General features: G+C 44.0%; 1 protein-coding gene and 1 pseudogene across 1 annotated transcript; one reads left to right on the forward strand and one right to left on the reverse strand.

The window, feature by feature from the left end:
• Nucleotides 1-13,698: 13,698 nt before the first annotated feature.
• LOC113405357 (DDB1- and CUL4-associated factor 10) lies at nucleotides 13,699-37,568 on the forward strand. The gene is made up of 7 exons (XM_026646506.2): nucleotides 13,699-14,028; nucleotides 19,815-19,928; nucleotides 26,189-26,386; nucleotides 26,877-27,079; nucleotides 28,635-28,745; nucleotides 31,995-32,140; nucleotides 36,581-37,568. The coding sequence occupies exons 1-7, from the start codon at nucleotides 13,715-13,717 to the stop codon at nucleotides 36,947-36,949; spliced, it is 1,455 nt and encodes a 484-aa protein (XP_026502291.1). The 5' UTR covers nucleotides 13,699-13,714; the 3' UTR covers nucleotides 36,950-37,568.
• An 8,526-nt stretch (nucleotides 37,569-46,094) lies between these two features.
• On the reverse strand, nucleotides 46,095-55,841 carry LOC113405349 (annotated as a pseudogene).
• Between the last annotated feature and the right edge of the window lie 16,248 nt (nucleotides 55,842-72,089).

Genomic DNA, 72,089 nt, shown 5'->3' on the forward strand with positions numbered 1-72,089 from the left:
TTTTATTGCAGTAATTAAAAAATTGAAAATATCAGTTTTGCTCCAATGGAAATAAAAATCACACTCATCTGTTTAAGTGCATGGAATGAAATCAATTTGGCTATTTCTAAAGAACAAATCACTTGAGGCAAAGTCAGCTTAGGGAATTTGTTTGAGGCTCTTCATTCAAACAAAGTTGACAACATATATTCCAGTAAACAACAATATCCAGAAACATTTTTCCTTCAGCAGCACAGCAACACAGTACTAAATGTACATTTTCTCCATGAAAAGAAAAACAAAGGTATTTGTATACAAAAAAATCCGTGTAATCTTTGGTACCAAATGTAAAGACACCTTCTTATTAAGTACGTCCTCCCCAGTTGGCATGTAACAGAAACTTTTCCTTAAGAATGGCTCAAAATTACCCATCTCATAGTGGTTCTGTTTAGCTGGTACTGACAACTGCAGTTAAAAAAGCAATCTGGAGGTTGAGAGGTCTGCAGGAGACATTGGGGCATTTTATATCAGTGTGGGATGAATCTGGCCATTCAGGGTATTTATGGAGGGCGAACACTGATGTCCTTTGAATGAATATTGTTTAGGGAAGTGATCTACCTACAGGGCTGGGGACCTAAAGTACTTGGCAAAGTCTGTGGCAAGATCTGAAATTCTTAGATTTGGATTCCCGGTTCCCCTTGTGGCTATGCTCTTGAGTCTCATCTCTACAGAAAAATTCTTTACCTGCACCCTGCAGTCAAGTGCAGGAGAATTATACAGCTCTTCGGCTAATTTGGTTTCGTTCCTCATTCCATACTCTTTTTATTTCAATACTGCCAAATGGAATTAAAACTCTAGATCAAGAGAGGAAAAAAGGCTCTGGATTTCAACTGGCAGCTTGAGGTTTTTATTTTGAAGTAGAAACTAGACATTGAACTTGAGTGCTTTGGAAAAGGCTCTCCTAGAGTTTCTGAATATAGCGATTGGTTGATTTCAGCAACAGGTGACTGCTGTACAACTATCAGTGAGTTGGTCCATTTTTCTCCTCTTGGACTTCTAAATGTTTTCAATAGTAAAAGTCTCTCTTAATGTAACATGTCTTTTCTAACTGGCTGCAATGGCTCCACTCCTGCACACACTTATGCATGTAACTGACTCATGAAGTTAGTCCCCCTGAAGTCAGAGAGTAAAATCACTGGTCATAGGTGCTGGAACGAGGGGTATGGGGTACTACTGCACTCCTGGCTTGAAGTAGTAATAGCAACGAAGTACACGTTTTCTGCCTTCAGCACCTCCACTGTTAACATTGATGTAGTACCCCTGTCACTGGTGTCAGAGTTTACAAGACTGGGCCCAATAACTGCACATTGTTTAGTTTGGCCTTATTCCATAAGATGAACTGTTTGAAGGCAAGTTCAGTTACAGATTTATTTAAGTGATTTAAAAAAACCAAACCTTTAGGGAATTACACAACTTGTTCGGATAGCAATTCTCTCTCTTCCTTGTTTGCTTTTCCCCACACCAGAAGAATAGAAAAAGCTGGTGAATAAAGGGCACATTTATTTTACTAACTGTTACTTCCTTTCACTTAGGACAAATCAATGATGTTTCTTAGATTTTCATCTCTTCGGATTTTTGAATTTCCCCTTTAGAATGAGCAGTTAGACCCATACATCTTATTATTTTTTATTGCCTACAATGTGCTTATTCCGTTTTTTTAATATATGTGCAATTGGCCTTTGTGATAATACTCATGTTTGGTTGACTACAGTATTTGTCTAACAATGATACTACTGCAGCTATTGTTAGAATAGTTCCTCTTAGATATTTTGCCATTTACATATACTGCAGGATCTTTTTAAATCACTTTAGAGCATGGTTTCAAATCCACATCAGGATCTGACTGCTGGAGATAGCTGTTTTACCATTTCAAGCAATGCGGTCAGACTTCTTTCCCTGATTAATAACAATAATTTGTACTGCAGTGTCTGGGTCTCACTCAGAGACCAGGACTGCATTGTGCTAGGTGCTGTACAAACAGCGAACAACGAGATCCCTGGTGCTTACGATCTAAGCAGTATAATTGCCATTTAAAAGTGGCGGTAAGGTGACAGCCAGTGCATTTCCACAAGATTGCACAGGTGATCTGGGTTCTGGGATGGTAATATGTGAAGTTCTAGGCTGCAGGGTATGTGTGGATTATTATACCTTTCTGGGAGAAAGCAGGAACAGGGTACGTGATGTTCGGTGGTAAGAGTCGGGGGACCTAAATTCTATTCCTAGCTCTGCTACTGACTTACTATCTGACCGTAGCCAAGTTTCCTTCAACCCCGTGCTTCAGTTTCCCCATCTGTAGAATGGGGATAATGATACTGACCCTCCTGTGTAAAACACTTTGAGATGTACAGATGAAGCGTGCTACATAACAGCAAAGCATATTAGGCGCTGCTCCCAAAAGCATAGCTGCAGCGTTGTGCTAACCCAATGACAGGAGAGTTCTGAAGTAAGGGATGTGATCCAGTTAACTAAACCCATGCCAATGGGGTAGGAATTGCTCAGGTTTCAACAATTGATTGTACTTTGGATGGTGGTGCCGCTTTACAGTACTTAGAATTGGGATGGGTTTTGTTAAAAAAACTAGGAGTCCCTAGTGTCATTCTTTACTGAGGGAGGTGTTTCTGGACAATTCATTGCACACACATTTATAAAGCAAGCCTCTAGAAATAATGCTGTTTTCCCCATAGTGTCAGTTAAATGCCCATACACTAACTATATCACAAGTGGGCACGGTTCTATTGATTTTTGCTGATGTTGATACACATCTCAGGGACAGGGCATAACCAGTATTTGAACTCAGGACCACCGGCATCTAAAGCTGAGGTGCAAACCCTAGGCCACAGAGCCATTCACCGGAGGTTGGTGCATTTATGCCAGTGGCAAATTTAGTTCTTTGTTGATACCATTCATTTTGGTTAATTAATTTGATGTATTTTTTCTTGTAGGGTACTGCAGTGATGGGCTTGTGTTGTGTTAGTTCTGAGAAACAGCTTTGTGACTTTAAGAGGATACCATGTAGAAGTGGAGAGGGTGAAGATAATACACCAGTGTGGTCATTGCCGCATTATTGCAATAGTGCCTGGAGGTCCCAGCTGAGATCAGGGCTCCATTGTGCTAGGAGCTCTACAAACACATCCTGAGAGACAGTCCTTGCCCTGAGCTGCTTACGGTCGAGTTAGGGTGGAAGGGGAAACTGAGGCACAAAGTGAGGCCCCCGAAGAGCATGCTGCAGGTCAGTGGCAGAGCCAGGAATAGAAGCCAGGTCATTTGTCCCAGTGCCCTGCACACTAGACCATGCTGTCTCGCAATGGTCAGTTGTGTAGGTTGTCATGGTGAAGTGAGATCTAGCAGTGGGTGTGGTTTACATGAATTCTGAGGCAGTATCAGAGCAGCTAAGCAGAGAAGGGAGCCAATAACCATCCGTCTGGCTAAACAAGCCTTTCCCACTCTCTCTCTCTCTAGCCTCGGCCTCTCCTTGTGTCAGGGAGCCTGTGGGGAAGGGCGCAAACGGCAGCCGTAAGCCATGCATACAGTACACAGGCAGGGAGCACCATGAGGCCGACTGGGCGCTATCCAATACCCAACAAGAAGGACCTGCCGTATGATATAGTGGAGCTCATGGAAGAAGTAGAGATGAAGGTAAGAAGAGTCTGCTGAGAAAAGCTCTACCCAGAGGACACAACCCAACCTCTGAGTTTGGCCAATACCAAGAGTCAGTTTCTGGATCAGCATTAGGGATGGCCCCAGCACCCTTGGAGTTCTGTGCAGTCCATCCACATGGAACAGCCTGCAGGGTCAGGCCCTTTGTTAGAAATACTTGGGTGGCTCAGCATGATTATTATTCGCCTTGTTTGTTCCAGGAGGTGACTGTTGGTTCCACATGGCTTCTCGCTCAGAAGGGCAGCAAGCACCATTTCCCCACCTTCCCTGTTTGTTTTACTAGGGAAAAAGGGGATGAAGTTAAACCTGACCCAAAACTTTCTTTTCAATACTGATGATGCACTGAAAAGGCCGGCAAAATTTTTCTCCTGCTTGTTTTTCTCCTTTCCCCAAAGCATCCAAATGGGTGTATTTATTCTAAGCAACGCCACAAGGTGCAAGGCCATGGAGAATCAGGCCCCTTGTCTCCTTTTTCTCTTCCCCCTAACGCCTGTCTGCTCCTTTCTGTCCCACTCCCCCTCCGGGCACTATTTCCTGCTTCCCTGCCTCCTAGCCCTGAGCCCCCTTCTCTGCTCTCTCCATCCTGAACACCCTCACCAAGGAAGATCTTGGCTTGGCTTTCCTGGGAGCTTTGGTCCATCAGTTCTTACCTTTTTCCTGTTGGGCTAAAGTCTCTGCTCTCTGATCCTGTTATATTGCAGTGGCCCCTTGTGGAGTCTGCCAGGCTTGTTCCTCTTTTACAGGCATCACAACTTTCTATTGAGGCTGGTGGTTTGTAGAGTCTTCCCCTGCAATATCCCTCCCCCTAGTTCCTTCTGGCGTGTGCTGTACCTTTTTATTCCCCTGTTTTGGAGCTAACAAGACCCCCGGTCTGACTGCCAGGAGGAATCAGAAGCAATAACTGTGCCTCTCTGCACCTTGACCAGCTGTTAGTTATTTGTATTACAGTAGTGCCTGAAGCCCCAGCTGAAGTCATTATATCAGTAAAACATGGCATAGGCCAAAGTGTATTGTAACTGGGCTGTCTAAGCAGTCCCCCCTTGTGGCCCATCAAAGCACAGCCCACCCACCTGTGGGTCTCTGACAGTCAGCTGACACCCTTGCTCCAATCCAGTGTAGCATGCCTGGGCACACTGGAGTCCAACCCTTTCCAAGGTATTAGAGTCCAAGAAAACAAAGGCCAACTGTGAACTCAAAACTCAGGGTCATGCGAGGGATCTCAGCAGGACTCTGCCCTTCTGCTCAGGGTTTGCTTTGCCCGTTTCTTTTCACAGTCTCCCTGGGCCCCATTGTCACCTCCACCAGGTAGGAGGTTGCCTCAAGCTTGGGCTGGAACCCAGCATCCCTCTCTGAAAGAGATGTAGAACTCTGCTTTCGTCCCTGGCCAGCCCTGAGCTGGCCAAGGCCGCCTCCTTTTATCACCCCACTCCCTGATTGACATTGGCTGTAGGCGTAATGGGCAGGATCAGCTGGGTCCACAGGCTGTCCCCCGATCCAGCCAGTCCCCGGTGTGGAGCATACCTGCCTCATTAACCCCATCACTACCAGCATAGGGCCGATCAGCCCCATCGTATGTATTTTCCACTTTGAGCTTTTGTAGCGTGTGCTCTCTGTAGTAAGGTTACAGCCATTGACTTCTCTTCTCTTTAACCTTTGAACAGAGTGGATTTTTGCCCAATGTGTTCAGTGTGATGTCTCATCGGCCTGCGGAATTCAGAGCATTCTTCGCATATTACAATGCCATCATGAACAAAGAGAAAGGTAAACTATGCAGCAGCCTTGAAACTGCCTTTAGCTTTGTAGGTCAAAAGTTGCTAAAATGTGGTGCTTGGCTCTGAGTTCTGTATGTCCTGCAGCCAGCCTCATCTTCACCTAGAGGGTTACAGCCAGCAGAGACTACCAGATCCAGCATGCAGTGGTAATCCACACTCAGTGAGGTCTGGCTGGTCCACATAAGAGGTTTGAGTCTGCTGCTGCTTCCAGCTGAAATAATATTTGAGGCTCATGCTCTTAGTACTGACAGTCCTGGGTTCAGGACCAGCTGTCAGGCCAAGACGGACTGCACAGTTGCTCGGTGTTCTGCTTTGTGGATTTCTAAGCCAGCAAAGTTATCCATATCCAGTGGGAGCAGTAATAATGTGATACCTTTTTGCAACAGGCTCTGGAAGCAGTAAGGGTGCAGGATATGCTTTGAGTGTTTCTCTAATGAAAATAGAGGTGCCCGTCGGCTCTTTCAGTACTAAAGGGGTGTTTTGACCAAGTGCAGTGTGCATAAAGAACTGCTCAAATCACACAGAAATCTTTAGAAAACATTGTATTAGGAACATTTCTGTATGTGTCACATTTTCAATAGGGGAGAAGTCCTCTCATTTATGTTACCTTGGAGGACATTTCCATAAAGTCAGAATCTCTTAAGACCCCTTGAAAATTTGACCCAACCTCTATTGGCTTGAAAAAACGATCCAACCCCTGTTAGCGAGAGGCAGACGCAGAAGAGTTGTGTCTTCAGAGGTGGGGATGTCACTAAGGTACAAGAGCAATGCCCTGGTGTGTGACCACACCTTTCAGAGGGCGCTGCATCTCCTACCATGGTGTTCTCCCTGGTCTTTGCTTGTGGCTTCATATTTTGCAAAAGTGGCTGGCTAGTAGCTGCCTAGTAAGCTTGAGCCCTGCCCCCCTCCTCTCAATTCTAGAAGGATCTTTATTTTTCTTTCTTCTCTACCCTCCAAGTCTCCTGTCAGCAGCTCCAGTGTCTACTGTAAAAAAAAAAAAATCACAAAAAGTGTTTCCTTCTTCGAACACTGATCTTAAGGTTCTCTCTTTCTCTGTTTCACTGTAGAGCTTCTACCTAGAGCCTTACCTAGGCCTGCCTGCCTGCTTTAAAAGAAACTAAACCTGTAGCCTCACACCTACCTCTGCTGCTTGGGACAGTAGCCAGCAGCCTGCAATGTGACATTGACATGATTTTCATCAGTGTCACAGCTGCCTACAGAATTCTGAAAGCAGCAGTGAAAATGAAACTGACCAGAGTTTTATTTCATCCGGCTCGGGCTTGGAAAGCTAGTAGCAGCAGCAGAAGTGGACTCAGGTACACAGCATTGTATAGGTTTTCATGGGGAAGGCTGTCTTCCCAACCATAAGGGCTAGAAAATTAATTTAAAAAAATGAAATGCTGCAAAAATCGATGACTTGTCTTGAGAACCTGACTCTGTTTGGCATTGCATATGTAAATCCCTAGATTTATATTTAACTCTATCACAGCTTAAGTCACATTCCTAGGACTTCTTTGGAGAATGATCATAGAATATCATAGACTATCAGGATTGGAAGGGACCTCAGGAGGTCATCTAGTCCAACCCCCTGCTCGAAGCAGGAACCACTGCTTTGATGGGCTTCAGTCTGCCCAGGGTATTCAAACACCAACAATTTTTGGGAAATTCAAACTCTCTGGAAGCTTGATCTAGGTGACTTGCCCAGCCTGATGGTTATAAAACATGATCTCAAGCCCATCAACTTCAGGAGAACTTCATTATTTCTATTTTGTCTCCTGCACAAAAGCGAACCTCCCCCTAGCCCCTTGGCTAATAGGGCCTGTAACATTGCATTTGCCTATAAGAACAACATTCAAATTGAAAATTAAGGGTTCAAGAATCAAGTAACTAGATGCAAACTTATTAATCATTTGACTCTGAAATAGGCACAGAAAAATACTGATTAAGGATCTGTATACTGCAAACATTTAGGCACATGAGTATTTTTACTTAGGTGAGAAGTCGATAGGACTAATTAGCAGTTCCACTAACTACTTACATGAGTACAATGACTTTTGTTTGAAAGTTAGGGCCCTAATTATCTATGGATCAAATGTGCAGTTCTTACCCCATCAAAACTTGCATAAGAATTTTGCCTGAGTGAGGACTGCAGGATTCAACCCTCTAGCTATTAAATTACTGGCATAACTGTACTGGTCAAACATAGGTGCTGAAACTAGGGATGTTGGGGATGTGGCAGCACCCCCTGGCTTGAAGGGGTTTCCATCATAAACAGGGTTTACAGTTTGGGTCAATGGCTCTCAGCCCTCTCCGCTATACAAATTGTTCCAGTGCCCCTGTCATCAAGATGTCTCTCTGTATACTTTCTTGCATGCTTCAGTACATGCCAACCACTGACTCTACAGCATCTGTTATTTCCCAGTACCATTGATCCGTGTGTATTCTTTTGTAATAAAATGAAAAGCTTCAATAAGAAATCTCCCTTAGATTATTTATTTTTCCCCCATAGGAAGACTCAGCAAGGCGGACAAAGAACTTATTGTTGTGGCTACAAGCATTGTTAACAGATGTCCCTACTGTGTAATTGCACACGGTGCGTTACATCGGATATATTCTAAAAAGCCAGCTTTGGCGGATCAGGTTAGTGGGATTGTTTGGTTGTTTTTAAACTAAGTAATGAAAATATCAGAACAAAAGGGCATACTCTGTGCCTGCTTTGTAGGCTGTCTTGAGATGGAGAAAAAATATAATCAAAATAAAGTCTCTTCTTTTCCTGACTGCTGAAGGTTCCAATCCGACAATCTGTTCCATGCAGATGGACCCCACTGGGCCTGCGTGAAGCAGTTTGCAGGATTGGGGCCTAATACAATAGCTCTCTTTCTCCAAGCTAGTCCATTTGTTTCTCTGCCCACGACTGGGTTATCCTCTGTTAACAGCGAGCACAATAAGCTAATGCAGAATTTAGTAGAAAGCTTTAGTGGGGGCTGTTTGATCCATCCTTGACATCTGAGGAGCATTGAAGCACTCCTCAAATTGACAGTGCACCACTTTATTTGCACTCATATTTTTAGTGGCAGGAAGGTCTGAAAATTGCTTTGTGAGGACCAAATCCTGATGAGCTCTGCATAGCCCCGGTAAACAGGCTATGTGCATGGCATCTCTGGTAGGGTTCAGAGGAAACTAAATTTTCTTCCTCTTCCCACCCTGTGTGGGGGTTTCCATCAGACGATTTGTGTAGGAAATGGCCAATAACATCACTAACTTGCTCCCACCTCTGCTCTGGAGAGACCTGCTTCAAAGCAGTGATCTGCAGGGTGCTGGCTGTGTCTGGCCCCCACTGCATAGCCTCTGTGTGGCTTTTCCCTTCTTCCCATGTGCTCAGCAGTACTGCTACAGTCCCAGTGCTTCTAGGGCCTGCCATATGCAGGGGGAGGCACTGAATTTGAAAGAAAAAGAGATACTTCTCCACCACAACAGCCAGGAGCAGGTCACACAGAAATGGACCAGCCCAGCTACCAGGGGAGAATTCTCCATTCTGTCAGAACTCCAGTTGGTGCTAGAATGGAGGGGCAGGGGGCAAAGCCACATTGCACTACCCCAAAACCTGATACTGGCTGGGGGCCGGCCTGATCCAGGCCAGGCCAGATTTTTCTGATGTGCTGAGCAACCTACAGCTTCCATTGACTTCAGCTGGAGTGGACACTGCACTGTTGACAGTCAGCTGCCCCTGCTCTCTCAAGTTGGGGGACCCAGAATTGGGGTTCCCAATCTGGGAAAATACTGGCCTACATTTCTCCTTTGCTGCCATTGCATGGCTTTTCAGTACTTGTCTCTCTCCTAGGAGGAAACATTTTCTAGTGAACCTCTCTCAGTTCTTCCATGAAACAAAACATAGCTGTGACGCTGTCTACCCAGGTGCCAGTTCGGGACAGGACTGCAGGCTAATTCACTCAGATGCTAATAGAAATTAAAGGCGTGTCAAAAGATATTGTAGTGTGACGGGGTGTACCTACCCTGCACTGGGCTGGAGGGGATTAACCCCATGCTATAGGCTGAGGAAGCCACGCCCCCTCGCCCCAGCTGAGCACACGCCGACTGGAACCACAGTACAAGAGGGAGCAGCTCAGTCTGGGTGGACTGCACTGCTGACGAGAGCAGATACGTGCTGCAGGCTTCTGCTGGGAGACTGTTGGATCCACCAGATGCTGATGCCAGCCAGGTTGGTGCCTCTGCCAAACTCCAGCCAACCACTGAGGCTGACAGAGGCAAGGCAGCGACTGCCACGGGATCGCCTGCATTGGAAGAAGGGGTAGAATGCAACCCAGGGAATGGGATGGTAGAGACAGGTAATTGAGACTGAGCAGCAAGGTATTGGTTCCCTAGGATCAGGACATGGTGGAGAAGGTTGGGCTCGGGTCCCCCTATCCCATCTGACCTGCCATGGACACTGCCAACGAACAGGGAGGTGAATTAGGCTGCCGAAGACCATTACTTAGACTCTGGCCATTGGGCCATACTGCCCTGGGAAGAAGGGTGGCTACTTAGACTCTGGTCTGCCTTAGTGACTTGGGCTGTGAAGCCATACTGCCCTAAGGGCTGACAGGGTGTACCTCTCCCGCAACACAGGCCAATTCACTTGTATTAGTTTGGTTTAGAGGAAATGTTAATGGTATTGTCTTCACTTATCTATAACCTGTTGATTTTTGTCACATTATATTATGCATATCCCTGTAACTTCTTAACCCTAGATCAAAAGTATGTGTTAATGTTAAGAGGAGAATGTACCTGATGTGTAAACTTCATGAAAACTAATGAAGGATTGTTTGCTCTTCCATTACCTTTTACATTGTGTATATCCCTGTAATTAAATTACCCACCAAATGTGATTGGAGCCTTGGAAATGTAAATGAAGAAGAGTGCTAACTTCAAAGCAAGGGCCATTGTGTTCAACAATGGAAATTCACTGGCCTTGTGGGTGAAGACATTAATTAGATTGTCTTTTGTGAGCATGAACTATAAATACTGATTCAAAAGAATAATCCTGTCTCTGGACAGTTTGAATTCTAATAGCGTGGAATTTCTGGACAAGGAGACGGAGATCCCCAGAGTTATTCTGGGTAACCCTGAAAGACTTTGGGGAAACTAGCAGACTACTACATCTCTGCTATCATTTTGAATTACAAACTTTGACTCACCTGTTAACATACTTTACCTGCTTTAACCTCTCACTAACTGATTTCTTTTCTTAGCTAATAAATCTTTAGTTAGTTTACTAGAGAATTGGCTGTTAGTGTTGTCTTTGGTGTGAGATCCAGAGTACCAAATTGATCTGGGGTAAGTGACTGACCCTTTGGGATTGGGAGTAACCTAATGTGACGTGGTTTTTGATTTACATAACCTGTTATCACAAAGTCCAGTTTGTCTGGATGGCAAAATAGACTGGAGAGCTGACTGTGACTCCATAGTGAGACTGGTACAGTGATCCAGGAGTGCACATTTGTTACTGGCTTGGTGAAATCTAATTATAGAATATACCATCAATTTGGGGTATCTGCCCTGCTTTCTGACAGTCTGACCTGAGATTGGCACTCACAGTTGTGAGCCACTCCAGACAGCCTGACAATAGCCTTGATGAATGAAAGGTTCTTAAGTTTTTGACCCGGCTGCATTGTTTTATAGGCTCTGAATACGTTTCTCTGTAGCTTTTTTTTCTTTCTTTCTTTCTTTCTTGCAGGTTGTTGTGAATTGGAAACTGGCTGATCTAAGTGAACGGGAGCAGGCAATGCTGGAGTTTGCTCTTGCAGTCAGTCACGCTGATAACATAACTGAAGAGCACTTCCAAAAGCTGGAGGCTCAGGGTTTTGACCGGGAAGATGCTTGGGACATAGGCACAATTGCCTCCTTTTTTGCCATGTCTAATCGTATAGCTCACTTTACCGATCTGCGTCCAAATGAAGAATTCTACACCATGGGCAGAATACCTCGGGACAAGGAAAAGGCAGAAACTCCCTAATGCTGCCCACAATTTTGTGAAGACATTTCAAGCGCTTAATGCCGTGGCTAACGTTGCTAGTTACTGAATATATATAAAAGGCACAAGCTAATAGCAGATTGTTACCAGAAGAGATCAGATGGGGAAATGGGTTACACTTTTCTCCAGCATGCAAAAAGCTGGAAAGGGTTTGCAACCGTGGGTCAGTCATAATGCTTTTAATTCCTAAAGTAGCTGCAAGATCAAAACTTTTGTCATAAACCTTGTTTAGATTGTGATAAACTGGCTGGGTAACATATCATGATTTATAAACAAGCTGCATAGCAACTTTTTCATCACATCTGTAATATTAGAGTAAATACCAGATGGGCTTTTGTGTGTGTGTATATATAGTATCGTACCCTTGTCAGACAGTGAAGGGCTGTAATAATTTCTCATGGCACTTTTGCTAACGATCAGAGGTTAATGTATAAATAAGGGTTGGGGAGAAGGGAATGTCCTTCTCAGCCCTATTAATTACTCTTATGTGATCCTGCAGTGAAAGCATAATGCTGCTGCTGTAATAGCACAATCATTCCAAAACATCCCACTGATGTCAGTGGAAAGTCTCTGCTAGGCTTCATTGGAAGTTGGATCAGGCCCTTAGTGCCAGACTGAGCAGAGCTGTGCAGTGCAGGTGTGACAGTGGGAAGTTTTTACTCAATCACAGGTCCCATATCAGCAATAGCAGGCCTGTACAAAGTCACTGATAGTGAAATATTATTTTTGTTTTTCTTCTTCAAATGCTCAGATGAAGAAATTCTCTCGACTGAATGCTGTTGGGCTGAGTGGTGAAGGAATCAAGTGTTTGTATGTATGAAACAGTGTTGCCAACTCTTGCAATTTTATCAAAGGTCATGTTGTATATGGTGTTTTTCTTAAAGCCCGACCTGCTGGAGTGAGGTGATTTTGGGTGAGAATCTCAGATTCCATTGTTTAAAAAAGAAAGTTTCTAGCCCTCACTGTTGCAGAGAAAAGCTTGAAAACATGACTCATGTGCACCCTAAAGGCTTAAAAACCTCATGACAAAGAACCCCCCAGTTTACTTTGTCAAATCTCTTGATTTCTATGCCAGTCTCATAATGTTTTACGGCCTGACCTACGATTTTTGAACACTTTGGGTTGGCAACATTGCAAGTAACTTTCCTCTATCCGATCTATTTCTCACAACTTTTCTAATTCGGATCATGGACAAACTCCATCCACTCTCCAGTAGTTAAGAAACGTGATTTTCTTGCTTGAGTTGTTTTCAACACAAAACCATGTCTGGGAAATGCAATTGTCTTACCTTGTGTGTATTTTAAACTAAATGTAACCTTAAGGTTCTCGACTCAACTTTTAATCACATAGGTCAAAAAATATAACCCTTTTTTGAAAATGGTTGGACTGTGTGAAATGTGATCTTTTCTCCTTTGTGGGTGACTAGCTGAAAAAGCCCCCCATTTTAGCGATAAAAGGTTTGTAAGTGAGAAGCCGCAGGCTAGAGACAACATTCATGGAAGTCAGTGAGTGCCTTTCAACTGATTTCAGTGGGCTTTGACGTGTGAAGTTGTTGCCTAGGAACCCAGTCCAAGTAACTGAGGTGAGGGACTCTGTAAATAGCGAAGGAGGGAGAAATCTTTCCCCTGAGCTGTGGATGAGGGCTGAAGCTAACCTGCAGCCCTAGAGCTTCTCCACACCCCCTCCTACAGCTAGGGAAAAGGAGCAGAAGATCTCAGCCGATCTTCCAGCTGGCACGACCCTGCCCCCAACCCCCCTTTCCCCGGGTGACAACCTGCAGGGAGCTTCCAGTGAGCTGGGCGCCGCCGTGCAGGGAGTGTGCACACGTGTGTGCACTTCCAGTCGTGCCTCCCCTCCTCGCCCCCACCTCCCGCAGGACTTGCTCAGGTGTTGATGAAGAAGGGGCGGTAACCCTACACGATCCCTGGCCCCACCCCAGTCACACCCTCTTTCCCCAGCTTCACTCCGGTTTGTGTGTAGACGGGACTCTCCCGAGCTCTGCGGGGCTGAGCCAGCGCGCGGGCTGGGGCCTGCCCTGGGGGCGGGGCGATGGCGGAGGGGGGGACCGGAAGGGGCGGGGCTTGTGGGCGGCCCCGCCTCGTGGGGGGCGGAGCCTGGCCGCGCGCTGGCGGTTTCCGGCCGGCGGGTCGGGCAGCACCGGAAGCGGCGCGCGGGGGCCGGGCGCTGTGATGCGCGCGGCCGGGCGCGGCGCGGGATGAGCTCTGCGCGCGGGGAGGCGGCCGGCCCCTCGGGCCCGTCCCCCGGCATGGAGCCGCCCAGCGCCAAGGAGCCGCCGGGGGAGCCGCCGCCGCCGCCCGCCTCCCCACAGGCCCCGGGGGCGGCGGCGGGCGGGGGCCTGTTCGGGTGGCTGCGGGGCCGCTGCCTGGGCCGGGGGCTCTACGTGGACCCGGCCCGCGACAATTTCCGGGCCATGACCGGGCTGTACAGCTCCATCCAGCCCGCCGACTCCGTGTACCTCAGCACCCGCACGCACGGCGCCGTCTTCAACCTGGAGTACTCGCCGGACGGGTAAGGCCCGGCCCGGCCGCCTGGCCCGCCCCGAGCCTCCCGGCCCCCCCGACCACGTCCCCTTCTCCTCACCCCCGGCCCCAGATACCCCCTCCCCAGACCTGTCCTCCTGGTCCGACACACACACACACACACACACACACACACACACCTCTCCAGCCCCCCCCCCCCCCCCCCCCCCCCGCCCACCCCCCCCCCCCCACGCCCCAATCCTTCCCTGCATCTCCCTATGCTCAGCCCCCCTCCTTCCACCTCGACAGGGACCCCATCACCTCCCCTCTCCAGGGAGCCCCCACCCCCAGATCAGTAAGAGACTGTGACCCATCTGGATACGCACCCTTCTGCAGAAAGACTCCTTCCCATTCAAGTGGGGGACTGTGGCGGGGGACCCTGCTGGGGCATAGTCAGGTATCTCCCACCCCCTCACCTGGACAGGTAGGAGACTGCTGAGACCCACCTGAGATACTCCCACCCTGACATTTGCTGGGGGAGGGACCCCCTGAAATCCCTTGGGGTACAACAGAGCTCTCTACCCACCGTGGGCAACCAGTGGAGATGATCTGCTTCCTGGGGGAGCCCACAGAGACACTCCTATTCCTGGGACAGAGGGATCTTGGCTCTGATGGGGATGGAGGGTGTCTGCCATGTGGGGAATCGGGTGGTGATGGGCCTGTCTGTGCACCCCCATGTGGGCCTGCTTGGGTTTGGGATGATGCTTAAGTCACACTATATGCCAGAGGACTGAAGGGTGGGTAACACTATTGTACTCTGCTGCAACAATAGCTATCATGATCACAGGATGGACATTAATTGCCTCGGGGGGGGGGGGGGGGGCAGAAATAGAGGGCCAAAATCCACTCAAACAGCACTTAGAGGAGTAGAATGTTTTTCAGAGGCTGAACTGTCTCTCCAACCAGTTGGAGGCTTAATACAATTACAATTAATAGTCTGAGGATCTCAAGGAAATTGATTGAGGTCAGTAAGTATCACTAGCCCTTTTCCCCAGTGGGGAAATTGAAGGAGAGTGAATTGCACAAGGTCACATAATAAAGCTGTGAACAGAACTTGAGTTTTCCACCTCCTAATCCTCTGTCCCATCTGCTGGACTTACACGATAGCAGAGGATAAAGGTACTGGTAGATACAACTTAAGATCTTTGGGGAAAGTCACTAACAAGAAGCTGTTAAAATTGGCAACTGCAAGATGACAGGAGATATCCTGTGAATGGTTAAACTGGGTAACAGGCTGCAAAAAGTAGGAATAAACAGCCAGTTCTCTGTAAACAAAATGTTTAGTAATGGGGTCCCTCAGGGACTAGCACCAGTGGTCAATACTGGACCTTAAAGAGGAATAGATGGTGAGGTGGCAAAAGTTGCTGACAAATGATTTGTTAGTCAAGATTTAGGAAGGGGTTGTGAAAAATTCCTCCCAACGTAGCTGCACAGAGTAACTGGGCAGTATGATGGCAGATGCAAGTCATAGAAAACAATTCAGTATTCAGTGGGCTTAGATGTTCGACTGTATTTAGGAGGAAATAAAGAATAATACGGAAAACATTATGTAAACTTGATGGTATGTCCTCGCCTTGAATAGTGCATTCAGTCTCTCTCCTAAACCTCTCGAAAGCAATGAATGGGAAAGGCCAATTGGATAATAAGGGAACAAAGAAGGTGCCCATTAAAACTATGAAATCAACTACTGAAACCAATATATTTAAAATATATCTAATTCTGTGTAACTTGCTATGTTAGGTTATTAGATTAAACAGTGATTAGACATGTATATAAACAATAGCATTCGTGGATATGCTATTTTAAAAGAAAGCAACAAAGTATCCTTTCAGGGCATATATAATCTATTAACGATTTGGGGTAGGAAAAAAAGTCTTCCTCATCTACCGTGGTGTAGTAAAGTAGATACTGGGACTAGACTGACTCTTGGTCTGTCTTTGAATGACAATAGCTGTATTCCTACTCCTAGGCAGAGTGTTAAAAGTTAAATCGTGTATTGTTTCCTGATTTGACAAACCTGTTCCAGTTTCATTTGCTGTTCTGAAAGTTTAACCAGTACAAATCCAATGTCAGTGTGTGAGTGCATTATTATAGTGTATGCTTTGTTGTTTGGCTGAAGAGAGAATGAATCTACAGGTCTCCTGCTCATTGATGTGTGAGAGAATAAGGAACTGAGCAGATGCCATTAGAGATGCTGTCGAGATTTGGAGGCCAAAAAGTTTTGTCCACTTCTTGCTTGCAAAGTCCTTGTTGTTCAGTGTGGTAATTTCACCAGATCTTTTAAAAAGATTTCTACGCTAACAAAGTGAGGTGTATTCATGTTGCCGGTTGGGAAATTCAGTAAGGAAATAAATCTGTGTAATGCTTTCAAGAGTTGATTTTTAAAAAAAGCTACACTGCCAAGGCCTAACTATACAATGACACCGTGTATTGGGGCCAAAGATTTTGTGTTAAGGTTGAATCCTGTTTGCCTGACATATGCAAATAGTACCACTGACTTTAGTGGAACTTGTGAATAAGTAAGATGAGCATAATTTGGCCCAGGGAGTGGCATGGTATCTAAACTGTTACAACAGAATTCTAAAACTAACAGCTGGTCACAAGCTACTGGAGAAAACTTTGAACCTCTTTGATTGAACCATCGCTTTAATGACAACCTGTGCCATGTTTGAATCAATGGGCATCTGGGTTACAAGTTCTAGTTCAAGGTCTGTGACTTGCTGTGTTCACTTTTGTGCCAAAAAGAGAGTGCTAGGCTGGGGGAGACCAGCGTCAGTTCTAAGGTGTTACCTTGGGAGACCCACCAGGACTACAAACAAATGACTTGAGCCACAGGAAAGCTGTGGATCTCCACTGTCCAGCAATGTAAAGTATTTGCTTAGAACTGCAGCAGTCCTATGACAGTGGATTACGCAGTCATGATCTGATTACTATCTTGTTGCTTTTTCCACTTCCATTGACTCTAGTAGAAGAGATATTACCAACAGCGAGCACTCAGTAACAATAGTAGGAAGCATTTATGGATGATTAAACTAGTGCTGTTTTGTGTGATGAGATAAGTTTTTTTACACTGGGACTCCTGCACTGGCATAGCTACAGTGAAACACCACTGCAAACCCCTAGTGTAGATGTGCTACACGACTGTAAAAAGTCACTTGCCAGTGTAACTACCTCAGTGCAAAAGTACCCATTGTAGACAAGGCCAAAGCTACCTTTCCACATCCGATGATCCTGGGCTGATTTTGGAACCAAATTGACACTTGGCGCAAGTCAGCAGGCACAGGCCTACTGTGACTTAGGCTAGCTAGAACATTCCCCATGGGATCATCCTGCTGGTTGAGGATTTGGTGGAGCACATTTTCTTCTTGGCTGAAATACCCCATTGCATCAAGAATCCTCTTATGCTGGGGAAATCCTTAGCTTCCCATTTAGGGCAGCTCTAACATCAGTTTGTGTAGCTCTCTTGATGCAAAGTAAGCTTAGTAATGCTCATCATCTGGCTCAGTGACACTCAACTGATTTTAAAACCATAAATGTCTTTTGGTAGAGAAATGGGATACCCTTGACTAATGCAGAACCAGACTTCCCCAAAAGATTATGTCCGTCTTATGCTTGTGTGCCTCTCTGGGATTTTTATAAATTGTCTTGCTGCCATTTGCTCCTGGTGGTATCTGTGAACATGCCCTGAAAAGGGTCTTAGATTCTCAGATTCTGAGAACAACTTTTGACAATTGTTAATGTCAGCGAACAGGTACACCTAGGCCAGTCTTCACTGCATTTACAGCAGGATAATTAACATGTGCTAGCTCTCTCTCTGTAAAACCCTAGTGGAGACAAGGCTTTGTAGTTTTTATCGCAAGGTGGGTCTCAATGAAGTGAACGGGATGTTGATCTTGCCTACGTACATTGTAGTAAAAGCTACCTGCGCCGTACCTCCACTAGGATTGTACCGTGAGATAGCTAACCCACATTAGTTTTAACCTGCTGTAAATAACTACCTTTTGGCTGTGAAGACACCCTTAGCCACAGCTAGTGACAAGTGACACATTTGCAAATAATCGTTCCTCTGACTTCTACCTGTGTTTTAAATCTTTAAGATTTAGTAACCCACATCAGCTTTATTTTCTTCTAAAGTTTTAGCAATGAATGGTTGAGTCCTAAAATAGCTAAGTAGTTTAAAGTTCTTAATGATTGCCAAATTCTGCTCCAAAAGTGTGGGCTTTTTTTTTCCTTATGCAGAATAATTGAGAAGTTTTAACAGAGCTCCTGGAATGGTCAGATTATCCTTAAATGGCACTCTACTTGAATATTTAAAAATTAGTCAGGTTAAAGGAATTCTGCTTTCAGACAGAGCACTCTTTAAATAGTATATCCTGAATGTTTTCTTTCCACTGACTTCAGTAGGCTTTGGATCAGGCCCCAAGTGAGCAGCTACCCAACTCAAAATTATTATAGAGAAAGGGATGAGCTGTTATGACTGAGAGCAAATTAATTTGACTTTCAGAAACAGCTGCCTGAAATGAAGTAATTATCTGGTTTGGTTAGTATTGGTAAATGTCAAATATTTACTGGTTGATTGCTGATTACAGAACACCTTCATGTGTATTAGTTTGAAATGATCCAAACACATACATTACAACTGGCAGGGTGGTGACACATGACCCAGATTCTAGAGTTCTCACCTGTGTTCCAAATGTACTTATTAAGTACTACTACTGTCCATTGCATGTGTATTAGAGGTTTCTGTCTGAGGATCCCAACACATGAATTAATAAAGCTTCCCAGTACCCTTCCGAGAGGCATGTATTCCCATTGTATAGCTAGAGGAAGATTGTTAAATGCCCATGGTCACACAGGAAATCTGTGATAGAGGTGAGGAATATAACCCATATCTTCACTACTACTCTTCATCCTTCTTTTCCTGTCCTTATTACAGACAATAATCCTTAACCAATCCGTGCACACTTTCCCACCTAGGAACTCCTAGGTTAGAATATAAAGTACTGTACTGATGGGGCAAAGTACCCTTAAAGAACACTGTAAAACTGTACTAAAATATACCTAATTGTCATCAAATGTTATGAGGTAACATATCAGTTCAATAGCTATAAAAGAACCACACTGCATATAAAACACGCTGAATTAAAAAGATCATGTGATCTGTCCAGTGAATACACCAGCTGTGCATCAATGTATGCCAACAGCCAGGCTGTAGAGGAGATGGAATCTTTCTGAATAGGTAGTCGAGGAATTGATTTGGTAAGTGAGTAAGGGGTCGGCAACCTTTCAGAAGTGGTGTGCCGAGTCTTCATTTATTCACTCTGATTTAAGGTTTTGCATGCCGGTCATACATTTGAATGTTTTTAGAAGGTCTCTTTCTAGAAGTCTATAATATATAACTAAACTATTGTTGTATGTAAAGTAAATAAGGTTTAAGAAGCTTCATTTAAAATTAAATTAAAATGCAGAGCCCCCCGGACCGGTGGCCAGGACCCGGGCAGTGAGAGTGCCACTGAAAATCAGCTCGCGTGCCGCCTTTGGCACGCGTGCCATAGGTTGCCTACCCCTGCAGTAGACCAATTTCCACTCTACAATCATGAAGTAGGAAGGGTTTGAGAAAAGGTAACTGTACAAAGCCAATCGGAACAGTAGCCATCTGTGGAATGTGCACATTTAGCAATAGAACAGAGATGAATCAGTGACAACAGCTGTAATGGTTACTTTGCAGCCTTCATTTCTCTTTACTAACTGCAAGATACCTCTTTTGCTTTTCAGGTCAGTGCTAACTGTTGCTTGTGAACAGACTGAGGTCCTGCTTTTTGACCCCATATCTTCAAAGCACATCAAAACTCTCTCTGAAGCTCATGAGGACTGTGTGAATAATATCAGGTTAGTATCATGGGAAACAAAACCAAACTTTGAGTAAATAGAACTCTAACATTTTTCCTAACTGTACGTGTTAATGTGTTCATGATGCTGTAGTGATATACAGATCAGTCCTCTGCTATTCTGTGCTTTTTGTCTTGTCAACAGACAATGTAGTATAACTGTACCAGTTACCATACTGCAGTTTGTGAGTGGGGAGAAAGTTGATGGACAAGGTTACAATTAAGTAAGCACGCCACGCAACGCAATACTGAACATGTACATACAATGCACCTTTGTCCTTTTATACTTGCTTCAACCTGAGATTTAGCTAGAAGGAGAAAAGTTACTGGAGGCAATGTAGTATAGTGGATGAGGGCCTGCACTGTGCATCAGGAGACCTGGGTTCTAGTCCCAGCTCTGCCACTGCTTTACTGTGTGATCTTGAGCAAGTCACTTCATCTCTTTGTACCTATTTCCCCTTCAACACTTCGTCTGTTTTTACTGTGAGTAAGCACCTTCTTCCATCCTTCCTAGAGGTGGGGATCGGACAACTCCCACCCTGAGGTGGCTTTGAAAGATGGGCCAGCATGACACATGGTGGGAAAAGGGCAAGGATTGAGCTTCTCAGCATGGCATTGACCTTCCTGCCAGAGCCCTTCACTCTTGTCTTTTATTTGCCTCTAGTTTATAGGTATTTGGTGTATCGTCAACTCCGCTTTTGCTTTGAGATCCCACCCGCTGTAAATGCTCATTCTGATACCCTGCCCTCCTTTATATTGTAAATTTCCAAACCTGGGATTCCTAAAATATTCTATTCCTGAAAAGTGACTGAGTAAAGATGGCTAATGAGGTTGTGGGTTCTGTATCACAATGATTTTCTTATCAGATGTGCTCAGTTTACAACTAAACCTGGGGTGATTTAACCTGCCAGCCCTACAAATGCAACATGAGCTAGAGTCGAGCTGAATTCTTTCCTCTTCACACAGCAATAAACCAGACCAAGTACGCCCTCAGTATACAACCCAGTTACCTAAGAGATCTATGGATGATGATGCGACAGAAGTAATTTTTTTAATGTGTAAAGATAACTGACTGGAACCGAGTTGATCTGCAAGGAAGGTTAGCATTAAGCTCCCTCGCCCATAGCTTTGTTGGCCGGATAGAGCTAACCAGGGTTCTTTCCAGTGTATTTAGTCATGTCCTCCTTGAGTGAAAAGGTGCCATTTTTACATAGTTACTGAGCAATGTAGAACTGGTTTCTATTTTGAAAAATACAACATGTTGCCGGTGTTTTATCACCATTCGTTTTCAGTGGCTTGGGGTTCTTGCCTTGCTGCAACCTCAGGAACTTTCTCTCCCCTTAAAGCCAATCCCTGCTGCCCTGTCTTTATTTACTCTGGATCTGTTTAATCATTTCAAGCACCTCCCTTACAACAGCACAAACAGTCTGGTCATTTTCCTCTGTGCTGAAGCAAAGCAAGCCCATAGATTTTAATGCCAGAAGAGATCACTGTGATCATCTAGGTGGACTTGCATTGTGTAGGTCATAGAACGTCACCCAGTGAGCCCAACAAACTTGTGGTTGAAGCAGAGTGCATATTTTTAGGAAGAATCTTGATTTAAAGACTTCCAGTGATGGAGAATCTGCCACTTCCCTTTTTAAGCTGTCCCATTGATTAATTACTCTTACTGTTTAAAAAAACAATCACACCTTATTTCCAGTTTGAATTTTTCTAGCTTCAGCTTCCAACCCCGGGCTCTTGTTCTGCTAGATTAAAGAACCTTCTGGTATTGGCTGTCTCCCCCCTGTGTATACTTGTAGACTGTGATTTAGTCAAGTCATGGGTCTGATCCAGGAGTTTTGTCTGAAGACCAGAGATTATCAGGATAAAGAAGTATCACCTGATAGCATTACGTTCTTAATTTGATGACTGTAATAATCTGACTAGACCATCCATAGTCTTGCACTGTTCCCGTTTCAAAGTCGTCTTACTTGACAGAAGGTAAAGTGCCTGACTCTTTTTTTTTCCAATGTGTCTCCTCACTAAATAATGGAGAGCCATCATACTCATTTGCAGCAGACATTGGGTGGTGTGTATAGACTGATGCAAGTGTGTAGTACATATGCCTCGTTTCATGCATAGGTTAGTCGGTGTGCAGAGAATGAAGTACGGGGACAGCATATTGAATGGTCAGGATACTCAGGGTGGGTAAAGATCATGGTTTTCTTAAAGATTTTTTTAATCATTTCTTTTTAAAATATATTTTTACGTTCAATTTTTTTTATTTACATGTTAGTTCTTTACTTCCTGTTTTGTAGTCTTAAATTACTAAAGCTGGTATACTCATTTTAGTTAGCATCCTTTCAGACTTCACAGACCTTTTTTTCTTCTAAGAACTTTTGCACTTAATCTTTGTCCGTGCTGAAAAAGAAAAATCCGGGGCCTCACTGGCATATTTACTCTGTGACCAACCCAAAATCAGACATAAAACTGATATGCAAATGCCTGTAAATATAGCACAGGTTAACACCACCTTCCTATATATTGAACTTCCATAAGCCGAGAAAGCTGAAATGCTTTGACCAGGTTATGCTACTTCATCAGAGTTTGCAACCTGAAGTCAATGGGATTTAGGATTTTTGGAAAAATCCCACTTTTACGTGCCTAAATATAGGTTTAGGAGCCTAGGCCCTGCTTTTGGAAACTGGCCAGTGTATTAATAACTGTTAAATGGGTCGGAAGTCTAAATAACTTTTTCACTGTTAACGTGGAGCAATTTTGTTTTCAAGTGACAGATTTTGACACTAATGCTTTCAATAATGATATCCCTGATGCTGTGGGCATTTGCGCACATGCGTAGCTTTAAGTACATTGATAGTCCCACTGAAGCCGTTGGGACAAGTCATGTGGGTAAAGTTGTTATCTTCTGGATCCTGCAAATGCTGACCTTCACTTTCAATATTCTGTGTTTTTTGCCTCCAGCAGTTTTGTGACATTGCAGTGATACTGTACCAATAGTGGCATTTAGAAAAACAGCACTTATAAATTAGTTCACTTTACATTTTAATCTAAAGTTGCAGTAGCACAAATTTTTAAATTATTTTACAAAGCCTCAAACCTGATTTAAATCGATGACTTTTTAGAAAAAATGCAGTGGCTTAAATCACTTTGACTTTTATATTATTCCACCCTGAGAATAACTAAATATTGAATTGCCATGTTCACTGTTCAGTCCAACCTGTGCACTGAGTGAGGCAGGGGTCCTGCGCAGGAAAAGTGTGTGGATGTCATTAAAGACCGTATCATAATTCAGATGAACAAAGGGGTGAAGTTCCAGCTGTGCAGGCATTCCATGGCTCTTGGGTGCTTCACTACACAACTCGATCTTTTAGTGCAGACGTTTTGGTATGGAATTATTTAAGATTTTAAATTTCTTTTTGTGGAGGGAAGTGATAAGGAGGGGATGAAATTGTAGGACCAAGTAGGGAGAGGTTGGAGGAAGATGGGGAGAAAGGCCAAGAAACTAGAAGAATGAGGTTAGCAGAAGTTAGTGATTGGAGAAAGGTGGGAGGAAGTTAGACCTGACCTCCTATGATGGCAAAGCCTAGGAGCAAATTGCACAGGTCTGTCTCACTCCTGTTACTGTTTTTTTTTTTAAATCTGTGTTCAATCCTGTACAGAGCTCCCTCTGCTGGCTCTTGTAGCCACGGTGAGCAATATTCCCAGAGTTTTACTGTCTTCATGCTGGTCCCTGCAATAGGCAGTGAAGGAAACTACAGACAAAACCAGTAGGGACTGAAGTGTTCGCATTCAAGATTCTGGGGATATTACGAACACTCTGGATAAATAAAAAGAAACAAAGCCAAAACCTCTGTAGTGTCTTTAAACATTTTCATGAGTCACAGTAAAAAGGAAATACTAAGCTAGGAGGATAAAAGTGATATTTCACTATATCACGATCAGCTCTTCGCTGGACTAACTCGCCGGTATTGTTGAAAGGCATCTTTATAAGCTTCTCTGCCAATTTTGGGCCAGATTTTCAGAAATTCTTGTAATCAAGGTAGTAATGCAATTACCCTGGGTGTCAGAGTACAACCATGGCCCAGCCCAGATTTAGTTAGTTGTGTGGCAGCACTTCTGAAAATTTGACTACTGTTAACTTTCTTCAGTCACCAAAACTTTGAAACACTCTGCTTTGTCAGTAATATTAATAGGTCACGATGAGGTGAGGTCTCTTTGTGCTTGGGTCAAAATCCCTTACTAATTTACTTGGCTATTTAAGTGGCAGTGGTGTGCTGTATAAAACCCCAAGGAGTTTGTGACTTAGCCAGAAAATATTTCAGGCATAAAATGCACTGGCTAGCTCAGCTAGGTGAGTCCCTTTTACAGTGGGACAGGGTTTAATAATGGGCTAATATTGGTAGGCTTCACAGAAAATGTGTTCTGTGTGTTTTTTTTAAAGGAGGGATTTGAATGGAGAGAAGCTAGTGATTTTGTCCAGCAGGGATGGAAGGGACAGCATGGGAGGAAGAGTCAAAGGAAGTGGTAAGGAGGGAGGGGCAAAAAGAGTAAAGAACAGTACCATGTCATCTCAATTCAGTGAAACCTACTAGAATCTCAAGTGTGAAGATGAGGATTCCTGTATCTTTCAGCACTCTGCCTGCTGACAAAAGTGGAGCTGTTCTGAAACCAAAGTGAAGGCTGGAGGTCTAAATGAAATCTGACAGCCTTGAGAATATTCCTCTAATAAAGAGGCTCCCCGATGGGAGTCTCTTACTAACGGTGGTCTGAAAGCTGGCTGGTCACGTAATGCTAATTTCTAGCTTCCACCTGCTAAACTGTACTAAAACGCAGTTAAAAATACAGTCAATCCTTTCCTAGCATCTTCCACACGAGCAATTGCTTTAGTTGCCCCAGGGATGACAGGCTATATAGTACAGTGTTGGGTGCTTTTATTTATATATATATATATATATATATATCTGTAAAGAAATAAATGACTATTTTAATAGTATTTTTCACCATTAGTTAAGACATTTATTTTATTCCCCTGCCCAAAAAGTATTTGGGGGCGAGGGGAGATCAGTGTCACCAGTGCTACCTGAGACACATTTTGGGCCCCTTTCCTGTTTTAGTGGCAAGCCTTATAAATCCAATAAACGCTTACCGCACATCTTCCATGGCAGTTTGGCTTGCAGTGGCTTCATTCCATATGTCTATTAAAAGGCCAGCCATTATGCTGCAATCTGCTAAAGATGTGGTAGCAAGTAGTGGGACATGGAGGGACTGGGGGGGGGTGGTCATTGCATTCAAAACACATGTACAGCGCTATGGCCACAAGTGCTAATGGATGTATAAACAGACCCATCTCAAATGGGAGCAGGGGGTGGCAATGCATCTGTGTTTGGCATTGGCGTGACCATTACTGGAATGCTGTATCCCGCTCTGGTGTCCACAATTCAAGAAGGCTGTTGATAAATTGGAGAAGGTGCAGAGAAGAGCCCCAAGAATGATTTACAGAATGGAAAACATCTTGTAGTGAGAGACTAAAAAGCTCAATCTATTCTGCTTAATAAAGAGTAGGTTAAGGGGTGACTTGATTAGTGTGTAAGTACCTACGTGGGTAACAGAAATTTGATAATGGACTCTTCAGGCTAGCACACAAAGGTATAACAAGATCCAATGGCTGGTAGTTGAAGCTAAAGAACTTCAGATGGGATATAAGGCGTACGTTTTAACAATGAGGGTAATTAAACATTGGGACAACTTATCAAGCATTGTGGTGGATTCTCCATCACTGGAAATCTCTCAAATCAAGTCTGGATGCTTTTCTAAAATATATGGCTGGTTCAAACAGGAATTAATTCAGGAAAGGCCTGTGGCATGTTCAGACTAGGTGATCACAATGGTCCCTTCTGGCCTGATAATCTATGAAAACCACCAATGGGACATCCCTGAGACAGTCTTTAAGATGTGGTCCATGCTATGAAAAAATATTGCCCTCCCCTGCTCTATTTCCATAGATCTTGTTAGCTGCTCTCTTTAGTTTGTCCCTGGCGATGGAATATGAAACTGATACTTACGTTTTTGCCACAAAAAGAGTGGTAAGAGTCACATCACTAAACTGTCTGCTACTGCAAACTATCAGTCCTTTGTGTGTAGCTTTATTTTTATAAATCATAATTCCCAGTTCAGGAATAACTAAGTCTGAAACGCCTTAGACACACAAGGCAGACAAGACTGTACTTGCTTTACAATATTTAACTGTCAACTTCACAGGTTTCTGGATAATCGACTGTTTGCAACTTGCTCTGATGACACTACGATAGCACTTTGGGATCTGAGAAAGCTAAACACAAAAGTGTGCACTTTACATGGTCACACGAGCTGGGTGAAGAACATTGAATATGACACCAATACCAGACTACTAGTAACATCAGGGTTTGATGGCAATGTGATCATTTGGGACACCAACAGGTATGTGAATATGGGTTATGTATGGTCATTAAATATATGAACTGTGGTAGGGCTCTTTTAAAATAGATACATTCATCTTGGATGAAACTCTTTTGCTCTGAATGGAAACTTAATACATTCTTAAATTCTGTCACTGATTGCTCATCAGCCAATGGTGACAATCAAGAATTAGGACTGCCTTATTGGGATGAAGATCTAAAAACTCAAAGGAGGCTGTGTAGGTCAGATTGAAACAATGTGCTATATCAGTCTAGAAATTCAAGTGTGCACGTCGCGGATTCCCACCCTCCATATAAAGTCCAGTTTAAATGAGATCCAAAAGAGAGTGTACAAATGGTGAATGAGTCAGTGGGGGACACACAGAGTGCTCAGCACTTTGAAAATCAGCTCATGTGTTTATGAATTGACCTGTGGATTTCAGAATCTAACTTTAGGCTCCTGTTTTTGCCAATCTTGACCCTAATCATCTCTCTCATTTCGCACTGTCCAGGTGCACCGAAGAAGGATGTCCTCACAAGAAGTTTTTTCACACCCGTTTTCTCATGCGGATGAGACTGACACCAGACTGTTCAAAAATGTTGATCTCCACTTCCTCTGGGTATCTTCTGATTTTGCATGACCTTGATTTGACCAAGTCCTTAGAGGTTGGCAGCTATCCAATATTAAGAGCCAGAAGAACTACATCAAGTTCAGGTGAATTCTTGTTAGTAAAAATCTGTACTCTGTGATCCATTGATAGAGGTATTTGTATACTGTTCCCTTAGGCCTGGTCTACACTGCAGGGGGGATCGACCTAAGATACGCAACTTCAGCTATGAGAATAGCGTAGCTGAAGTTGACATATCTTAGGTTGACTTACCTCGCGTCCTCATGGCGTGGAGTCAACTGCCGCCGCTCCCCCGTCGACTCCGCTTCCACCTCTCGCTGTGGTGGAGCACAGGAGTCGACGACAGAGCGATCGGGGATCACTAGACGTGATAGATCGATCACTACCCGCCGATCCGGCGGGTAGCGTAGACGTGCCCTTAGAGGCGTGGCTAAGAAGATTATAGCAGGAAAGTGGCACTATGATAGCTATTTTACCTTGTTCAGGAGTGACTCTGGCCTGTAGTTAAGCTGACCAAAGTCCCCATATAGACAGCACCAGATGAGTCAAACAACAAAATTTTTCCACTGACCAAGCTTGCCTCTTGCAGAGGAGGCTTGCCAGTGCTGATGGGGGAATCCCTCCCATTGGTGTAGGTAATGTCTGCGCTGAAGCGTTGCTAGCATTTTAAGTGTAGATAAGCCTTAATAGGATACACCAGAGTGCTCAAATGTGAAATAACTAATGTGGGAGACTATTTCCTATTGGTCTGTAACATGGGTGCTGTGGAATACTTAGTAGCAGGATTCAGAGAACTCAGCAACAGGAAATTCTGTGGTTCATTTTGCCACATTGCAATAACTTAACAAAATAGTCCCCAAAATTAAAAATGTACTCTGCACCTCCCTTCCTGTTTGGTGTCAGTCATTTTTGTCTTAGCAGAGCTACTATAGGCTGCCCAGTGATCAAGACAAGGTAACCTACTAAACATGCAGTGCTGCTCTGAAAAGGGACTTTATAAATGGCATAATGGGGCTTCATGTTATTTCCTAGCAAATTTGCTGTAGTTACTAGTGAATGGAGCAGATTTTTTCTAATTGCGATCTGCCATTCATACAGACCCTGAATCCAAGTTGAATTTTGTTGTTTGACTCATCAGCCCCAGTGGCAAAGATGCTGCAGGTCAGGCCCTGACCCGAGTTACACCTGTGCAGCCTCAGTCTAAATGGAGTTGCACAGGTGTGAATGAGGGACTGTTTTACCTTTCAGCATCCATTACTGCAGAAGCATGAGCAGGAGAGAACCCAGCGCCTGACTCTTAGAGCCCAGGTTGAGTTTGTCGTGCTGGCAGTTAGTTTACTTGTATCAGACGCAAACATGGACCCATAATGGTACTTCTAGGGTTGTTTTTCAGAGCAGAGCCACACTTCAAATTGAAAAGAGTGCACTGAACACTAGCTCATTTTGGGTTAGAATTAGTGGTTTGGTGCTCAATTGTTTGTGGTTTAAGGCATTTCTTGGGAAAGCACTGTCTTCATTAGAGAGACCTATTTGATCAGGGCTGTGCTGGTTTACATTCAGAGGAGGTTAAAATGAGATACATACAAAGCAAAAGCGCTTCTCCCATCTGTCAGATCTACATGGCTGCTACTCTGGTTTCAGACACGACAGCTACCAGTTCATCTGGTCCTAGAACTGTGGGTTCACCATGTCACCAGAATGATTCCGGTCCATTGTCCGAGAAACACATGTCCCGACCCTCCCAACGAGAAGGTATGTTAAGACTAGAATAAAACGCATAGGTTCTTATGTGTAAGTGGGTCCAGTGTGTAGCCAAAATGTAAAAGTGAATAAATAGTGTGTACTTTTTTAAGTTTTATATATTTTCCTACCTCTTATTGCTTAGGCTATTTTAAAAATCTCACTAGGTTTTCCACAAATTCAGTACTGTACATCATCACAGTATATAGAATGGTGATGTCCGGAGTTCTAATTTTGTTGCTTTCAGATTTCAAAAGAGAAACAAGACACTTGTTTTACATTTTACATTAATGCATAATATGCGGACAAATGGATGAGAGTCCAGGGGGGAGAAACAAAAAAAAGAGGTTTAGAAAACATGACGTATGAGGAAAGGTTAGGGTTGAAAGAATTGGCATGTTTAGCCTAGAGAAGAAAAGGCTGAGGGAGAACATAAGTCTTCAAGTATGTAAAAGGTTGTTATAAAGATCAGTTGTTCTCCACTGAAGGAAAGACAAGAAGTAATTGACTTAATCTGCAGCAAGTAAGATTTAGGTTAGACATTAGGAAAAACTTCCTAACTCTAAGGATATGTAAGCATGGAACCAAGGGAGGTTATTGAATTCCAGTTCTTGGGGATTTTTAAGAACAAGTTAGCAAAAACCTGTCAGAGATGATCTGCCTCAGTGCAGGGGACTGGACTAGATGACCTATCGAGGTCCCTTCCAGTCCTACATTTCTATGATTCTATGACATAAGCACCCTTATGCATATGATGAAATCACAATTATTTTTTGATTGTGCAGTATTTCTCAGTGCTGCTTATTCATTTGAGTAGTTGGGGCATTTATGCCATGATTGCTAGAGGAAGAAATACAGCTTCTTTTAGTAAATGGAAGCAGTTTTGAAAGAATTTATGCTTGGAAAAGTGATTGTGTAAAAATAACACCTTACTCAGTAGAACTACTCCCCGCTGCTTGTATGTTCAGTTTCTTCTGTTTGCTTTAGTGACAGAAAAAAACCCCATTTACTGCTTCTCTTAACTATGCTGAGCTAACCCGGTGGAGTGAGACAGATTCTATTTGTCCTTGGGCATCAACAGAATTGGCCATGAAATTCCAGTTACAGGGCAAGCTGTAGACTTGAAATTACAAACCTATTAAAGTGGGAGAGACGTAGGGTGGCTTCATGCTTCGCACACTGGACTGGGACTCAGGAGAATCACTGCTCTGCCAGAGACAGTGTGTGACCTTGGGCAAGTCACTAAATCTTTGTGTGTAAGGCTGGAGGGGCCTTGAGAGGTCATCTGGTCCAGCCTCCTTTCCCCACTCCCATCCCACACTGAGGCAGAACCAGGATCCCTGGCAGATGTTTGTCCAACCTGCTCTTAAAAGCTCCCGTGATGGGGATTCCACAGCTTCCCTTGGTACCCTATGCCAGTGCTTAACTATCTTTAATTAGAAAGTTTCTCCTAATACTGTATCTAACCTAAATCATCTTTGCTGCAGGTTAAGCCCAGTACTTCTTGACCTACTTTCAGTGGACATGGAGAACGTCTTCTCTATAACAGCCCTTAACATGTTTGAAGAGTGTTATCAGGTCACCCTTCAGTCTCCTTGACTCATGACTAAACATGCCCTGTTTTTTACCCTTTCCTCAGGTTTTCTAAGCCTTTGATCATTTTTGTTGCTCTCCTATGAACTATCTCCACTTTGTCCATATGTTTCCTAACGGGTGGGGACTAGAATTGGACGCAGTGAGGCCTTCCCAGTGCCAAGTAGAGTGGGACAATCCTCTCCTGTGTCTTACAAAACTCCTGTTGTTGCACCCCAGAATGATAGTCACCTTTTTCACAACTGTATCAATTGTTTACTCATGTTCACTTTGTGATTCACTGTAACCCCTGATCCCTTTCAGCGGTAATGCCATCTAGCCAGTTAGTCCACATTTTGTATTCACGCATTTGATTTCCCTCCCCCTAAATGTAGGATTTTTTAAATTCACTGAATTTCATCTTGTTGCTTTCAGACCAATTCTCGAATTTGTCACGGTCATTTTGAATTCTAATCCTGTCCTCCAAAGTGCTTACAACCCCTTCCAGCTCAGTGTTATCTGCAAATTTTATAAGCATACTCTCCACTCCATTATTCAAGTAATTAATGAAAATGTTGAATGGTACCAGGCCTAGGACTGACCTCTCTGGAATCCCATTAGAGTTACCCCCCAACTTGACAGAGCAGTTATCAATGGCTTGCGTTGAGTATAGTCTTTCAAACAGTTATGCATGCACCTTATAATAAATTCATCTAGACCACATTTCCCTAGTTTGCTTATTAAAATGTCATGTGGGACAGTATCAAAAGCCTTGCTGAAATCAAGATCTACCATGTTTGCTGCTTATCCCTATCTAGTAGGCCAGTTACCCTATTGTGAAAGGAAATTAGGTTGGTTTGGCATGATTTGTTTTTGACAAATCCATATTAGCTGTTACTTATTACCCTGTTATTCCTCTAGGTGTTTACGAATGGATTGTTTAATAATTTGTTCCATTGTCCTTTCCATATATCAGTTCACCTGTAAAATAGGGATAGTGTTGAGGATAAAGTCACTAATGACTGTGCAGTGCTCAGATGTTACGGTGATGTGAGGGTTGGTTATATGAGTACCTAAATGTGAGGGCAGAATCTGCCTGCAGAACCTTTTAGTGGTGAGCAACAAAAAGGAAAGAACCCAGCTTGAGATTCAGATCCCAGGGTGAGTTTGCACGGCTCGCAATAATATAAACATTGTTTACTTGTGAACTCAGCAAGGTTGATACAGGAAGTCACTCCTTCCAATGCCCATTTTAGTGGTTACTGTGGAACTGTGCTCTTTAAAAATATCTTGCAATGACAATGAAAAGCTGAACGTATGTGTGATATCCTCTATCTTTGCATATTAATGTCATCTGAGCTGGGTTCACACAGACTTCTTAAAAGATACGTTGTCAGAGCAGAATCAGGACTGGTGTTCTCTTGCTGCTCTGCCACTGACTAATTGTACCCTTCAGCAAGTTAAGTAAACTGAGGCAGAAATTATGTATCTGTGGAACTGGTATAAATACTACTTAGGGTGGTTAAATTTTGTGTTAAAGCACTTAATCTCTTACAGTGTGATGTAAGTTTCAAAAATGTATTTTTCATTTGATTGTGTTTTGCTATGTAGAGTTGGTCAATAGTGAAAAGAGATGGGAACTGTTATGTAGTGATACTGTGTGACTTGTGGTTGGTATCTCTCTCCTAGGTGGATCTCCACGAAATAGTCTTGAGGTTTTAACACCAGAAGTTCCTGGAGAAAGGGACCGTGGTAATTGCATTACATCGCTGCAGCTCCATCCCAAAGGATGGGCTACTCTTCTTCGGTGCTCAAGTAATACAGATGACCAGGAGGTAAAACAAACAAACAAAAACCATGGCATGTACTTAAAAACTTGGCACTTAGAATAAGAAGTGTCAAATCCTAGAACTGCATATCAAATTCCTTAATTGCAGGTGAACGTGGATTTTGCATCTCCATGATTGACAGTGGATTGACTTTTTTTTGGTTGCAATACACTGTTTTGGATTGAATTAGAAATAGGGTGACTAGTTGGTATTCAATTTATGCCATTTTCCTAACCTTTGCATTGGTATCTTTAGGAATGATAGGAAGCTAATAGTAATATGGGGAATATGATTCTATGATTCTGGATGTGGAAAAATTGGAAAGAGTCCAGCGGAGGGTAACAAAAATGATTAGGGGTCTGGAGCACATGACTTATGAGGAGAGGCTGAGGGAACTGGGATTCTTTAGTCTCCAGAAGAGAAGAATGAGGGGGGATTTGATAGCAGCCTTCAACTACCTGAAGGGGGGTTCCAAAGAGGATGGAGCTCGGCTGTTCTCAGTGGTGGCAGATGACAGAACAAGGAGCAATGGTCTCAAGTTGCAGTGGGGGAGGTCCAGGTTGGATATTAGGAAACACTATTTCACTAGGAGGGTGGTGAAGCACTGGAATGCGTTACCTAGGGAGGTGGTGGAGTCTCCTTCCTTGGAGGTTTTTAAGGCCCGGCTTGACAAAGCCCTGGCTGGGATGATTTAGTTGGGAATTGGTCCTGCTTTGAGCAGGGGGTTGGACTAGATGACCTCTTGAGGTCCCTTCCAACCCTGATATTCTATGATTCTATGAATCACTTGCTTTTCCTGACCACCATAGCATGCCTGTTTCCAGGAGATTTGCAGTTTGAATGTTTGTCCCATTCCATTTGTCGCCTGGCATGCAGGTGAGCGCAGTGATTGGGTAGGCAGCCTGCACTTCAGTCTGAATGTGACCAGTAAGGTCACAATCAAGAAAGAGGAGTTTGAGCTGAGAATTTCTCACTCTGACAATCTGGAAGAAAGTGTCCAGTTTCTCAGGGTAACAGGGACTTCAGGCTGTGCTATCATCAGTATGAGTAGCCTGCCACGATGTGCAGTAGGTAAACAAAAGCTGCACCTGAGCGCCCCAAAGGGCTTCAACTGAGCTACTTAAAGAGAGGCAAAGGTGAACTGTGAAAACACTTGGAGCCAGGGAAAAATGTGCTGCCCTTGGGTGAGATAGCAAACAGCGCAATGGTGCATATCCAGAATTACCAAGTGTTCTTAAGTCAGATCATAGCCTACCACCTCTTCTTGTCATTCCGGATATTTTGCAGGGAAGAAGCATGTGCTAGCAAGTTGAATCACTGACAGACATTACATGTGTGCTTCATGCAGGACACCAGGAACTCAACACCACAGACCAGGATGACCAAGATTTGTTTTTAAATGCAGGTTTTGCCTTCAGGCTTTTGGTGGAGAAACCACTCCTGCAAATCCAGAAGCTTGTCTAAAGATCCTGAGAGGCTTCAGATTGCACCATTGATCTGAATAATTGTGCGGACATTAAAACCTTAAGGAGTGTTCATAATAGTGTGGGGTGTTTATATACGTGATACAGCTTTGTATTCACAATACTTGGCTAAGCCAACAGTCTGTAGCAAATGTGATTCCTTACCAGTAGAAAATTTGTTGGATGTCCTAAGTGCTCGACAACAGCAGTTCCTAAATATCAGAGTATATGCCTGTTGGAGGTTATCAAGAGATCTTAATTATCTGCTTATAAGAGAGAGGCTTGTGTGCGCTGCTCTAAGAAATCTGATGTTACACTGCTGGCTCCTTAGCAGAATATCTGTGGATCAATGAATACCCTTCTGGACAGACTTTGGTGGTAGAAATTAGCATCTTGGTGTAAAAACACCATCATAGAGTTTAGGGCCAGAAGGGGAGCATTAGATAATCTTGTCTGATCTCCAGTATATCACAGGCCATTAAACTTGTATCCAGTTACCCCTCTGTTGAGCCTGATAACTTGTGTTTAGCTAAAGCAGATCTTCCAGAAATGCATCCAGTGCAGAACATGAGCTATCATTTGTGAGCCACGGATTCCATCCTCTAGCAACCTTCTCCATCTTTGAAATGGTGAAAATAAAATTGTCCCTGAAATCTCCTTGCTATTGCAGGGTTGGGCTGGAGCTTGCCTGAGTAGTGTGCTAGGAGACCGACGGCATATATTCAGGTCACTTTCTAAGAACAAAAAGGCTTATTTTTAATAACACTTGCCAGTGATAAACCAGCATTGTTTAGCTCCATCTGACACGTTTTGCATTGGAATGGCTTTGTTCCATACCAAAGCAACGTTCACGTTCTGCAAGCGTCTTGCAAAGTAATTACTGGAAGCTTGGCAGACTTACACTGAGATGGATAAAGACTAGTCTATGAATTGACAATCAAACCATTGTAAGATACATTGTGTTACTTCACACTAAAAAGTACTTCTGAAAATGCAGATAACGGAGTTTCCTTGGCTTATTCAATGTGAGTGGCCTTATTGTAACTTTTGCAAGAAACAAGTTTCTAACTAGGACCCGTGGCTGCCTCATTCTTTCCTGTGGACATTTACATAAAGAATTGGACTCGGATCCATACATTATGACTTTCATCGAAAAATTGTTACAGGTTGCTTTCCCAGCTTCGCTCCACACATCTCATTACATGGCAGTTGGAAATCATGAACATTCGTCCAAGCTTAAGTCACAGTGGTGTAAACTCCAACTTGTCATAAGCTTAAAAAAAAAAAAAAAAAAAAAACCTCACTACCCTTAGGTGCTTATGCTGCAAATTAAAATTCTCTATTGCTGGCTAGTCAGGACAAGCAGAATACAGAGCTGCCCATAATGGACAAGCATTAGTACTTCAAGAGTGAGCTCCCTTACAATGCAGTCAGAGGTGCCTAGATACAGGATTGCCTTCCCCTATCTATATAGGGGCAAAGAAACATCCAAAATAAATGGATGTTTATTGGATAAGCATAAAGGATGGAAAGGCTTTTCCAAAAGGGTTTGATGATGCAGCAGGTAGCTTAGTTACAAAAGAAGTTGGTAATGATACAACCCATATGAGACTGCATGGACAGATTCATGACTCGGGTCAGTTCAGTATAGTGAATTGTTCCTCTTACCTGTTTGCTGAATAACTAAAGGCAGCTTCTACATCCTCTGCAAGGGTACAACCAGCTTCCTTTGTGAATGGTCTTGTGGGTGCTTCAGTAGATTAGTCTTGAGGATAATGAATGGAGTATCCTTCTCGTCGTTTTCAGAGGGATACCGAGCTCTGACCTTCTGTTAAAGCATAACCTTTTCCTCACAGTTTCATGAGTAGGATACAAAACTTTGCCAGATTAAGATATAATAAGGTGCTATATAGTTGTTTTTTTTACAAATATTGGCATCTCTAAAGCTAGCACCTTGCATTGTGTTTTCCTGTCTTACAGCACTTCAATGAATTGTTGCAAAAAGTGAAATTCACATTCTAAATTTAAAGACTTTTATGTTGTGTGCTACAAAATTGCATTTGAGTAGAGGTGATTTCAAAGCACTGGTAAAATTTTCAGTGTTTTGCATTAATATCTGATTTATATCCACAATTTAAACCCCAATCCTGCAAAAATGTAAGTACATGCTTCACTTTAACCACAAGTAGTGCCGTTTGAGTTCAGTGAGATTGCTCATGTGAGTAAAGTCACATGTCTTTTCAGAATCAGTACCTTAAATGTGAATTGCAGTGACCTGTTTAGTAGCCCAACAAATACAAAAAGTACGACCTTGTCCTCTCCCTAACTTTAACCGCAAAGTGCCAGAGTGGTTTTCTCTCTTGTTCAGCAGTAGTTTGAGAAGCACTCAGTATGAATGAATGCCTTTTCCTAGGATACAGTTCTAGATTGCCACCATTTGGATTAGTGTTGGCTGGGACTAATGTACATATCGACATACTGGCAGTGATCTTCCTACAAAAGCTTTCTCTCTTTTCTTCTAAGTGTTTTTCCAATTTGTGTTGCGGTTCAAACAGTGCAGAAATTCCAGTGTCTAATCATGAGTCACTGTATCACAGTTCCAGTTGAGCCTCTATTTCCTTGAGCGTTTCCTATGCTGCAGTAGGCGCATCTTCTCTTCTATACAGCAGCCCTGCATTTTACTTCCTCCAGTTAAATCAGATCTTGTATTTTGAATGATTTATTTTAGCAACGACATATCTGCTTCTGCACTGAGAGAAATCCTGTGTCAATTTTACCTATTCAGTTTAAAGGGGGGAAATGGCCTAAGGGCTGTTCTGTTTTAAATAGCTCAGAGCAGTAAGTGGTATCAAAGGAGAGAGAAGTAAAGTGTTGGCTTTAGTGCCGATGTCTAACTCACTTCACCTACGTGGGGGGTGAATGAATAACTGGGTTGTTCCTCGTGTATGTGGATAAATATAACTTTCCTCTCTCCCCCATCTAGTGGACCTGTGTGTACGAATTTCAAGAAGGAGCCCCAGTGCGCCCTGTCTCACCTCGTTGTTCTCTCCGATTGACTCACTGCATTGAAGAAGCCAATGTAGGCCGGGGTTACATCAAAGAACTTTGTTTCAGCCCTGATGGTCGAATGATTTCCTCCCCGCATGGCTACGGGATCCGCTTGTTGGGATTTGACACGCAGTGCAGTGAACTTGTCGACTGTTTGCCCAAAGAAGCCGGTCCCTTGCAGGAAATCCGCTCTCTGTATTCACACAACGATGTGGTACTGACGACCAAGTTTTCTCCAACACACTGTCAGATTGCCTCAGGGTGCCTTAGTGGACGTGTTTCTTTATATCAGCCAAAGTTCTAGGCACATCTTGCATCAACAGGAACTTCACAGATGTTTGTTTTTATAATTACTTCAGTTTGGTTGAAGTGTGTTCTTTTAAAAAAAAAAAAAAAATCTTGTACATGTGGACAAGATCATAATTACTATGGTCTGTGAACATAGCAATGAAATGAGTACTCAGTCCAGCACTGTATGTGTTCTGACACTACAAGTCAGGCTCTGTGCATTCTGTTTTCAGCCTTCCATGCAAACCTCTGCTTCTGATGATCCAGTGCCACTGATTTCCAGTCTTTCTGGTTGGGTTTCACAGTAGCACATGCTGGTCTTTCAGTGTGACTTAGGGTGGACTATCTGCAAGATGTCTCGCTAGGGCTGAGGGAATTGTTACGCCAAACGATGCCCACACATTTCCTGCTGGTACGATCTTTCCTTGCCATGAAGGAGCTGGACTTCCTGACATCCTCCTATTGCTGTAACTTTCCTCTACAACAATTAGGTAATGGAGCTGTTCTCCTGCATACTAGCTTAGTTTAGCCACAAAGAAGAAAAACACTTTCCTTTCACCATATAATGATTGACTAGAAAAATGTTGTCACCTTTCTGTAATGTTTTGCTATAGTTAAATCTCTTAGCTTGTTTTCCTTAATGTGCATATATTGTGTTTATTGCAAGATGGTAAAAGGTCAGCGTGGAGATGCATTTCCTCAGTGAATTCACTAGGAAGACATTGCCATATTGAGCAGGGAAGCCGGAGTTGATCATTGCAAAGGAGTTGTTTGGAATGTTTTGACCTAAAATGACAAGTTAAAAATGCCTCCGGCGGAGTAAGTTGGGCCCCAGACACTAAGGTTTCTAATTGCTGCCCTTATTGTAGGAAGCTTTCCACATTAATAAAAAAATCTTAATCACATTTTGTTTTGAAACTTAAGAAATGCTCCCCTCGACGTTTCCCTTTGTGTTATCAAGGCTGAGCTGCATAATAAAATACCCTTTTGTAACATGCCCAGATCTCAGCCACCACCTTTGCAAAAGAATTAGCCTGCAGGGCATCTGCTGTCATTCTGCCAAATTAAACAGTCCTTCAGATTACATTGTCAGTATGGAACAGAGAACAGTTTATACAGGCTAAATATATAATTATCTGGATTCAACTGGATTTTTCAGTAGCAAGAAGAATACACAGATACAACTAATCAGTTTCAATTATCCTCAGTGCCGTTTACCCTTCTGAACATACAGTTGCTTCAATAGTAATCACAAGAACATAATGTTCTGAGTATCATTTTTATCTGCAGAAAAAAAATAGTCCTCTAGTGGCTCAAAACTCAGTGTGCAAGTGGATATATGTATAATTTCATAGTATGGGTGAAAAGCAAATGAATTTAATCATATTTAAAATTTGGAATACCTATTGCATGAAACTAGGAACGAAACTTCTTCAGACTATCATTAAGGAGGAGATGAACATGGCTTCCTACTAGTCACTCGCTTGGAGTGAAGAGAAGGTACAAAGCTTCTGGAGGCAGCAAACCTTTCTACATGGGGACACTTGCTCAGCTACGGTACTAACTAGGTTAAAAAGCTTTTTTTAAAACCCAGAGTCAGTTTAAATATACAGCAATGGGACTTTACACTAGAAATTGCCAGTAATGCTTCCTAGCCTAAACTGTACTTAGCTTATCCGTCAGGCTTTAGTAAGTGAAACGCTCCTGGGGACTTGTCCTGATTTGGACCCAGTGAAGTCAGAAAATTTTGCTGGAAAGAATTTAGATTTTGGTCCTCAGTGGTATCTGAAAGGATTTTAAATAAAATATACTTAATGTAGATTTACTCTTGAACAAAAAACAGTCTGCAGAAGGCACTATGGGTCCAGGCTGATCAGGTCCAGTAGTTGAAGATCTGGAAGCCTGCCAATGGACTGGATCGCTCCATGAGTCATGCCCTGTGTGCGTGTGTATCAGAATGGATCAATGGAACTCACTTTAATGTTACCTCACTTTGAGCATCTGGTGCCTCACGGGAAAGCTTTGGAGAAATTGATTTAGGAACCCTGCTGCTTTTTGCTGGCTTTTTATTACTGAGGGTATTTGCATGAACATTGGATTGTCGTTACTTTTGGAGGAAGGTTAATCTACTCCTGCGTCATCTCCTGTTTGACATTATATTTAACTCCATAGCAACTAAATGTTTGAGGATTGAGTTCAAGTGACTGAACATGCAGCAATTGAGAAACAAAATTCCCTATTTCCACACACAATAAGCCTGAGTTGATTAATCCGTCCCTACCCACCGTTTCTCCTGTATTAAATGACAACCTGTATAACTCTTTCTGTATACTAGCCTTGTGTATTGAGGAGGCAGTGGCTCTTAACCTAGTCATACTTTAAGTTAATGAAGCAAAGTATAGGGTTATCTCTTCGTCTTACAGCAACTAATGTACACAGCTACTTATGCCCAAAATGAAAGGACATGCCTTGGATTCAGTGCATCATTGAAGTGAAAACTAGGTACTACATGGGCTCGCTCTTTATCACTGGAGCTACCACCAGGAGCTCCGAATAGCAGTGATGGGAGATGCACAAGTAAGAGATCAAAGTATGTATTCTCTTGGAATTAAAAGATTGTTTTAAAACTGAAATGTACTAGGCTGTGTGAGCAAAATCATTCACTTTGACACCACTCAGGCATCTGCATTAGAAATAAACCATTTTCAGCATAAAGCAGAATGATCAAGCTAAATAAGTTTACTTGTTTTTCTCAAAGAAAAATAAAGGGGACTGAGTTGCTGTAGTAGGAAGTATGGTCCTACATGCCAGTTTGTTAGTCCTACAAAATGGCTTGTCCAAAATGCAAATTATTGAAATTAAAAATCCCTTCCTTCAGTCTTCACCCACCTTTGTTATGTATCTATTTTGTACTGTTAATAGTCGGCAAATCCAATTCTCAGTCAATTTGGATTTGTTGAATGGGGGTGACTCTGCTTACAAGATATTTTCCTTATCTGATGTAAGGGACTACAAATTACATTAAATACCCAATGTACTACTCTGCATGACCAGGATGCAAGCTTCTGATCTGCAAAGTAGTAAAAGCTCAGCTGGAGAATGTCTGTCTAATTTGGAAAGAGTTTTTAGATGATTAGACTTTATATTAAAAAAAAAAAAAGTTTACAGAGGAACAGGAATCTGCTGTTATCTCTGTTTGGGTGGCAGAACTAGATATAAATTGTGCTCTTGAAATGAAATGTAGTGGAAGATTTACAGCTCACAGACCAAAGGATGGCAAATTGGGTTAAGTTTGTGTAGCCTTTTAGTACTAAGTTAATTTTAAAAACCAGAATGAAGAGTATTTTCTCAGCCAGCATGCGCATATGCAACTCTCATACCAATTAGGAATAATATACCCCTACAGAATTATGTAGGACCCTAATTATCCAGCTTTTCTTTCTGTGGACCACTTGATAAGGAAAAGTTCCTCCCAGGGACCGTCTCTTCTCTGAACGTCCCAGTCTGTTACTCCTTGGCTTGCTGAAAAGATCAATGGCAAATCCTTTTGAATCATTCTTTTTGCTGTTTGCACAGGTGTATTAATTTGAAATGCAGAAAAGCACCCTGAAGTAATTGCAGCTTTTTGTAATTTCTATTAAGACTATCGAAATTCCTTGAAATGAAATGCTCATTTTGCATTTTTTTTTTTAAATCTATGCCTGTCAATATGCACTGAGTATTGTTTTTTTTAATTCTACCTCATGACATGCTTCTTTTTTAAAAGGTTATTGCTCTGAAACATTTGACAATAACTTTTCTGTATAAATAGAGAATTGTTATTGTGTTAAATAGATGACATATCACATAGCTACTATTTAAAATGCACAGCACCTGGAGTGACGGTCTAAAACAGCTCATCACTTTGAAGCGAGACCACTGAAAAGCGCAAGGCTGATGATAGAGGTTGCCCTGTTTTGGGGTTTTGATCATGTTTTGTGGTGCTTTGTAGTGTATGTATAGTGTGTTGTAGGAGCAGATACATTTTTATATTAAGACCAATTCCGTCCATGTATGCTGTAAGAATGTTGCCTAACTTTTCTGATTACATTTTGCAATAAGTTGAATTAGAATGAGATGATAATTTTAGGTTGTGATTATTTAACTACTTTCAATAATAGCTGGAAGTTTTCAGTGACAGCGAATAGATTTTACTTCAGTATAGTTAAACACTTTGTTCAGTGATGCATAACTGAGTAGTTAGATGCCTTGCAGTTATAGCTCCAAAAATTCTCACCACTTCTGTCTTTCTAATTCACATTATCTTGCCTTATGGAATTAATAAAGTGACTTGGGGTAAGCTTTGCAATTTTTTTTCTAGGTAGCAGAAAAGTTATACACTTGCTTTGCATTAAATTCTGAAAGACTAACCATCTTCCATCCCAATACTATATAAGGAGCAAAGTGGGTTAAATAGATAAACCCAAAATTAAGGTAGTGGTTTATACCAATAATTTTTATCTTTTTGTATTGGTATATTTTATACCCCTCAAGTACTAAACCTATTGCTAAATTTTAAAGTATTTCTGAGAGTTAGTGATCTTAGCTGGACTGTGAAGTGTGCAATATGCTTTCTAAATGCATGGTTCATATTCATTAGTTACTGTGGTAAAGTGTAATTCTTCCACCTTCAGCATGACTGATAAGCAGAAGCAGCTCTCCATAGGAATGTTTACTTTTTAGAAGTGTTTATGAAAACCACGACTAGTGTGTTTGAAGCCAGTAACTCTTGTATTTGTCCAGTGACCATATTGTTGAAGTGAAGTGCAGTTTTCACATATTCCACTAGAGGTCAGATTTAAATCACCGGAGCACTGTCAACATTTTTGGCAAGGGAAGAGGAATTGGGTAAGGGAAGAGGTAACTGAGTAAAAATGAAATTTACTTTAAAAAAAAGTTTGTAGCTCAGTGAAAAGATCTAGGTGGCATGTCTCTATTTTGGGGGTGGGGAGAAAGGGGAAAAGCAAAATATATGTAGAAATACACTAAAGAATTAAAGCCCAAAACTTGGCTTGCTTTGTTAATCTGAAATCTCCTAGACAAGATTCTAACTGTTTACAGGGAAAATGTACTAGTGAAAACTAACATTTTTTCATTGATCCTACAATATTGTATTTATAGGAGGAGTGCAAACCTTGTTCCTTAAGGATGCCACAAATAATGCCAGTACAGAAAGAAGTTTAGGTATTGCGAAGCAAAACTGAAGTCTGCTAAACAGAGCTCTGTGAAATTCAGGCTCTTCATAATGCAACAAATACATTTGCCACATGGAAACTAAAAACAAATGCTAGTTTCCAAGATTATGATAGAAAGAAAAATGCCTGTCTTTTTCCCCCCCTTATAACTTGATTGCTCTGTTGGAAGGGGGGGGGGAAGCATGCTCTTAGGCAATGGTGCATTCTCTGCTACAATGACGTTGGTATTCAACAGGGTCGCCAACCACCTGTAAAAGTCTTTTTTTAATACAAGAGTAAGTTGTGTGTGTAGAATATTTTGAAATACTCAAGGTTTCATAGAGGGGGTAGACTTTTAATACAATACATACCAAGTAGCAGAGCTGTTCTGAATATACTGTACTTGCTCCTATTCAGTAACTTGTACTGTTTGTGAACAGTTTCTCTTGCTTGCAAAATAAATTAAACATTTAATAAAGCAATTCAGTGCATTTTTTGAAAGGTGATAGGGTGCATTTTTTTCTAAATGTTAAGTTCTATTCCATACTTCTAACAGAACGACATAGCTCTTCACTGCACTATTTGCTTCCAGTCCTAGCCACTGCTTCAACTTGAGAATCTTAATGAAATAAATTAAGTATTACATCCCTTTTGAGGGGTGAAAAAGAACCAGTCACTGACTGTTTATTTTTCTGAATCTCCTTTTTGCACACTGTCAGTATTTGCTAAGCTATTATCACAGCTTTTGCCTTTGCCCGTTAAGTCTAGAGAAGGCTCTGGAGATCACAGATGTAGCATCTGGTACAAAAGAGCAACCTACATTACTGTATCTCCACTTTTATTAGATTGGTGTACCAATCTCTTGCACCAGGTGAGTCAATCTACATATACAATGCTGGCAATTAGGAAATTATGTATTTGAGTCTTGCCATGAAATGCACGTAATCCCAGGAAAGGCAACCAAAAAAAACCTGCCCACATTTATTCAGATGAATACCAAGAATAGGTACAAACATTTAAGTTGTTTACCAAGATGGGGGTAATAATTTAAACGTTAGCTTAATAAAACTTAAGCAGAGAGATTTTGTAACAGTCTTCCACAATGCCAATTTGTGTCTATCAGTATGTTTTATAATACCCCATGTAATAGGAGGATATGTCTGAGTCAGTACACCAATAGCTTGGTACTCTTGCTTTTACTGATCTTCCTACTTCATTTTGATACTGAGCCCAGACACGAATAATATTCCAGCTAGCCTAACAGGAGTCTGGACTTCCCTGCTTTGGCACATCTCTGAAAATGCAGCTTACAGTCTAAGAAGGGTTCTCTTCTCCCATTCCCATCAGTGCACCTTAATCCAGGCTTCTGTTTGGGGTCATTTGACACAAACCCTTATTCCTAGCACAATCTAGCCTCTGTAGTAACTAGACTGAACTCCTTGGGAGCAGGGACCATACTTGTGTTTGCACACACCCTGAACTCAATAGTTCTTTCCCACCACTCCCACACCTACATCCAATTAGTTTTTTGTCCATTTTAACACTATCTTACTGATACTTGGTACCCATCCCTGTTTACTAAACTGCACAGTACATGTTCCTCCAACTCATGAAAATAGTCTGGACGGACAAATACTAATTTGTTGCATTCTACCACCACCTACCTGTCCCCAACTTGATACACTGTTTATCATTAAGCTTTGCCTACAGCCTTCAGTCCATCCAATAATCCTCATCAAGTCATTGGAATATAATTTCAGATACTATCAAATCTTTATTAAACCCAAGATATCTCATCTTTGGCATTCCCATTAACTTCACTGACAGCTCTCCTGTACACAGAATATAACAGAATTATACAACTTGGTTAAGAGGCATTTAGCCACACCTGAGGTCCTCTAAACTCCTGATCATCATGACCTAAAAGTTGAAAGTGGAGTTGGAAGAGGCTCTTGGCTCTTCCCTTGTGAAGTGTATAGTAGCAAACCAGCATGAGTCCAAGCCACAATAAACGTTCTGTTTTGTTGAACTATAATTGCCAACACTTGCTTTGTTTGCTCCAACTTATGTTCTTTTTTCAAGTGCCAGTAACACACTGTTAGGAAAAAATATGTGCTACAAAAAACTAAGGCTGGGGAAACAGATTTACTTTTGTTTTATTCCATCAAGGAAAGGTTACAAAAACAATACACTGGTAAAATCAGATTCCACCAGTAAAACATTCAACAGACAGTATATTTAAATCCATATAATCACAACATTCAAAATATCAATGTGCTTTATTTGTGTTTGGCCATCTTTGACTGTGAAGCTTAGTAGTATAGAGCTATAGATTATAAAGAAATAGGGCATACTGTTTGGGAGTAATTATTTAGGGGGTTATGTCAAGTGAACAACTGAAATGAAGTAAAAGTAAAAACCATAAGCATTTGAAAATTTAAGGATACATAAAAAAAATAATGTTCACTCTAAAATTAAGAAAAAAATCATCCAAAACAATTTCTGAAAGCTTTCATGTTCACCGCAAAATATGAAAATACTTTGAATCCTTTTTGCATAAAAATATACAAAAGTCATTTTTTATATGAAGACCACTAGTTTGGTAATCACACTTGTGTTCCTGCCCTCTCGTCTCTTCTCCAAGGCCTTAAAGCACATCCACCTGAATACCAAGTACAATATTACTTCTGTTTAATATTTATGAGAGTGTTTATCAACATGATTAAATGATCACAGAGGAACCCCCAAGCCCAGCGCTTATATGGTCCTCCTCGCCATAGTATCGGAGTGCCTTTTCCACTACAGTGATATACCCTGAACAAGGCATAAAAGGAAGGGTGGAGCAAGCTTCAGCTAACAATACTGACTAAAGTGATCAGTTATGCTACAACCTCACATGAAGCAAGTAAAAATAGTTGCAAAAGGACATAAATTACCTTAATACAACAAAAGCTGTCTACAAAGTACTTTGACTCCCATCAGTTTTCATACTACTTCTGTACGTGTTAATGTTGCAGAAACCACGTCTTCTTTCTGGCGCCATGCCTGTTTGCAACAGAAACTAAACAGCACGAAAGACCAAATAAAATATTCCACGTTCACAAATAGGTGATATTGTAACATGAAGGACACTTTAAAGCTTTTTAGATAAAATTTGTTTCATTTCCCCCCCACCCAAACCCAACTGCCTGCTACTCCCTTTTCACATACGTACACATACCCCTACTTTGCACCGGATCAGCTTATGCTGAAGTTGAAAATGTAGGCTATGTCTACACTGCGTACCTTACAGCACCATAGCTGTGCCGCTGTAAGGTCCCCGGTGTAGCCACTCTTTGCTGGCAGGAGAGAGCACTCCTGCTGGCAAAATAAAACCACCTCCAACTAGGGGCAGTAGCTTTGTCTCCCGCTGACAGAGCACTATCCACACCAGTGCTTTTTGTCAGTAAAAAACGGTTAAAAAAGTGCATTGTAGACATAGCCTTAGTAGCTACCTTATGTTGCTTGACAAGATGGCATTCATATTAGGAGACCAGCAAAACCCATTCATGTAGGCTTAGTTGAGAAGTAACACCATCCTCATTCAAAGTTGGCAGTCTGGTTTCAAACAGTAAAGATACCTGGGAAACCTGAAACATTATGGGAATTCAGAGTACTCTTACAACAATTGCATCAGGTACATCAGACCTCCCAAGTTTACCAAGTAGGAAAACTAAAGAGCTTTTGTCAGCCTCCCTCACTTTCATATTCCACAAAGTGCACAATCAAGCATAGTTTTGATCACCAGGAGTGTTAAGAAAGGTTGAGGGTGACCTGGAGTAAGTTTCTAGGCCAAAGCCAACATTTAAATAGAAAGTAAGTTTCAATTAGTTTATTCAGGTATGGCTGAATTCACCTTCCAGCATCTAAATACTTTAATAAAGAGAGCACTTTTGAACAAACCAATTGTTCTTAAATTAAGATCTAAACACAATGCCAACGTTCACCCCATAAAGACTGAAGACAATTAATAAGATTGAGTGTAATTAACTTTCAGACTAAGCAGGCACTGGTAAAAATTACTTCTCTCCCTACTGAAATGTAACCACCATTTTGCAATTAAACTCTCCAAGTTTCAGTGTTATTCATGAACAGGTCTGATTATGACAAATTTGATCCTAGGAAATAAGTGACCTCAATGTGCCAATACCCAACTGAGCAGAGAGACTTCATAGAAGGTAACATTTTTCATAATAACTTAAGCAAGAATTCATATGTTGCATTGATTATGCCCCAGGATATAATAGAGCGATGGTAATTCAGATGGGCTCCTCTGAAAAGGTGTGTCAGTTTTCTATCACGTTCCAGCCAAATCTTCATGAAAACTTTTGGAAAAGACTGAAATTCCCCACCAATTTGAGACTGCATGCGAGCTTTTACAACATTAATTGGGAAAAACAAGAATCCCAACATGGCACCCAACAGCCCTCCACAGATAAAGTCATTGACCAAATGAGCACTGTAAGAAGTTGCTTCGGGAAGACACTGCTTGATGGGTCCTCGTAGGCCAAAAAAGAGTACATTACTCGGTCCATTTCGGATCAGAATAGGTACCAAACCCCGATAATATTCTTTAATTCCATAGTCTTTTAGCACCCTGAAAGCCTGGTAAGTGTTTGTAAATCTGTCATGATGTTTGTAGTCCTGAAGCAAAGTCTGGACCCGCTCAAAAGGTGTAAGAAGAGCTTCTGATGTTCCTGCAAGCACTGCTGCCACACTGCAAGTCACAAGTTCAGGTGCATTTGTGTGCCTCTGGAGCAGGGAGGAGAAATCCTCATACAAGCCAAACATCAGGGCAAGAGTTGTAGTTTTCTGCATTAATGGAGGGAGGAGTCCACGGTACAGGTTTCGGATTCCATCTTTTTGTAACTGATATACTGCCTCCCTTAATCTCACTCCATACAGTTGTTGTCGAAAGAGGACCTTCTGGATGGGAAAGGTGATTGCTATATTGGTGAAGGCTGCACAATATCCACAAAAGTAATGTTTACCTGAGCTAACTTTTACAATGTGATGAGCAATATCTTGCTTTGAACTTGTTATGACAAGATCTTCTGAATCCATCATACTGCTCTTTCTTTCTTCATACAAGTGTTGTCCTCTCCTACATCAAGAAGGTAAAGGAGAACATGAACAAAGCTGCACAGAACCCCGCTTTTTTTTTAATTCATGTTTATAAGTCCTTTGCATGCACAAGGTCTTCAAGCAATTCCATAAAAATTCAGTGGACTAGAATGATAAATCCCACATTTGAGAGCTCATACATGTACAAGTGGTTTCAGTGGCTGTATTACAGCTCTCAAAGAACTGAAAGATTTATACATGGTTCAGCTAACTGACACAAGGAAGGGTAAAAAAAGCAGGAAACTTTTTTGTTGATTAAATGCAAAAAGTTATACACAGAAATCACTTTTAAAACAAAGTAGCATATTTAGTGCCATGTGAAAGCTGAAAATGTAAGTGGAAGTTAGTAAATTCAGAAGTTAAGGTTCCTACACTCCACATTAGTAATTTTGACAATTGTCGATACAAAACAAATCAGTGAAAGTTTGTGTTTTTTTAACCTTGCTATTACAAGTCATCTTGACTATTCAGACTCATATTTTACATGACCCTGTAACAGACCAAACCTTATCTGTAAAGAACACATTTGCTATGGAGTAGAAATTATAGATCACAAACTATAGAAAATATGGGCATAATCTCTAAAGAACTGTCTACATTATAACAACTTAACTCAGGGAAAGTAAGCAGTTGGACAGATGTCAATTAGCAACCTACATGGTTTTATCCAAAGGCAGAACGTCACAAACATATAGTGGGATGGGTGGGAAGGAATCTGAATCAATGCTGAGTGTACAATTTTGAAAGATCTTTTTGGTAAGTGTGAGATGCATTAAGGGATGGGAAATAAAAACCCACACAACCTGATTACACAGAGAAACAGCATTCTATAAAATTCTGAATGCAACCTGAACATACAATGGGTTTGGGGATGGGAGGGGAGAAGTTATCTCACTTAACCAAGCCATAATTCAAATGTGGCTTGTCAAAATGGTAAGATAATTTAAGTAACTATGTCTGCATACCCGGTATTATAGCATAGCCAAGTAAGTATAAAAGAGCTGACTCCAGAATTACAATTAATCAATCCTAGGCGCACATATTGTCCTGTTAAAGGTCAGAGAAGAACTGGGACAACAAGTGAGTTCTTAATACAAGTATTATCTACAGAGAGTTCTAAATATCTGCAATTTCAAAGTTTTGTGACCTACCTGAGAAAAGCTAGGGAGTCTTAGACCCAAATATATATTTGCGTTTGGTTTTAATATAATTGTTTTCCTTTCTTTAACATCTGATCTTAGGCTATATTGTTTGGGAATTTCATTCAGTTCCAGAATAGTTAAATATAGCTCAGACTTCTAAAAGGAGATATTTAAAGGTGTCTAAACTCTAAAGCCTACTCTGCTTTGCATTCTCCATCAGAAGGCACGAGCATATGGGGTCATTTCCATAAGTGCAGTCACTGCCAGCTTGTGTGTGGTAGGTAGGATGCATGGGAAACCCTAAATAACCACAGCCAACAACTGATCTGAACCTGATTTACATTTAAAAGTTTCACCAGTGTAATTATTTTTGGTTAGGGGTGTGATTTTTTACAGTAGTTATACCAGTAAAAGCCCTACTGTGGATGCAGTTATACAGTATAGTTTACTCCCCTTCCTGTACAGAAATAACTTAGAGAATTTTTTCACTTCAAGGTCCCAGAAACAAAGACAAGGTTTTCATCTCGAGGCCAAAAGACCAAAAACATCAAGACACTTGATCACGGCCTTGGATAGACCAAGAGACTACCTACACTTGACCAGAACTCGGAGAGCCTACTAATATCTAGCTCTTACATAAGCACTTTGCATCAGTAAATCTCAAAACGCTTTACAAAGGAGGTAAGTATCATACTACTATGTAAACACTTTAATACCAGTATAACTACATCTATACCAGGGGGCTGAACGGCTTTAACTATCCTGGTATAGTGTCAGTAGGTCAATTTAGTTAAATCTGCATAAAGGTGCCTTATACCAATGTAGCTATTCCTATAAAGAAGGGGAATAAGCTATAACAGATACAACTGTATACATAACTAGGGTTATACCAATTTAACTATTTTAGTAGAAAAATTATACCCCTTCCTGAAAAAATTAAACTGGAATAAAACTGTGTGTAGACAAGGCCTTAGGCAGCTTAACACCAAATGCACCATCAGTAGCAGTCTGTGGTCCAGTCATTTCAATCCTCATTTTCTATTGAAAAAAATGTAAACAAAGAGCCAAATTTATATAGGCCACAAATTGCTGCCTGCAAAGCAGCTGAATTCATGAGGTAAGGAGCAGTGTGGAACTATACTTTATCCACCTCACCCTTGTTAAGTTTAACCAAAAAGCATGCCAGCTGTCTCTCAAGCACTTGTTATTACCAAAGCCGGGCCTCATGGGAAGAGGAGAGTTTCCTTTGAAGTCTTTATGATAAATATCTGCCTGCAGCAGTACTTTATAAGTAACCTGCCACTTCCTCCAATAGTGCTCAGAAGTACCTAGGCTACTTTTCAGTTAAACCAGGGGCGGGCAAATTTTTTGGCCTGAGGGCCGCATCAGGTTTCGTAAATTGTATGGAGGGCCCATTAGGGGAGGGGGTCGTGGCCCAGCCCCCACCTCCCATCTGCCCCCCCTCCCCGGGGACTCCTGCCCCATCCAACCCCCCCTGTTCCCTGATGGCCCCTCTGGGACCCCTACCCCATCCACACCCCCCCGCTCCCTGTCCCCTGACTGCCCCCGGACCCCCGACGCCCCATACAACCCCTCCTCTCATTCCTGATGGCCCCTCCGGGACCCCTGCCCCATCCAACCACCCCTTCTCCCTGTCCCCCGACTGCCCCCGGGGACCCCTGCCCCCATTCACCCCATTTCCCCCCAACCACTATCCACACCCCCGCCCCCTGACCACCACCCCGAACTCCCCTGCCCTCTATCCAACCCCCCCTGCTCCGTGCCCCCTTACCGCGCTGTCTGGAGCACTGGTGGCTACAAGAGTTCCACTTATAATGGCAAGGGCTTTTTAATTTTTGTTTGTTTAAATCTGGCCACATGTTCATTAGGAATTTGACTGAGACAACCAAATCATTCCATATAGGTCACTCAGGAGCCACCTTTGGTAACTTTCGGCTAATACCCGTTTGGGACTGATCTGAACTAGTTGGTCTACAAGTAACTTGCTCCCTAATTCCCTGCATTATCCACTTCTCCAGGTCTGAGGTCTTTAGGGACTTGTCCATAAAAGCAAAAAGGGTACCTCTTTCAATCATTTTAGTTTAACATGACTGAAAAGCCCTAGTAACACACATGTAGATGCAGACTAAGACCTCTGAATTTGTGTTAGCTGGTCATGTTGTAGCTTTTTTTACCCGAGTAGTCGAGACCCTTGTGAGAAAATATACAGTCTATTACATTTATTATTTTGGTGCAATGAGGAAAGCCATGTAAAGGCAGGAAAGGCAGAGGTGGGCAACACTAGGATTTGTTAGTTCAAAGCCATATCAGAAGATAAAAATGTGTAAATGTAAACAAGCAATCATACAGGGAGGACACTGCTGCAAACTGCTGACAAGACAAACTCAACTAGTACATGGCAGAACTTACATGAATGTTAAAGCCTGGTTCTACTCCAAAAACTGACTCTAAAAATGGCATTGTCTCACTGATTTTTGTATCAAATTGCCTAAATTTGCAAACAACAGAATTGTTTTCTAAATGCCAACTGGATGTTGAATGGTGGGGTGGGGGGGGAGAGAAGAGAGAAATAAATGGTGACACTTTCTGAAAATCTTCTCATAACCAAATTTCCACACACTAAAGAGGCTAAAGTGGAATGCCACTCAGATTGGCTAGAGCCTCATAAGAATGTCCCTTTACTTATTACATGCTTTGATCAAAGTGAAATAGTTAACTATGATGACATTTAAGTTTTTAGGCTTCAGAGTTAAATCTCCCTTTAAATGAACAGGGACAATTCAGACTTCCCTTATAACTGTTTCTGATCAGGCAGACTTAACTATACACTGGTTTACATTTGAAGATTACTTTCACAGCTACTAAAAGCTAAATATTTTATTTTTTAAAATAAGTGTTAGATTCTGGAGCAAGAGATGTAGTCACCAAAGAAATCATTGGCTAACCAAGCCACTACAAGAAATCCCAATTCAACACCAATAGCTAGATCTGCAAACTTAGTCTGAAAGTCAAACTCAGCTCTCCCTAGCACACTCCTCAATAAAGATTCTGCAGTTTGAACTCAATTAATTTTGTTGATGTGAAAACTGCAACAGAATCCAGAGATAACTCTTTCAGAGCTCTATTGGCTCTGCAGGGCTAATGGAAGTAAAAAGTAGTAAATACAATAGACAATTAAGCAGAAACAACAATGAATACACACAGAGAGCAGGTCCATTAATTAAGACATTGCTCTGAAAAGTAACTATGAAAAAACTGGTAAAGTCATACTTTACAGCTACCTTTCTCAGCCATACAGGTTTATTAAAATAAGCCTGCTCAGGATGAAAAATACTTTTTGTGTTGACAAAGAACATATTTATTGACAGTCTAAAGCAGGAATTCTCACTCCATGAGGTATGACCCAAAGTGAGTTGGGAGGGAATACCAGCTGGGTCACACAACAGTGATTGAGAAACCTAAAGAAATTATTAAAGCTATACAATCTCTCAGGGTAAGATTACTCCTGGGGAAATTCTGCATCACTGCATGCAAACATAATTAATGTGCCAGGTGTAATTTTTTTTCCTCCGCAAATGTTTTTCCTCTGCCCCCCAAAATAACCTGTTCCATACTTCTCCCACCCACACCCAACAACCATCCAGGCTCACTCCCAGGCTCCTTCCCTCTCCCTCAGCTCCTCCGTTACCCCTGGCTCCCCCAAGCCTTTGCATTGCTTCTGAGGGGCAGCAAATACGGTTATGTATTGCAGTTTAAATGAATTACTCAAAGTTCTGTATTTATATGCCTAATAAGGAATCTATTTGACAAAAAACATTTCCTGAATCTTTTTCATTGTCTGTATTGTTACAGATGTACTTGCTGACAGGTATTTTGAAATAAATTACCAAAATAATTGAAACTGGTGTGATTATATTGTGTTATTATTTTAAAATATTATGTGCAGAATATTTAATTTTTTGGTGCAGAATTCCCCCAGGCATAGGTAGGATCCAGAGTTCGCTCCCATATGCTGCCTACTTCCCTACCACTCCAACCCATGCAATGGGGCTCCTCAGTCTTCACCACCTACCAGCCCTCAGCTAGAGAAGGAGCACTTTTAAGAGGATGCACAGCTGCTCACACAATCCCTTGAAGTGATGATGCCTGTACTGTACTCCTAAGTGCTGGTAGAAGGTGGAACACAGAAAGGAGATGTCCAACCACACCACACCCCAGTGCAATTTCTTGCAGTTACTATAATCCTTTAGAGCCTTTTGGTGGGTTGTCACAAGAAACAGATGGTTTTAGGGACCCCATGCAAAAAAAAAAAAAAAAGTTCGAGGACCACTGGTCTGAAGCACAGAAGCAGCTTAGAATAGGATCTAAATTTAGAACAGTAGTACCTCCCAGGGAAAAAAAGGTTGAGCCAACTCCTAAACAGGTTTTTCTTGTGCTTGTAATTTTCCTTTGCATTCACTCCCAGTTGAGAGCTTTTTAAAGTTCTCTACTTTCACCAAGCAAAGGATGTTTTCTTTTAATTACCTTGTTTTCTTTATGTTCATTCTTTAAAGGGGCACAATCAACATAAAACTAATTTTAAAAGTCTGTGTTAACATTGCAGATTAAGTCATCAAAGAACTATAAAAGTCTAATTTACTTTTCTCCTGGTATGCTGTTTGCTTTGTTACAATTCAATCAGCTAGAATAAAAAGAACTGGCACCTTAGAGACTAACAAATTTATTAGAGCATAAGCTTTCGTGGGCTACAACCCACTTCTTCGGATGCATATAGAGTGAAACATATATTGAGGAGATATATATACACACACATACAGAGAGCATGAACAGGTGGGAGTTGTCTTACCAACTCTGAGAGGCCAATTAAGTAAGAGAAACCTAGAATAAAAAGAGACTCATTCAGATTCAGCTTTGTTCCCAAGTCATTTTTACTTTCTATGGGTATGTCTACACTGCCCATGTTACAGCACAGCCACGCTGTGATGTGGGCAGTGTAGACACACTTTAGCACCAGGGGAGAGTTCTCCCGGCGATAAAACGATAAAAAACAACAACACCCCGAACGAGCAGTGGTAGCTGGCTCCTGGTGATAAAGGGCTGTCTATATGGGCTTGTCCACACTGAAGTGCTCGACAAAATTTTTGTCTTTCAAAGGTACTTTTAAAAAGCCCCCCCGAAAGACAAAAGTTTTGCCTACGCAAGTGGCAGCATGAACGTGATTTTGTTGGCAGGAGTGCTCTCCTGCCAACAAAGCTAACGCCGCTTGCGGGGCTGGAGGTATTTTGTCAGCAAAAGTGCTGACAAAGTACCGAAAAAGAGCATTTACACATGCTGACTTTTAGCGACAAGGCTGTGCCTTGTTGCTAAAAGCTGCATTGTGTAGACAAGCCCTACTTCCGCTTTTCAGGGTCAGGGTGGATAAAAATCAATGATTAAAAAAAAAATCGGATTTTTTTAATTTAAATCGGATTTTATTGATAAAATGCTTTTTGAGGAAAAAAACCTTTGGTCAGTAAAATTTACGTTGCTCAGGGGTGTGAAAAACTCCCCCCTCGGACCGACAAATGTTACAATGACAGAAACACCACTGTGGGCAGCGCTATGTTGGCAGGAGACACTCTCCCATAGCCTTAGGCAAGAAGGAACTTAAGCTCCAGTCACTTTCACTTAAGCATATTTGAAAGTTTTTGCAGGCTGGCCTGAAATAATCAGTTTAGTTCACTGACTACAGTTAATCCCTCTGTTTAATAAATCATTTAGTTGTAAATGTGAAACATGTTTTGATGAGAAATTTATGTATCCAAACATTTAAGGTTGTTTTTTTTTTAAATAAAAAATAAATTTTATATGCTTTTTGTGTATTTAAATTCCAGTTACCCTTCTACTTCAGCTTGACACAAACCATGGGGGAAAAGTTAATTGTCTGGTAAATAAGCAATATATCATTCACCATTTTCTAATATACTACAAATGTACAACAAATAAGACTCTGGAAATACTAAGCTATATAATAGCTTAAATAAGTGTACAATTATAGTGTGCCCTCCTAGGTGCAAAAAGATGTAACAAATCTAGTGTAACTTAGCTGAAAGTGAAGACCATTAAAGCATGTTATCAACCAGTGAGAACATGCCTTTCTTTCGAAAATAAACTTTTCCATTTGTACTTCAGTTATTCAAAAAAATAATGATTTAAATGGAGGCTTTCCACTTGATCAATGCCCCCCAAATCAAAGTCATACAGCCAATTACACGCCAACACAGAGAACAGGAGGGACGGAGGTGCGCCACTGCCCCGGACTGAGATCTAGCCCAGGGGTCGGCAACCTTTCAGAAGTGGTGTGCCGAGTCTTCATTGATTCACTCTAATTTACGGTTTCGCGTGCCAGTAATACATTTTAATGTTTTTAGAAGGTCTCTTTCTAGAAGTCTATAATGTATAACTACACTATTGTTGTATGTAAAGTAAATAAGGTTTTTAAAATGTTTAAGTAGCTTCATTTAAAATTAAAATGCAGAACCCCCCGGACGGGTGGCCAGGACCCGGGCAGCGTGAGTGCCACTGAAAATCAGCTTGCGTGCCGCCTTCGGCACGCGTGCCATAGGTGCCTACCCCTGGGCTAGCCACACCGTCCTGGCAAGTGGCCCGCACCCACTCGCTCGGGATAGGGTGACCAGACAGCAAGTGTGAAAAATCGGGACGGGGTGGGGGGGTAATAGGAACCTATATAAGAAAAAGCCCCCCCCAAATCAGGACTGTCCCTATAAAATCGGGACCATCTGGCCCCCCTAGCTGGGGGGGAGGGCCACCCCCCCCAACAAGGCCACCTGGGAGAAGGCCCCCCCCCCCCCCCCCCCCCATGGCCATGGGGCGCAGGCGAGCGCGCGCGGCAGACCCAGCCCGAAGCACCGGGCGCGGCTGAAATCACGGACATCAGGACAGGTATCTCGTCCCAGGCTGCTCCCGCCTGGATCCCGAGGCCAGGCCCGGCGCCTGACCCTGCCCGGAGACTCGCGCGCCGGAGCAGCGGCTCCCTCCAGCGGGAGGGCGGGTCCCGCGCGGCTCGCCGTTCGAGCCCCAGCGCGCGCCGCCAACGCTCCCCCTGGACCCGCGTGCCAAGGCCGGGGCTGGGCGCGGGGCCAGGAACGGCGGCCGCGGCAAGGGAGGGCGGGGCTCACCCAGCACCCACAGGCGCTAACCTGCCCCCCGGCACAGGCCCGGCGCGGGGCGCTCGGCCACTCAGCGGACCGGCCCGGCCCGGCCCGGCCCGGCCCCGCGGGGGGGAGGGGCGGCGACTCACCCGCGCCGGCTCCATGGCCGCTCGCGCCCGCTGACAGGAGCCGGGCCCGGCACCCTCCTCCTCGGCCATCGCCGGCCCAGCCCGACATCCCCCACTCTGCGCGTGCGCGTGTGCCGGCCAGTAGCGGCACGTGACCTGGACGCCCGGGCCCCGCCTCGCCCCCTTCCCGGGCGGCGGCTCGGCAGAAACGCGCCACGTGACCAGGGAATGTGGCCTGGCCCCGCCCCCCCGACTCCCGAGTAGCTTCGAGCCCCCAGCCCCGACCCAATCAGCTGGAGAGCCGGTCTCTGCGTCAACACGGCCTCGCGCCAGGCCTGTGCGCGTGCGCGGAGCACGGGGGGGGTCAAGGGAGGCCAGGCAAGGGCGGCCGGGTTCGGGGCGACAGGCCCTGCGAGGAGCGGGCAGGCCCGGCCCCTCCCCCCCGTGATAGTCCCGCAGAGCCCCCAGGCCCCCGGCCTGCGCCCGGGCACCGGGGCGGGGTGCCGCCCGCTGAGCGGCCCTGCATGCGCCCACGTCCATTGCACTGACACGGGGAGCGGCGGCCCCTGCGCCCGGCACTGCGCCCACCTGAGCGGCCCTGCCTGCGCCCACGTCCATTGCACTGACACGGGGAGCGGCGGCGCCCCCCCCTTCCGCTGCCCCCCCGGTTACTGGGCGGCGCTGATCTCCCGGGACAAGGGCCAGGGCCGGACCCCACTTCCCCATAGCCCCATGGGGTGCAGTTGTGCCCGGGAGCACTTGGCGAAGATGCTCCCACAGCCAGGGCAGAGCAGCTCCCATGGGCGTAGGTACTCCACTCTCCGGGGGCAGGAGCGCCTGTCCACACAGCACTGACTACTCTGGGGGTTAGGTCAGTATCCTAGAATCTCTGGGTTGGAAGGGACCTCAGGAGCTATCTAGTCCAACCCCCTGCTCACTGGGCTATTCCCCCCGTGGTTTGAGCATTGGCCTGCTAAACCCAGGGTTGTGAATCCTTGTGGGGGCCATTTAGGGAACTGGGTTAAAAATCTGCCTGGGGATTGGTCCTGCCTTGAGCAGGGGGTTGGACTAGATGACCTCCTGTGGTCTCTTCCAACCTAATAGTCTATGAAAGCAGGACCAACCCCAACTAAATCATCCCAGCCAGGGCTTTGTCAAGCCGGGCCTTAAAAACCTCTAAGGAGACTCCACCACCTCCCTAGGTAACCCATTCCAGTGCTTCACCACCCTCCTAGTGAAATAGTGTTTCCTAATATCCAACCTAGACCTCCCCCACTGCAACTTGAGACCATTGCTCACTGTGTCACTCAGAGGTGTGAGTTTTGGAGTATAGAGCAGTGGTCTCCAAAGTGGGGGTGTGCGGCTTTTGCTTTGTCAGGCGGGAGTCCAAGCAGCTTTTAAAAAAAAAATGTGGGTTTTTTTTGCTTCGGCAAAAATGGTAGAGCTGGCGCAGCAGGGGAGTGCGTGCTCAAAAAAATTTTGCTGATGGGGTGCGAGATCAAAAAAGTTTGGAGACCACTAGTATAGAGGAGGGCAAAGTAGGTGCAAAGTGCTGCAATTGACAGTAGAACCTAACATGTGGCTGAGAGAAAGCTTTGCTATGAGCACCCATTCACTGCCCCATAACTTCCTTTCCATGGAGAAGAACATTCAGGGCACCTATACTGAAAAGCACTATGTAAGTGGTGATCTTATACTTAAACCTCTGATACAGAGTTAAGATATGTATGACCTGTGCAATACAAGCTTAACTCTGCCCTCTTTGATTGATGCCCCAGCATGCCAATAACATAGATTAGTACTCTACCCTCCAAGATGCTACAGAAGTTAGAACACTTCAGGAACAGAACACTTGAGCACTGTTGGACAGAGTCTAGCACCTTTTTGCTAAAGGAAAATTTGGGTTTAGGCTAGGCATAGCAAACAGGAGTTGTCGCATGCCTGGCCTACACTTAAACACTGAGCCTACTCCACACAAACGACCCTTGTCCGAAGGATTCTGTCTGAGACATTGCCTTTGCTTACTCCTTGCTAAGCCACAGAAGCCAGTTGTATGCCACCAGACTGCTGACAATCCCCATGGCAAGAGGGCCTTGTTCATCTCAGCTGACACAGCCTACAGAACTCAGTGCTAGAATTAGTCAGACCTGATTCTTCAGGGTACATATGCACCGATCCTCATATCACAGCATCAGGTCTGCCAACCTGTTCCAACTAATCCTTCCACCATTTAATATACACTGAACAGTGAATGGCAGTTGCATGCACATAAATGCTGGATTTCAACTGTGTGGAACACAGTACACAATACAAACAATGGCATATTCTTTTAGTCTTTAATCATATCTGCTTATTTTGGCAGCACCTCTACTGAGGATTTCTTGCCAGCTCCAATGTAGAAAAGTTAGAGTTAATTCTTTATATCCTGAATTTCAGAGGTTTAAGTGTAGGTGCGCTTAATGTTCTGGAAGAGTATGAGGCAATGCCACACAACTTGAACTTTGCCGTTGGGGAGTGGAGTGGAGCCCCAGATTCTATACTCCACTTAGGATCTAGTGTAGGGGAAAGGGACTCTGCACAACCCTCTGCAGCACAGGCGGACTGCAGGGGCAGGAAATAGACCATTCCTCTCAATAGAGTGTTCTAAGGGTATGTCTTCAGTACCAATATTAAAGCGCTGCCACGGCAGTGCTTTAACAAGGCTGTGTAGTCACGGCACCAGCGCTGGGAGAACCCACCCCCACGAGGGGAGTAGCTACCAGCTACTGGTGCACTGTCTACATAGTCACTTTACAGTGCTGAAACTTGCATCGCTCGGGGGGTGTTTTTTCACACCCCTGAGCGATAGGGTGACCAGATAGCAAGTGTGAAAAATCGGGACGGGTGTGGGGGGTAATAGGAGCCCATATAAAAAAAAGCCCCAAATATCAGGACTGTCCCTATAAAATTGGGACATCTGGTCACCCTACTGAGCAAGAAAGTTTCAGCGCTGTAAAGTGGCAGTGTAGACAAGGCCTAAAATGCATCTGAAACACCCTCCCCACCCCCAGAGAGATGAGTACAGCTGACACAATAGCTCTGAGAAGTGTGAACTCACCCTTTGCAATGGGTGTTCTCTCCCAAAGTCTCTCCCAGCCCCTGTGGAATAACGATTTCCAAGACAATCTCACTGTGCATGCGGGTGTTAGAGCAATTTGAATTATTAAAATCAGCTCCTTGTTGGGGAAGGGTGTCTGTCCAAGGACCTCCTCCACCGAATGCCCCCAAGTTTGCTCTAAGTGGTACACTGCTGCCCCTGTTGGACAGTTTTCATGACAATATGACTATGCTTGTGGATTATAGAGCATGTTGATTATTAAAATAATCACCTTAGTGGAGGATCTGTATCTGGAGAACCCAAATGTCCCCAGCTCGTGCCACTAATCTACCCTAATGTGGCATAGCTATAGTATGGTAGGGCAGTAATGCCACCACAGCTAAAGCGATGTCAGGATTTCATTTTTAATAGAGGTAAAAAAATCTACAAAAACCCTGTCTTTTGAGTTAGCAAATCATTTTTGAAATGTTTACTGTAGTTTGTGCACTGCTTGATTTTTTTCTATAACAGTTTGTGGGGGGTGGGAATATCACATGGGGTTTACTCCGGTTGTTTTATAAAAAGGGCCAAGTGACTAAAATATTTCTGAGGTCAGACATCTCCTTCGGACCCCTTTTCACAGAAATTAGAGGGATGAAATTGTTCGGGGTGACCCCATGCTTTGTGTGGACTGGATAAATTATTGTAGAAAGCTGAAATTTGTTTTCTGTGTTAAGTTTTCATGATAAACATCAATTACTCTTTTGCCTGAGGATACCATGCTGGCATCATAATAGTCAGTGTCGACCTTATGGCAGTCATTAGAATAGGGGTCTCTGTTATTGGTATTTCATGTTGTTCAGCAACTCCTTTGATCATGCTGACATTGATGAGAGTTGGTGCTATTTGCTTTTCTCGTTGTTCAGGAAACAGGTGAGCAGTATGCAGCATGGTTAAATTACCGGAATGCTGCTGCTTACAAAGGTCTTTCCTTTTCCTCTAGTTAATTAATGCTATTTTCCTTGACAATGCCTCTAAAGTAAAATCTGAGTTTGCATGAGGATTGTAGAGCACTCTGAAATATTCCCTCTTAAACCAGAAGCTTTACTCTCAGAGCAGAGCTTCCAGAGGCAGCCCCTGCAGAATGCAACTCATTTGCACAACACACGAATCTGAGAGCTTTGCTACACTTGCAAGTTAGAGCGCATTAAAGCAGCCCCGGGCACCCTAACTCCCAGTGTGTCCACACTGGCAAGGCACGTAGAGCGCCTGGACTCTGGAGCACTCCTGGTAATCCACCTCCACGAGGAGCATAAAGCTTGCTGCGCCCCGGCTGAAACGCTGGGCGTCAGTGTGGATGAGGTGTTGCATTACTATGCTGTGATTGGCCTCTGGAAACGTCCCATAATCCCCTGAAGTCAAGTGGCCACTCTTCTCATTGTTTTGAAAGCTCCATTTCTGACAGCCGGCATGCTTATCTGCTCCGGGACAAAGCAAGCCATTAGCGTGGAATGCTGCTGTTGTGAGTCTGTCTGTGTGTGTGTGTGGGGGGGGGGGTCTGCTGCTGTCTGAACTTACAAGACAGCATGTTGACCCACTCTCAGCCCCCCAAAACACACTCTCTCTCCCCCCCCATACACACAACACACTCCCTGTCACACTCCACCCCACCCCCATTTGAAAAGCACATTGCAGCCACTTGCACAGCTACCACTGCTCTTTGTGGCGTTGCAAGACCTGCTAATGTGGCCACGCCAGTGCGCTTGCAGCTGTCAGTGTAAACACACGGCAGCGTTTTCCCTGCTGCAGTCTCCGAAGGCTGGTTTAACTCCCAGCACTCTGCATCTGCAAGTGTAGCCGTAGCCATAGCCTGAGCTGCCAACAGCAGGACTTGACTTGACAGTGCCTGGGTAGGTTCAAATGGCTGTAGCATGTCACCTAGACTGAGCCACACGTCATCAGCCTGCCTGCAAACGCTCTGGCTTGTGACAGAGCCCCAGTCTTGCTTCAGGTGCACAAATGACTTTTGTCAGCATGAGCCACATTGTAGATCCAACTTCTACTAGCAATAACTTTTTAAGCTGTACGATGTGAATGCATAGAATATCAGCGTTGGAAGGGACCTCAGGAGGTCATCTAGTCCAACCCCCTGCTCAAAGCAGGACCAATCCCCAATTTTTGCCCCAGATCCCTAAATGGCCCCCTCAAGGATTGAACTCACAACCCTGGATTTAGCAGGCCAGTGCTCAAACCACTGAGGAGCTATCCCTTAAATGACCATTTTCTCCCGATGGGCAGTAGGTGCCAGATGCTAACCGAGATAAACCCTGACTGGGTGAGATCAGTTTGGGGAGGATCAGAGCCATAGTTTGAGCCCCAGTTGTACCCATCAAAAGCTGTAAGAACCATAAAAAAGTTGATGTAATTATTTTTGTAAGGGTGTGTGTGTGTGTACATGTCTCAGGAATCTCTAGCTTAAATTAACTCCAGTTTGAACCACTAACCCTCCATCAGAGCTCTGTGAGGCACAGCAGTTTTCAAGGAACTTGAAAGTAAGCAGGGCCGGCTCCAAGCACCAGCCTACCAAGCATGTGCTTGGGGCAGCACCTGGAGGGGGGCGGCGCTCACCCGGGGAGAGCGGAGCCGCAGCGGGCTCGCCGCCCTCCCCCGGCGCTCCGGCCGGCCGGGGAGAGCGGGGCCGCGGCCGGGCTCGCTGCCCTCCCCCCGGCGCTCCGGCCGGCCGGGGAGAGCGGGGCCCCAGCCGGGCTCTCCGCCCTCCTCCGGGCGCTCCGGCCGGTCGGGGAGAGCGGGGCCCCAGCTGGGCTCGGCGCCCTCCCCTGCCACGCTTCCCGCCGGGGGGCTGGGGGCGGCGGGAGGTTTTTTTGCCTGGGGCGGCAAAAAAGCCAGAGCCGGCCCTGAAAGTAAGCATGTGGATTTTAGAACACTTAGAAAAATCAGCTGTTAAACAGTAAGCTTATCTCAACCTTAACTACAGTGGGTGCTACTACCCCACTATCGTTTCCTTCACGCTCACCAGATCTGAAGTCCACTGAACTGCACTAACACAAGGCAGGACTTTCATTACACTTCCCTGTAAGCGGAGTTTCAATATCTCTGAGTTCACCATAGGCACTCTGCTGGATCTTGTTGCTTCAGACATCGTTTTTGATTGATCTTAGAGAGGCCTGTTTCCAAATGAAGGAAAAAAGCCATGTGATCTTAGGACATAAATCTTGATATGCGCCACTGCAGCGTTCTGCCTAGTGGCAAAAACCACTAACTTGCTTTTGTGTTTGGCTGCTGCTGAACAGACCTCAAACACGGCATTGTGTTCTTGTAATGTCGATCTCATCTCTCCTTAGATAGTGACAAGGTGCTTATAAACTGGATAGCAGCATGCTTCATCTACTGATTTGGGATGGTTATAATGGCAGTACTATTCTCCCTGACAGAATGAAAATTCTAGGATTTTCATGATTAAAACGTATGAGTCATTGGTTTATTTCCCCTCTAAATTCATCGTAACGGGAGATTGGCCATACAAAATTTTCATCAGGGGATTGAACAAAGTTTTATCATTTTATTTTTTTGTAATTTCTGATCCAACCTGTGGCATGGTGAACATCTGTGATCCTTGAGAGCAGCTGTTAAGAAAATGTGTATTTGATTATGAATTGAAATTGCCCTGTGATCTGAATCAGCCCTCTCACTGAGGAGTGGGTAGGATGTGCCTTCTCCCCAGCTGCCTTGCACCACTTCCCCTGCAACCTCAGGAGTAGTTCTCATAGGACAAAGAGCGCCTGAGCCCAAGAGATGGGTTGTGACCTGAGTGAAAATGGGTTTATTTTGTTTATTCTTGGACTCTTTGTTATACTCTGGAAGGGGACTGATTACTTAGCCAGAGGGCCAAGTCAAACCCAATCCCCAGAGCTCTGCCAAGACACCAAATTGCCTAGCCAGCCAAGGGGCACATTTAAGCTCTGATGGGGGTAGAGGAACATAGGACTGGAAAGGACCTCCTGGGTCATTGAGTCCTTGGGCAGTGACGCTAGGTTTGAAGGCTTTCCCATACAGGAGCTGTGATGTTGGGGATGGGGGTCTCAGCACATAAGTTTTGGTGCAAACTGGATGTGTACAATTACGTTTTATTTTGAAATTTTTAAAAAAAGTGTTTCTGACTCATCTGGGCTACCGTATTTTTGGCTACTGGATCTGGTAGTGCTAGCAACTTCCAGAGTTTATCTCAGTGATGTCAGTAGCTGGTAGAGATGGCATATTTGGATAAAAGTAGAAACACATAAGGAAGAGATCACTGTAATAAGACAGATTTTACAGAGGTGGGAATCTACAAGGGCAGAACTGAGTGGTCAAGATATTTACAAAGCAGTCACTCCATGCCATTCCTGGTTTAAGTACTTGAAGAAATGACAATTCCAAAGAAGGAAAGACAGTGCCATTCATAGTGTCTTATCAAAGCGGCACCAGACCCTGCCAGAACAACAGATGCAAAACCTGCAGCCATATCTCCACTGCTACAATGATCAATACCACCCACAACACACCTTTCGAGATCTATGGGTCCTACGCAAGCCTGTCACAACATGTGGTGTATGTCATTCAGTGCACTAAATACCCCAATAACAACTATGTGGGTGAAACCACACAATCACTATGCTCTCGAATGAACTTACACAGAAAAATTATAAAAGACAAAAACACCCTATCACCCATGGGCGAACGCTTTTCACAAAACGACCACTCCATTATCTGACCGCACAGTCCTCATCCTCAAAGGAAACCTGCACACCACTTTCAAAACACGAGCCTGGGAGCTTAGATTCATAACTCTGCTAGACACTAAAATCATGGTCTTAATAAAGACATTGGATTTATGGCTTATTACAACAATCTGTAATCCACTAACCCCTCTTTCGTCCTATGACTGCAGGGGTGTTAACGGGCCACTTCATCTTGAATGGACCTTTAGAATATGTGTTAACTCCTTATGCTAAGCAATCTGTTGCACCTTGCATTTAGCTCAGTACCTTCTGCAGATCTGGAGGGTCTGTCTACACTGCAATAAACACCCACGGCTGGCCCTTGCCAGCTGACCTAGGCTTGTGGGGCTCAAGCTGCAGATTTATCAAATTGCAGCATAAATGTCTGGACCCTCCATCCCAGAGTCCAGGCTCTGGATATCTATACCGCAATTTTATAACCCCACAGCCCAAGTCCCATGAGCCTGAGGCGCGAGGTATTTACAATGTTCATGACTGCTGTCTTGAGCTGAGCGGGCTCCATGCTTGCCGTGGTATGGCGTCTGCACTGCTCACCCAGGAAAAAGGCGCGAAACGGTTGTCTGCCGTTGCTTCCTGGAGAGGGGGGAGGATATACCCAGAACCACCCGCGACAATGTTTTTGGCCCCATCATGCATTGGGATCTCAACCCAGAATTCCAATGGGCGGAGGAGACTGCGGGAACTATGGGATAGCTATGGGATAGCTACCCACAGTGCAACGCTCCAGAAATCGACGCTAGCCCCGGTACATGGATGCACACCGCCGAATTAATGTGCTTAGTGTGGCCGCATACAATCGAATTTATACAATCTGTTTCCCAAATTCGAATTATATAAATTCGGATTAATCCCGTAGTGTAGACATACCCTCAGGGTATGAGTCAGCTGATATGGGCCAGCTGCAGGTGTATTATTGCAGTGTAGACGTACGTGAAGAAGAGCTCTGTGTGGCTTGAAAGCTTGTCTCTCTCACCAACAGAAGTTGGTCCAATACAAGAGATTACCTCCCCACATTGCCTCTGGAACAATTGGTCATTTTCTAAAATTGTGTAGCAATTATAACCAAATTACTGCAAAGCAACTTTTAGAGCAGGTCAACAGTAAAGAGCCAAGCCTGGAACACAATCTGGGGAATATTTTAGCAGGTCTGTGTGGAACAAAGGAGTATCAGAGGTATAAATAGAGGCTTAATTCCGAGCTACATTGCATGTTGAAGAGTGTGGGCCTCCTACGCAGATTCTTACTCTTAGTTGTGCACAGTATAATTGGCAGGGATTGTATAAATTGCTATTGTGGGCTAAACCAGATAGTCATGATGTAGGGAATTGTATCCTTCACAGCTAATTACCGTGTTAGGCATTTTCATCACAGGTTTCATGCCATGCTGCACTTTTGTTAGATGAAAAGAATGTTCCATCATCAAAGGAAGCAGAGCATTAATTTTGGAAGGTGGAAAATGCGACTCAGTCATATGTGATTTACCTTCTGCCTAGCAAGATTAAAAATCCGTACCTTAGAAAGCAGCTGCTTCAGCAACATTACTGTCAGACCATGCAGTTCTGTGGGAACAGGACTACAACCTAGGTCTGTGGGATGGCAGAGAGTGCCACACCACACCAGCCACGGTAGGGCTGTGGGCATTACCCACAGACTCCGTGGAGATCAACACTGCAGGAAGTGCTACCTGGGGAGGCTGGACTGATCGCTTCCTCATGGCCCCCGATTGGGCCAGACACCCTGGCCCCAAGAGAAGTTCCAGGAAGCCTCTATGCAATGAGGTGGACTCCGATGGGAGCAGTAGTGATGGACCTGCCTCTTAGCTCGCTCTCTGATTCCCAGCCCCGGCTCGGACCCTCAGCTTCCACCCTGGAACTCCGACCCCTTCGGGACTTGGATTCTGGCTTCGCCCCCTAGCTTCAGTATTGGGACTCTTACTTTTGGTACCTGGACTCTGACTTCGACCCCCGACTTCAGCACTTGAACTCCTACTCTAGCTATGCTCCCTGGCTTTGCCCCTTGAACCCTGGCTCTGTTCTGGCCCCCAGCATCAGTACTAGGACCCTGACCCAGTCCCACGCTCAGGCTACCACTGTTAGGCTCCAACCCTGGTTCTGTCCCCCAAACTAGGCTCCTGGATGCTGGCATCGGCCCTGACCCCTAGGTCTCTCTGCCCAAGCCCCAGTTGTGTGACAGATGGTGAAATGCCTGGGTACATTTTATGAGGTTTAGATTTGCTTTCCCTCCAAGTGTCTGTACAGCGCCTAGCACAATGGGATCCTGGTCCATGAGTGGGCTCCTTCGTGCCACCACCACTATACAAATAAATAACAAGTAGGCTTGTTTGAATGATCTTTTTTCTACAATTAGACACCACCATTTGAAGGCCACATCTATGAAGCAGATGCATAACCTCCATACAGGTGCAAGGAGAGATTTAGTAATGATTATAATTGCTCCATTGTTTGGCTTGGCAAGCAAAGATGGTTGTGCAGTTTTTGGCAGACAGTTTTGTAGTTTTAGCTACGTCTATCACCATACACATCACTACATGCGAGAGGGCAGCCCTTCATCTCTTTGGGCAAGAGATTTCTGCTAATCAAGAAATCGTCAAAGAAATCACAGAGTGCTGGAACAAGGACCCATTGGGAGTGGGGCATAGGAGGCAGCTGAGAGGGGCAACTCGTTTAGGAAATCTGTGGAAAGGGAGTTTTTGAATTTGAATTAAGAGCATCACCAGTGAAGAGCATTAAAGTGCTATCAGGATCTCCAGCTGATTGCAGAGAAGGAGCCTAATAATCCTGATTTATTAAAGTCTAAATTTTGTTGATACTTGTTATCCTCAGTGAAGTTTGCAGTTTGGAAGCCTGGTGTTGGTGGGAGTTGGCTCAGTGGTTTGATAATCAAGCAGAAGCTGGTGATGCTGAACAGAATTCTGAAGCCTTTGTGCGGTGCTATTCTGGGTAAGTGGTTTTGGGACCCATGTGGATCCTTACGCTCAAGTGCTCTGGTACTACAGTGATGAGCACAGGGTAAGAACCTATATAGAACACAACAGGGCAAAATGACTTATCCAGAGTAGTACAGAATTAGCATCAATGCGCCACTGTACAATAAGACTTTAATTTGTTATTTGAGTGACATTATTTCTTGAAAAATGTTAATATCCTATGTTAAATTTCTTCATTTAATATCATTATTTAACATTACATATATTTGCTGTAATTTCTTCTTTATCTTTACATTCAATCTGGATTAATACAATTTACAAGTGTATGCGAATTGTTGAGTTTTTACTGTAGTTAATTAACAATCCCTTGCTCTTCTATAGCATTGTTCACAGTAGATCTCAAAGCACTTTACAAAGGAGGGCAATATCATTATTCCCATTTTATAGCAAGGGGAAGTGACTTGCCCAAGGATATGCAGCAGCACAGTAGCGGAGCTGGGAATAAACCCCAGGTCTCCCAGTCCCAGTCCAAAGCCTGGGGACAATGCTGCTCCATTTTCATTGTGCACCCCATGAGTACTCTTCTGAGGAAGCAGCAAACAGCACACCGAATCTGGAAAATCCGGATCCCAGTTCCACTGAATTTTCTTTATTGTATCACTTCTCCGTTCACTACTAAAAATATAAGCGAGTGCACTATCCACTAGGCCACAGAGTCATCAGGTTGCCTGCTCTGGATCTATTTAATGAAGGCGGTCTGCCCAGGGTGGGTAATGACTGGGAGAACTTCCTCTCCTTTCTTTGCAAATATTTTTGGCAATATCTCACCCTTGGTATCAACTGAGGATACAGGGTGGTAACTGGGCCACTGCTCTGAGCTGGAGCCCTACTGGGATAAGAGCAGCTTGTAGCCTGGGAGGCGGAACACCCCATCATATGGCCTTGTTAAGCATGCAGAAGTGGGGCACCATTGTTTCCAAAAAGTGTTGAAACCTGTTGGGAAAAATCATATTGGGCATAAGTCTGAGCGCTGGCTAGGTGAGTAAAAGGGTTAGATTGTGTGATAAGAGTCACCTTAACTCAGTCCTTCTGGGTGCTCGGATATTTGCTATTTTTTATTCTATCAGTCTGGGTATTTAGCTGGCTACCGTCACCATTGCATACGAGCACCTCACAATCCTTAGTTCTTTTTATTTGGTATCCTCACACCCCCTCGGGCAGTAGGGAAGAGCTGTGACCCCCATTTTACAGCTGGGGACTGATCCGCAGAGCAATGAATCAACCCCATTTCTTGAGTCACAGACCAGATGTTTTTTAACCATAAGCCCATCCTTCCTTACAACTGAGAGCCTACAATGCTGGGAGCCTAACTCCACATTTCCTGGTTCTCCGGTAGTTGGGTATTTAAATTCCTGTTTTGGAAGTGTACAATGACTACAAGGCAGTGTGATGCAGCCACACCCTAAACCCCATTGTAGGGGTGTGGGTGTGTGTGTGTCCAATGAAGTTCTCTTATGTTTCTGTCAGGGGAGTTGCTAAAGCATGTTAGGTAGGAATATTCTTATACAGACACCATCATTGTGTCCTCAGGCTTGATAGGGATCTCTGGGGATTATCACATATGCAACGTGGTACGAAGTCCACAAGTCCTTAAAAGCAGTGATGCCTTGTAATTATTACTTGCATTGCAGAAATGTCTCCTGGCCCTAATCCAGGATCAGTGCCCCATTGGGTAGTGAACCAACACAGAACACACCAAAAATCCCTGCCCCAAAGGTGTTTACAGTCCTGGATCTTACAGGACCATAGTCCTCCAGGCTCGATGGATACACCAAACCACAGCTGTAGCCTTTTCTCAATGCCATGTAAACCAGTCGCACAAGTGTAAATGTAGCTTTGCAGAAGGGCTTGTTACTTTGTATGGCTCTAGCGCCACCTCGTGGCCGGATCTATATTACTCCTAGGCCCTCCAACATAGAAGGCACAGCTTAACTGAGGCATATTCCGCAATGCATGAGTGCTACCAACCTTAGTACTGCTAATTTACTAGTGCAACATAAACAGAGACCACAGCATACAGTAGGCTAAAAATTTGAATGCCAGCAAACTCCAGCAAGCAGCCTGCACATTGGGACAAATTATCCAAAAGGCCAAAGGATCTGGAGGTTGCCCTTATAAACAGAGCTCAGTGGATTTGCTGTGGAGTTCTGGATCCAGGATCAGACCCTTGCAGCGGGAATGATTTAATATGCTTATTCTAAAGAACCCTCCACACGTTCGGCTTTTTGCTGAGCATTCTGGGAAAGACAACACGCTCCCACCCCAGGCCTGCCTGCTCTGTACATGACTCAGCTTAGAAAACGTATTTGTAGCTGAGACTTAAAGAGCCCAAGTCAGCCCCATGCTTCTTCATTCCCTAACACTTTGGCCCTGATACTCAGGTCTGGCCAAGCTATACTCAGTGCAAAACTGCGGAGGTTGGGGAAAGGACTTTACACCACATTTGTATTCCCCACATCTGAGACTGCTGTGGGCCAGTTTTGTAAGTGGACTATTACAAGCCAGCTTTATGGCTACTGTAACTTATGGCCACCTCCAACAGACCAGTTCTTGGCTCTGTGCTATTTAACAGTTTGATCAGTGATCTGGAAGAAAATATAAAATCATCACTGAGAAAGTGTACAGACAACACAAATATTGGGAGAGTAGTAAATAATGAAGAGGACAGGTCACTGATTCAGAGTGATCTGGATCACTAGGTAAAGCTGGGTGCAAGCAAACAATATGCATTTCAATACAGATAAATGTCCATGCATAGCTCTAGGAACAAGAAATGTAAGCCATCCTTACAGGAGGGGGGGCTCTATCCTGGGAAGCAGTGACTCTGAAAAAGATTTGGAGGGTCTCGATAGATAATCAGCTGAACATGAGCTCCCAGTGTGACCCTGTGGCCAAAAGGACTAATGCAATCCTGGGATGCATAAACAGGGGAATCTCGAGTAGGAGCAGAGAGGTTATTTTACCTCTGTATTTGGCACTAATGCAACTGCTGCTGGAATACTGTGTCCAGTTCTGGTGCTCACAATTCAAGAGGGATGTTGATAAATTGGGGAAGGTTCAGAGAAAAGCCATGAGAATGATTATGGGATTAGAAAACCTGCTTTATAGGGATAAACTCCAGGAGCTCAATCTATTTCACCTAATAAAAAGAATGTTAAGGAGTGACTTGATCAAAGTCTATAAGTATCTACATGGGGGAACAAATATTTAATAATGGGGTCTTCAGTCTAGTTGAGAAAGGCATAACAGAATCCAATGGCTGGAAATTGAAGCCACACAAAATCAGACTGGAAATAAGGTATACATTTGTAACAGTGAGGGCCATTAACCATTGGAACATTTTACCAAGGGTCGTGGTGGACTCTTCGTCACTGGCAATTTTTAAATCAAGGTGGGATATTTTTCTAAAAGCTCTGCTCTCTTAATTATTTTGGGGCAATTCCCTGGCCTGTGCTATGCAGGAGGTCAGACCAAATGATCATAATGGTCCCTTCTGGCCTTGGAATCTATGAATCAAAGAATCACTGCGGAATGCAGCATGTTCTAGCTACGTGTCTTTTTCTGCAACACCCTCCTACACTCGGGGCAGTGAGGTGGGGCACAGAGCTGGCAAAGCCCATCGACCCACCCCCATCCAAGGATCCCTTTGCTCCCAGAGAATCCACAGGTAAGTCCCTTAAGCTGGCTCTACCCTTAAAAATTAGATGCATGTAGCTACGCCACTCAAAGCTGTGAATAACGTTGTGCCCTAAGCGCCATAGTTAGGTTAACCTAAGCCCGATGCAGACACAGCTAGGTCAACTATATAATTCTTCCATCGACCTAGCTACCACCTGTCAGAGACGTGGCTTAGCCACACAGAAAACCCCCTTCAGTCGAGGTTGGAAGCGTCTATGCTACAGCAGCACAGCTGCATCAGCTGTAGCGTATACATGGCCTCCGGGTAGGGCTGCCCAGCAAGCTGGAGTGAGCCTGGACCAACAGCCTGGGGCTAGCAGAGTGCTCTGAGCGCAATAAACACAGAATCATAGAAGATTAGGATTGGAAGAGACCTCAGGAGGTCACCTAGTCCAACCCCCTGCTCAAAGCAGGACCAATCCCCACTAAATCATCCCAGCTAGGGCTTTGTCAAGCCAGGTCTTAAAAATATCTAAAAATGGAGATTCCACTACCTCCCTAGGGAACCCATTCCAGTGCTTGACCACCCTCCTAGTGAAATAGTGTTTCCTAATATCCAACCTGGACCTCCCCCCCTTCAATTTTAGACCATTGCTCCTTGTTCTGTCATCTGCCACCACTGAGAACAGCCGAGCTCCATCCTCTCTGAAACCCCCCTTCAGGTAGTTGAAGGCTGCTATCAAATCCCCCCTCACGCTTCTCTTCTGCAGACTAAACAAGCCCAGTTCCCTCAGCCTCTCCTTGTAAGTCATGTGCCCCAGACCCCTGATCATTTTTGTTGCCTTCCGCTGGACTCGCTCCAATTTGTCCACATCCTTTCTGTAGTGGGGGGGAAGGGCCCAAAACTGGACGCAATACTCCAGATGTGGCCTCACCAGTGCTGAATAGATGGGAATAATCACTTCCCTTGATCTGCTGGCAATGCTCCTACTAATGCAACCCAACATGCCATTAGCATTCTTGGCAACAAGGGCACACTGCTGACTCATATCCAGCTTCTCATCCACTGTAATCCCCAGTTTTCTGCAGAACTGCTGCTTAGCCAGTCGGTCCCCAGCCAGTAGCAGTGCATGGGATTCTTCCGTCCTAAGTGCAGGACTCTGCACGTTTCCTTGTTGAACCTCATCAGATTTCTTTTGGCCCAATCCTCCAATTTGTCTAGGTCACTCTGGACCCTATCCCTGCCCTCCAGCGCATCTACCTCTCCCCCCAGCTTAGTGTCATCCGCCAACTTGCTGAGGGTGCCATCCATCCCATCCTCCAGATCATTCATGAAGCTGTTGAACAAAACCGGCCCCAGCACTTGGAAGTTGGGGCAGGACCCCCACGCCCTCCCCTGGCTTCAGAGCCTGGGTTCCAGACCGTCCACACTACTGTTTCTAAAGCCCCAGCTGTGGGCCCAGGCTGGGAGGTTGGGTCGGTGTTGCTGGCTAGACACCCCCTTCGCCGGCAGCCCCGCAAACAGCCTTATAGGCAAAGCACTAGCCCAGAGCTGGGCGTTATGATGCTGAATGGGCCCGAGGCTCCGGCCCATGTCCCTAGGGAGCTGTCCTGGCGCCTCAGCCCCTGCCCTGCTTACGGGGGGAGGGTCCGTGGCTCCCCCAGCGCCCCGCTCTCAGGGTGCACCGCCCTGCACGGGCGCGTGCTGAGCGCCCGGGAACGGCACGCGCCCCCCGCCCACGCGCCGAGTGCTGCAGCGCCGCGAGCCCCGGGAAAGGCTCTCTCTCTTGCAGGCGCTCTATGGTCTGTGCGCCGGAGCGGGGGGGAGGGGCTCCCGG

Source organism: Terrapene carolina, unplaced genomic scaffold, assembly GCF_002925995.2.
Source record: "Terrapene carolina triunguis isolate 2854851 unplaced genomic scaffold, T_m_triunguis-2.0 Scaffold35098, whole genome shotgun sequence".
In the NCBI taxonomy this organism is placed as follows: domain Eukaryota; kingdom Metazoa; phylum Chordata; order Testudines; family Emydidae; genus Terrapene; species Terrapene triunguis.

What these genes read in the sequence shown, in the direction of transcription:
- LOC113405357 (XM_026646506.2), top strand. Translation starts at nt 13,715, where the DNA reads ATGAGCTCTGCGCGCGGGGAGGCGGCCGGCCCCTCGGGCCCGTCCCCC. An exon ending in GACTGTGTGAATAATATCAG is followed by an intron (nt 19,929 to 26,188) that starts GTTAGTATCATG and finishes TCAACTTCACAG; the next exon opens with GTTTCTGGATAATCGACTGT. An exon ending in GTAATACAGATGACCAGGAG is followed by an intron (nt 32,141 to 36,580) that starts GTAAAACAAACA and finishes TCCCCCATCTAG; the next exon opens with TGGACCTGTGTGTACGAATT.